This window comes from Manis javanica, chromosome 2 (genome assembly GCF_040802235.1).
Source record: "Manis javanica isolate MJ-LG chromosome 2, MJ_LKY, whole genome shotgun sequence".
In the NCBI taxonomy this organism is placed as follows: Eukaryota; Metazoa; Chordata; class Mammalia; order Pholidota; family Manidae; genus Manis; species Manis javanica.
This window is the reverse complement of record NC_133157.1, coordinates 34,657,886-34,718,833: the sequence shown is the minus strand read 5'-3', so window position 1 is coordinate 34,718,833 and position 60,948 is coordinate 34,657,886. Positions and strand designations below refer to the sequence as shown.

At 45.2% G+C, this 60,948-nt stretch overlaps 3 protein-coding genes across 8 annotated transcripts in view; all 3 read left to right on the top strand.

Annotated features, from left to right (window-relative positions):
• Positions 1 to 219: 219 nt before the first annotated feature.
• On the top strand, positions 220 to 20,971 carry GLIPR2 (GLI pathogenesis related 2). Of its 2 annotated transcripts, XM_017673759.3 has the most exons (5): positions 801 to 1,190; positions 10,692 to 10,800; positions 11,140 to 11,243; positions 13,037 to 13,114; positions 19,465 to 20,971. In XM_017673759.3, the coding sequence occupies exons 1-5, from the start codon at positions 1,178 to 1,180 to the stop codon at positions 19,623 to 19,625; spliced, it is 465 nt and encodes a 154-aa protein (XP_017529248.1). In that variant the 5' UTR covers positions 801 to 1,177; the 3' UTR covers positions 19,626 to 20,971. The 2 variants fall into 2 exon arrangements, with proteins under 2 accessions (XP_017529319.1, XP_017529248.1); XM_017673830.3 differs by lacking the exons at positions 11,140 to 11,243; positions 13,037 to 13,114 and having other exon boundaries at positions 220 to 1,190.
• A 105-nt stretch (positions 20,972 to 21,076) lies between these two features.
• Positions 21,077 to 40,854, top strand: CCIN (calicin). The gene is made up of 2 exons (XM_017673658.3): positions 21,077 to 22,639; positions 30,423 to 40,854. The coding sequence occupies exon 2, from the start codon at positions 30,508 to 30,510 to the stop codon at positions 32,272 to 32,274; it is 1,767 nt and encodes a 588-aa protein (XP_017529147.1). The 5' UTR covers positions 21,077 to 22,639; positions 30,423 to 30,507; the 3' UTR covers positions 32,275 to 40,854.
• Positions 40,855 to 52,420: 11,566 nt separating this feature from the next.
• The window catches only part of CLTA (clathrin light chain A), a 19,793-nt gene continuing 11,265 nt past the window's right edge, over positions 52,421 to 60,948 (top strand). For 2 of the 5 annotated variants that reach the window (XM_017673302.3, XM_073227580.1), the window contains exons 1-3: positions 52,421 to 52,743; positions 58,593 to 58,630; positions 60,689 to 60,806. In XM_017673302.3, coding sequence (XP_017528791.1) covers positions 52,536 to 52,743; positions 58,593 to 58,630; positions 60,689 to 60,806 — 364 coding nt within the window. In that variant the 5' untranslated portion in view covers positions 52,421 to 52,535. The remainder of the gene's footprint in view (positions 52,744 to 58,592; positions 58,631 to 60,688; positions 60,807 to 60,948) is intronic. The other 3 variants (XM_017673459.3, XM_073227587.1, XM_017673543.3) reach the window with 2 other exon arrangements.

Genomic DNA, 60,948 nt, shown 5'->3' with positions numbered 1-60,948 from the left:
CATTTGAAGCCTTGGTATTGCAACCTCTACCTTTATATAGTCAGCACGTCAGTTCACTTCAGGATCCATTTATTGAAAGGTCTTAAAATAAGCTTCCTTTAGTTAGGATTTACTGAGTCCCTTCCCCAGTAAGTAGTCACTCTGGTGGGGGGGTCATACAAGTGACCATCTGCATCTTCCAGTGCTCTTCTTACACAGAAGTGGGGCCATGACCAGGGCCAAGTCTCCCCAGTGCCAGGTGTATAGTGACCACTGCCTTCTAGGTCAGGGCTTCTGGAGGTTGAAGGGACCCAAAGGCCCTGAGGGATGATGACTTGCGTGGGCAGAGATGAGCCAGCACTGCAGGCTGAGAGAGCAGCCCTCTGAGGAAAGGTGAGGAGGTGGGAAATCTCAGCACACGTTCGGGGACTGTTAAGAAGTCTAGTCTTGGGACTGGGATGAAGGTAGGGAGCTGAGGAGACAGGTCTGGGCCCAGCCCTCCGAGGTGGGGGATTTGGCTTGGTCTGGCAGGCAATGAGGGACAAGCGGACAGGTCAGAGCCCGCTGGTCCATCCTCCCTGAGAGTGCCAACTTCAACCGGGACTACTCGCGCCGGCGGGGCTGCCCTGGGGAGGGGTCACGGATGCCTTTCTCAGCCCGGTGTTATCAGGGAGAAGGCGGCACGCTCGTGGTATTTGCGGAAGTCAGGCCAAAGTGGGGAGAGCACCGGCCCTGGTGACGCGGGCTGGAACCAACCCTCGCGCCTCGACAGTGAGTACCGCGGGCCTCGCAGCACGTTAGCCTCTGAGGAGCTACTGGGAACCGTCAGAGAAGCGCGAGTTTCCCTACGCACCCCCATTACGTGTCCCAAGAGGGCTGCTTGGTGCTGGGATCCAGGAGGCCCCGGGCTCCCGGTCACACCTGGGGAACCCCGGGCGGTCACTGGGGTCCCTTCGAGGCGGAGTTCTTCGGGGCCGGAGGAGGAGGGTTTCGCGGCGCGGGGGCGCGCGCCTCCTCCGGGCAGCCGGCGGGATAACCCCGGGCGTCAACGCCTGCAGCTGCCGCGGCCTTATAAGGCGGGGGCCGGGCCGCGCCGGGGGAGGGGCTGCGACCGGCCGGCCTCCGTCCTCCCAGCAGCTGGGGGGCGGTGAGAAGGAGCGCAGCGGCAGCGGGAACTCCGGAGCGCGCCGAGCCGGCCATGGGCAAGTCAGGTGAGCCGCGGGCCGGCGTGCGGGACGGCTGGAGAGCCCCGGGCTCCGGACTCCTCGCCGTCACCGTCGCCCGAGGCGGGCTGGATGTCCGGGGAGCAGGGCGGCCGCCTCCGCGCGGGGACTCCGCGCCCGCTGCGCGGCGGGAGCCCGGATGCGGGATGGAAGGGCGCTCGGGGGAAGCTCCCGGAGGTGGGCAGGTTCCGGGATAGCCGGGCAGCAGGGGCGGCCGTCGGCCCCCAGGAGCAGGAGGGCGGGCGAGGCCGAGGGAGCGTCCCCCTGGCCGCGAGCCAGAGATGGCGTCAGGGGGGCTTGCAGGCACTGATGGGATTAGCGCTCTGCCCTGTCGAGGCGTGGCTTTTGCTTTGTTTCAGGGGGACAGAGTTACGAGTTGGAAAAAACCACCAAACTATGACAACATCTCTCACTGCAAAGCAGCTGGCGCCAACCAGCCCTCCTGAGGGCAACTCTGAGCATCCTTTCCTTCAGTCGTTGTCCCTCCTCCCCTGAGCGTCCCGTTTGTGCCAGGCTCAGTCAGGTCTCACCCTGGTAGGGCGTCACGCTTCCCCTTTATCTCTCGCCAGTGGAGGCCCATCCTCAGCACTGTGGTTGTCCCCGTGAACTTTCTAAAATGCAGATTTCATCCTGTCACTTCCCAACACCTTCCATCCCATTGTCTGCGGGTGGGAGAGTAAACACCCCTCCACCTGCCTTGGGGCCCTCTGGGAGCTGGTCAAGCCCCTCACCTTCCCACTTAGATCCTGAGGCAGGTATGCTAGGCCCTTCCCTTGGGTTCCCTTTCCCAGCACTCACCACCAACACTCTGCCTCTCCCACTTTTCTGCAGTTGAAAATACTCCCCATCTTTCTAGGCTCAACTCCTGGGCAGATACCACCCACGCCCATTTTCCTCTTCCCTCGCCCAGCAGAGGGACGGCCCCTCTCGATATCTTTGTTGCAGCCCTCCCAGCAGTCAGCTTGGGACACTACCAGCCGTAGACCTGTTTCCCATAGACTCCTCACTCCTGGTGGCCAGGGGCCATGTCTATCTTGGCATAGTTGCTGCCTCACAAGAGGCTCTTAATGAACAGCTGTTCTGCTTCGAGGGAAGTTAGGCTTGTCAGCCTCGAGTGAGTGAGGCTGGGCCTCTTGAACCTGTTCTGAAGATCTGGGCTCTTGAGGTGCCAGGATTGGGAGTAAGTGGCTTTCCCTAGCATTGATCCTTACCTGCCTTTCCTGTAGTGACTGGACTGGCTTTCAGCTCTGGCTCTGCTAATCACTTGCTGTGTGATCTTGAGCAACTTCAGTAATCCTTCCCTCGCTATGCCTCAGTTTCCCCATCTGTACAAAGAGGGTGGCCTGTATGATCCTGAGGGCCCTTCATATCATGGAAAGGTGACATGAGGATTAGTCATGTGGTTAAAGAACGGATGATAGGCGGTGATGGGAGAAGAGCATGGCAGTTGTGAGAGCATTCTGAGAAATTAACTCCTTTCTCTGTAAATGAGGAGAAAAATCCACAAATTCTTTACAGCTACATTTTATTCAGTTGTTTCTGGCTTCTTCCCTAAGAAATAGCTTTCCAGAGCTGCTCATATTCATCTGCGTGTCCATTCTTTATCTGTTCCCCCATCTGTCCCTTCCTCTCTCCCTCACTTCTTCCTGCCTTTTCTCTGTCCCTCTTTTCCCTCCATTCCACCATCTATCAGTGCCAAATCGTAACCCACTGCTGTGAGGGCGTAGCCACTGTCTTCAGGAGTATTTACTGGATTGTGAAATGAATAATCAAGCTGATGGGGAGTGGGAGGCAGACAGGCAGTACGTGGCTCCAGTAAGAGATAGAAGGTGATTCAAACCACAAGACGGGCAGGTGAAGAGCATTGGAAGCTCAAGGAAAGGAGGAATCTGCAGAGGGGATCACTGAAAGCTCCAGGAGGGTCTTGGGAACCTGGGCCTTACCGTGGAACCAGGGGGGCCACTGGAAGACATAGATTTGAAAGCAGCAGGACCAGAGCTGTGCCTGAGGAGTGGGTATGGAGGGGACCATATGGGGATCTGCCGGAGGTGAGGGCTCAGGGGAGGCTACTGGAGTTACTCAGGCAAGTGACGAAGGAGGCATCTAAGGGGAGTGGAGAGGAGGGGATGGGGTTTTGAGATGGTATCCTCAAACAGATTTGGTGACCAGCTTCTCTGAATGAGAGGCAAGGATCAGCAGTGTGAGCCTGGGTGCAGGATGGTGGTGACACCTTCTAGGGTGGAGGTGCAGAAGTGGGCAGGTTTCGGCAGCAGGTGGGGGCAGTGGCAGAAGGCAGGTCACAGATGGTTCAGACAGGTGCCACCACCCCTCACACATACCCAGGCACCTTCCAGAGTGCTGGCCCAGGCCTATCACTCTCATTGCCACCTGCATTTTATTTGTCTACCCCAAAGGCTGAGCCCCCAGGACAGTGCCTGTCCCCCTTAAGGGTCCCCAAGAGAGTGACTTTCCTAGGTGACACAGGACCATCCTCGAAGTTCTAGGCCACTGGCCTGAGGCTGTCTGCACACACAGGGTCAGAAGCACTTACCAGTGTGTGTCCACGTGGGCTTTATGTGGTTCTATAAAGATGGTGGAAAGGAGCCAGTCCCTTGCCTCTTCGAGGCGTGTTTCCTCATCACTATATAGGAGCCAGCCTCTTTTTAACCCTTAACCTCAGCTATACCTCAGAGCTGCTTGGGGTAGCGGGCATTGCTGAAAAAGTATCATGCAACTGATACAGCTTAAACTCCAGCAGATGCTCTGCCCAGAGGCCCTGAGGTCCTGCTGCTAGCCCTGGTCTCCCTGCTGGGTTTCAGTTTGCAGCAAATGTGGTGGACGCAGAGAAAGGCAATGGCCTTGGGCTCAGTGGAGGTTTCTAGTCTGTAATAATAGTTATTACCAATTAATAAGCTTCTGCATGCCAGGCTTTGAGCTAGGTTTTTTATGTATGTCACCAACTTTTTGTAACAGCCCAGTAATGTGGCTATTATTAATTTTATGGATTTATAGATGTTGAGTAACTTGCTCAAGCTCATATCCTGACTGTTATATGGACAAGCTGCGATTTGAACTCAGCTCTCTGACTTCTCAGCTGTGTGCTTTCCCCTCTGCCACACTGACCACTTGCTACCTGCTCCCCTGCCTGCTTCTCAGCCTGGACTGTGGCCCAATAGTGACCTTTACACAGCCTCCAATTATCTCTAAGAATCTTAGTGTCCCTCAGTGCACATCTCCAAGCACCAAAGGCTATCAGAGCAGAAAGGCCTTTAGGGAACAACTAGCCCAGGAATTTTCTACTGGGCGATGCCCTCGCACCTCTGCAGGGTCAGGTCAGGCACAGCAGTTCCATTTTCATCTGTTTATTTTATTGAAAAAAACAGATTCAAAGAAAGGGCTTCCTGCTTTGAAGATACTTTGAAAACCGCAGATATCATCCTTCTCATACAGATGGGGAACCGGGGTGCAGAGAGGCAGGGACTTGCCCAGTGCTTGCCTCAGGGCTGGAGAATGGACTGCTTTTCTATGCTCCGGGGCATCCTTGTTCCCGTAAGCAATTGAGCAACTCTTCACTGGTCATCATTCTTGCCGTTAGGCAGAAGAAGATGTGTGTAAATTGAAAAGTGTGCGGAATTTGAGCAAGGAGAGTGAAGAGAGGAGCATTCTCAGATCTGGCTCTGATGTGGACTCACTGTGTGACCCTGGGCAATTCACATGCCCTCCCAAAGACTGCAGTTTCCTCATCTGGAATGAGAAGACCCCTGTCCTAGTACCTTCCCAGTGCTGGTGTCAGCATCTGTTTGTTCACACATGCACTCATTCACTCAGCAAATATCAGAGCACGAGCTCAGAGAAACTGCAAGAAGTCATCAAAGACCAATTTAAATGCCAGCAGCCCGGCTACTTTTATATCAGGGAGGGAATCTGACCAGGTAGTTTCTCCCCAGGCCAGAGGCAAAAGGGTCTCCACCCAATAGTAATGATAATTATTATAGTTGACATTTAGTAACTCTTCACTGTGTTCCAGAACATTGTTCTAAAGCATTTACATAGATTAATTCATTTAATTCTTAAAACAACCCTGTGACATAGATCCTGTTACCCCCATTTTATATATGGGGAAAATGAGACACAGAGTGATTGAGCAACTTGCCCAAGATCACACAGCTAGTAAAAGGCAGAGCTGGGATTTGCCTCTTGAATTTCCTCGAACCCAGGCCAAAAGAGTAGGAGCTGTCCATCTGGAGCTCTTCCTCCCTTCCCTTCCCTCCTTTCCTTTCTCAACCCTCTGCCCCTCCCCGACCTAAGGTGTTAATTTTGTCTTCCTGATAAACTAGCAAGACCAGCTTTGTGCCAAAGGCAGGACCAGGTCCCTTAGCCTCTCTCTAAGGGGAGAAAGGGACCTGTCCACAGTTCCTGCCCTGGCCTTTGATGGTCCTGGGCCTTTTTTGGGAGTCTGGAGAGGCCAGAGAAATGAGTCAGGCTGGGCTGAGGGAGCTACGGAAGAGGACGGAGGCTGAGAGAGGAGCCTGTCCCGCAAAGCCAGGAGGGACGAGGGGCACAGGTGTCAGCGTTTTTATCAGGCAGTTAGAAGCTCAGACCCAAAGGCACCTTCTAGAGTCCCCGTTCAGCACCCCCTGAAGTGCCTGTACCCTCTGCCCCAGAGCCCAGCCCTGCGCCTTCCCTCAGGGGCAAGCAGCTCCCTTTATACCAGGCGGCTCCTTCCACCTTTCAGCAGCTCTGACCTGAAGCCCCAAATCTGCCCCTGGAGCTTCTCCACCCACGGTTGCTGATTTCCTCTGGGGCTCCTTGGGCAGGTCTGTCCATAAAGGGTGTGGCACAGAGCAGGCTCTTGAGAAATCTTGTTTTCGCTTCCTTCCTCCCCTTCTCCCTGCTCAGAGAGTCGAAGGCCCTGGCCAGCCTCCCTGTGCCTGATCCTCCTCCTAGGTCTGGGGATCCTCTGGTCTCCCCTCTGTGCTTTCGCTGTCTCATGCCCCTTGGGAGTGGTGTGGGGTACAGGACAGGGTTCCCCTCTTCATGGGCCCACCCCTGGACCATTTGTGGCAACTTCCCTTCTTGAGCTTCAGTTTCCTCATCAAAAAAATGGGTACACAGAAGTCCCTACAAGGTGGCGAGAAGTTAATGTCAGGCCCAGTACCCAGAACGGCTGGCCAGCAAGCAGGAGAAAGGACCTTCCTTCTTCCGGGCTGGGACCCTGGGCCTGTGGGACCTCTCTGAGCATCAGTTTACCCTCCTACAAAATAAGGACATCATCCCTGGCCTCTCCCCATTGTGGGTTCGCCATGAGGGCTCTCCCTGCCTAATGCATGATGGATGGATTTCTGTGACTTTTTTCCTTACGTTTATCTGTGTTCTTGGGTTTTTCTACAGAAGTGGGGTGTGCCTCTTGCTGGGTATGGTCACCAGTGATATCTTGTCTCCCAAGGCTGAGGCCTTGCTCTGTGGACTGGACTGGCTGCCTTTGGGGGAGGGGACTCCTGGGGCCAGCTAGAGTTGTGGCTGTGGGGCCACCATGCCTCCCAGCCAGGGGTGGGGAGAGAGAGCCCCTCTCCTGATTACCAAGAAGTCCTCCTGCCCCCTTCCTGGGGACCCTGGCCCACGGAACTGGCCCTGCTGGGAGCAGTGACCAGATGTGGCATCTAGGCACCAAGCTTAGGTTGAGAACAAGAACTTTCACTTTTGCTTCTCTTCCCCCATTCTGGGAGTACAGTGACCTACTTTTTAGTAGCTTTATATGTCACTCTCTGCCAGAGACTGCAGGACATACAGCAGTTCGAGGTCCAGTGAACCCAACCCTGGATCTCAGGGTTGCCTTTAAACTGGCTTCACTTCAGCTACCCACCCCTCCCCTTATCTCCACCTCCTACCCAGAGACCCAGATCTCAGCACCACCCTGGCCCTTCTGTGCCTTCCCTTCTCACCACCTCCTCCAGGGAGCCTTCCCCAGTACATCTGTGGTCACTATTGCACATACACCTCCAGTTTTGTCCCACCGTAGCCTGCCCAGGACGCAGAGCTAGAAGGGACATTAGTATGGGCCTGGCCAAGCCTGCTTCTCCGATAAGAACTCTCTGCTGCCTTGACCAAGTATACCTACATCTGCGCCTATGTGTTCGTACACACTTAGTATTTTTTTTAACAATTTTTATTGAAAAAAACTGACATACAGTATAATATCAGTTTCAGGTGTACAACATAGTAATTCAACATTTATATACATAAAAAAGTGATCACCACAACAAATCTCATTACCATATGTCACCATATAAAGTTGTTACATATTATTAACTATATTCTCTATGCTGTTTTAGTAATATTTTTGAGACTCTTTCCAGAAGTTTTCCTTGAATATATAAATGTGTGAATAATTCTTTTTTTTTACCCAAGTGGAAATTCTGTTTCTTGCTTTCTTAACAATTTATACTAAGGACTTTCTCAATAACATAGAATTAAAAAAATTACTGTATTTATTTTCATTGTATGGTTGTACCTTCATTTATTTAACCAGTTCCATATTAATAGCCACTGAGTTGTTTGTATTTTTTTGCAATTGCAAATAATCACACTTGTTTTGATACTGTCTCCTTACAAAAGCTGTGAGTTCCTGAAGTCTGGGCTCAGTTGTTTGTCTTGCATCCTTTCATCCTACCCTGATGGGACCTTGTAGAACTTTGGGATTGGAAGGGACTTGAAACTCATCTGACTGGGCCTCCAGGGCCTGAATCCTTTTGAGAGGAGACACCTGCTTGTATTCCCTGGTGCCAGAGAGCTCACGACCTTGTGAGGTAGCCCTGTCAATCTTCAGAAGGCTTTGGTTGAGGGAAAGATCTTCATTTGAGTGAGCTGAAATCTGTCATCCTCCCCTTTCCACCTACTGGTCCCAACTTTGCCCTCTGGGGCCCCAGAATGCACCAGGGGCCTCCAGGCCTCCACAGTGTCTTCCGAAGTGTGATCTTCTCCAGGATGAACATACCCAGTACTTGACCCATTCCTTGTAAGACCCATTTCCAGCCCCTTCTCCACCTCATCACTGTGTTTGACTGTCGCCGCCTCTCACATAAGGCTGGGGCCGGCCTGGGTGAGGCATTCCAGCTGGGCACGGACTCGTGCAGGGCCTGGAGTGCATCACCCAGAAGCCTGCAGGTTTCTGGCAACCATGCCACTCTGCTGTCTCCTTAGCATATTGTCAACGAGACCCCAGTTTGATTCTCTCGAGTTGCTCTGCCTTCCACCATTTCTAATTGAGATAGTAAAACAAATCTTTGTGACTCCATTATTCCAAATACCACATTAACATACTAAAAGCCCAAATTTTCTTTTATTATTATTATAAAGTACTTGACATAAAATTGACCACCTTGGCCATTTTTAAGTATACAGTTCAGTAGTGTCGAGAATATTCACATTGTTGCAAAACAGATCTCCAGAACTTCTCTGTCTTGTAAATCTGAAACTCTATGCTTTTAACCAGTACCTGTTTACCTCTCCCTCTAATAAACCCACAAAACTTTGTCTTTCAAACCAAAGGCTTGGTCCAGCTCTCGGCCTCAGAGATTTGGACTTTAGATTGTAGCTCTGCCTTCCACCTTGTGACCAGCTACCATCGCCACATTTTTTCCCCTCCTTGCCTTGGTTCGCAACATCTCCTTATTCCTGCCCAACAACCAAAACCTCTGAAGTCCTGGCATTCAGTGCCCCCTACCCATCCTTGTCCCACTCCACGTTACCTTGACTTGGCCTCACTGGACTGCTCCGCTGACCCCACAGTATTCGAGGTCAGCACCACTCACTCTTCAGTTGACCAGAAACCCCTTGGACAGCTTGACCATTGTTGTTAGGCCTGCAGGTACCTTTGCCCCTTGTAGCCTAAAGTCCCCTGAGGGGAGGCCTGGGTCTCCTTCCTCCACCCCATCTCCCCTCACAGGCCGCTGTGGGGTGTGACTTGAAGGGCTGAGGGGCAGGGGATCTGACTGCGGGAGGGGAAGGGTACCCCCGTCGGGTCATCTCCTCAGCCTGGGGTTGGAAGACAGCAGAGGAGAAGGCTGGCCCAGGACGGCGGGAGGAGTGGTGTTCGGCCAGCCTCCAGTTTGTACCCTCGCTGCCCATGGCAAGGCCTCAGGGACAGGCAGGCTCCCACTGGGGCCAGCTCAGTTTAGAGGCCCTCTGTGGCCCCCACTCATAAGTTGTCTCAGGCACCCCCATTCCCACAGAGACCCCCAGACCCCGAGGGCTGGCATCCAGGGCCGTCACGGTCTCAGCCTGGCCAGCTCCTGCCCAGACATCTCTGGGCCTCATATCAGGGCCACCTTCCTGATCCTTCAGGCCAGGTTGGGTTGCTTTTCTCCAACTTCCTCTTGACCTGTGCCCCCGTTTGCCTGCACCTTGGCCCTGTCGCACGTTTGCTAGTGTCCATTTGCAAAGCTTTGTCCCTTCCCTGTGTGAGCTCCTTGAGGGCAGGACCTGGTGACTTGTCCCTGGCCCCCTTGCACACAGGGCGGGGCCTGGTACAGAGGAGGTGCTCAGCAGATGACCGGATGTTTGGATGATGGGTGGATGCACGCTGCTGCTGAAATGACGGTGAACCAACAGGTGGATGGAGGATGTGGAATGTCTGGGCTTCCATTTCAGATCCAAATTGGTGTTGCTTCTGTCCACTGTGACCTGCCTACCCTTGGCTTCTCTCACTTCCTCTCTCCTTAACTCCAGGCCCCTTGACCTGGCCCTTTCTGAGGTCTTGCCTCAGTTAGGCACGGGCTGTATCTCTTCCCTCACTGCAGCCCTGGGCCAGCTAATCACAGCCTGCCCCTCAACACAACCGTGGGCTTTCCTACACTCCCCCCTCACCCCACCTCTCCAGTGCTGTCCTTCCCTGGTCCTCTTTTCTTTATCTGTCCCTCTGTGTTCTTGGTTTCAACAGATGGGTGCAAGGCCCCCCTGCACCACAGCCAGGCCCGTTCTCTCCGGGCTCCTACCTCCAGCCATTCCCAGGCCCCACCACACACAATAGGTCCAGTCTGAGATGCAGTCTCCTTCAAACATTTTCTTTCAGAAGTCCTGTTGCTCACTGTCCAGCCTCCCACCATCTGCTGTGCACTTCTAGCCCGTCCTCCACTGGGCAGCCAGCAGGGTCTTTCAGAAACACAGATCTCATCAGCATATGCCCCTGTTCCCGTTCCTCCACTTCCCATTGCCTTAGATACAGACCCACATTGCTGACAGGGCTGGGAGGCCCACAGAGCCCATGAGGTGTAGGTTTGCAGAGATGTGGAAGGTGACTTCATGCGTGGAGACAGGATGAGAAGGTGTGGAGCAGAATATCATGGTTGCCCGTTTGGCTGGGGTGAAAGGGGACAGCAGCCTGTCCGTGTGGCCTGAGGCTTGAGCTGGCAATTACTCTGAAGCCTGCCGTCTTACTTTCAGGAGTCTTTTCTCTGCACTGAGATAGTCTCCATTTTGAAATCATTGCAGCTTCCAAGCAGTTCAATAATGAGGTCCTGAAGGCTCACAACGAGTACCGGCAGCGGCATGGCGTCCCCCCGCTGAAGCTCTGCAAGAAGCTCAACCAGGAGGCTCAGCAGTGAGTCCCCTCAGTGCCCCATAGTGACTCGGGCCCCTCACGGTACTGCTGCCGCAGTCATGGAGGGAGTTGGGGGCGGCTGCAGGCAGATGAAGCCAGACTCGAATAACTACTCTCCCACTCACCTAGGCATCCCTTTGGGCCTGTGGGCCTCAGTTTGCCTCTCTGTAAAATGGGGCCCTTGGGGGAGGCGATGCTCAGAAGAGATGCCGATGTGCTCCTGATTTCCTCAGCGAGCCGGGGGTGCAGAAGGAAGTTGAGCCACACCAGGCTAGGGCTTATTCTTTGGGGCTTCCCTGGGCTGCTCCCACCCAGAGGAAACACCATGGACTCTGGTAGGTATTCGGAGGCCCTGGCCAGCACGAGGATCCTCAAGCACAGCCCAGAGTCCAGTCGCGGCCAGTGTGGAGAGAATCTGGCGTGGGCATCCTATGATCAAACAGGTGGGTCATGTTCTTAGCCCCCCTCCCCTCTGCCTGAGCCAGGCCCAGGACGCCCACCGATCAGGCCCCTGCCGGCCTCAGCGCCCTCTGTGGTGCAGCCACAGGCCCAGAAAGGGAAAGGAACCCCCAGCTTCCTGTCTGCTCCCGGGGGCTGACTGCAGTTCACCACTAGGTCTCTGATGCAGGCTCAGCGCCAGGCCTGTGCTGGTGTCAGGGACACAGAGATGAGTCAGACTGCCCGCCTCCCCCCTCCTTTGGAAGAGCTTCCAGCTGAGGAGGGGGTGGGGGAGACAGACCGTTTCTGTGCAGTCTCAGCCTGAGCCCGTGGGCACTGAAGTATCCCTAACTACAGAAGAATGTTACTATCATGATAAATATGTGTGTGTGTGTATTGTTTTTTTTTACAGTGCTGGTGTCTCTATTTTTATCAGAAAAATGCAATAGAGCTTTTTCCATGTAAAAGAAATAATAATAATGGGAAAGACAATTCCTCTCTCAGAGGTCACAGCCTGGAATGGCGATCCCAGCCACACCGACTGAGCATTCCTGAGCTCCCTGGCTCTGACTGGGCTGTCGTGGCTTTTTAGGAAAAATGCTGGCGAGCACTGCCTCGCCCTCGGAAGCTTCCTCCAGACCCCGCGGGAGAGCGCCTCTCCCTCCCCAGGCCTCGCATTCCTGGGAGTTCCCAGGGGAGGCCCTCCCGTCCTCATGTATTCCCCAGCTCAGCAGCCCTCCAGGAGAGGCGTGTGCATGCTCCTGGGGAAGGCAGGAGCCCCAGGGAGAAGGGAAGGAATGGGAAAAGACCAGCAGGAGACACGGCTCCATCCTGGCCTTGTGCTGACTCCCTGTGGCGCCCTGAGTAAATCACTACCCTCTCGGGCCGTTTTCCCCGTCTCTAGAGAGGGGGCTGGGTAGGCAGGCTCTCAGGCAGTGGTTCCCCACTCTGGCTGCTCACTGGGATCTTTTGAAGAGCTTTTAAAACATGCCAATGCCTAGTTCTTTCCTCCAGAGACATGATACAATCAGTCTGTGGCAGGCCCGAGGCATCAGGGATTTTTAAATATACCCCAGATGAGGCCAGCATGTAGCCTCTGTTCTTTAAGGCCTTGCTACTCAATGTGTGGTCCATGGACCAGTGGCATCATCTAGGAACCTGTTAGAAATGCAGACTCACAGGCTCCACCCCTGACCTACTGAAGACAGAGTCTGCATTTTAACAGAGCCTCAGACAGATCGTGCACACATTAAAGTTCACCACTCAGTTTTCCGAGGTCCCAGGCTCTAGCTCCGGCCTTGAGATGTCTCAGGGCAATGCTGCAGGTTCCCAGTGGGCCTTCCAGGTGAGGAACCTTCTGCCTGCAGTGCAGACCCTGGCCCACCAGCCCAGTTGCTTTTCTCCTGTGGATTATTTCAGGAACCAGCCTTGGCGTGGGGTGAGGTTGGAGTCTCCCTGACACTCGGCGCATCATTAGAAGCCCTTGCCATATGTTGTATTCAACCCTCTTGTACAGAGGCTCAGAGAGGGGAAAGCCTTGCCGAGGATTACACAGTGAATTAGGGGCAGGGCAGGGACACAGATGCAGGCCCCCCTGAGCCCCGGCCAGGCCTCTCCCAACTCCCAACTAGACCCTCTCTTCGCCCTGGATATGCTCGGGGACAGGAGTCCCTGTTTCAGCTCATTGTCAGACTTGGACTTGTGGGAGAGGTGGTTCGGGGTTAATGGCCAAGATGGAAGGAATAGGGACTGGCTTGATCTTGGCTCCCAAGTTTTAAACAGTGTCTTTTCCATGCAGGAAAGGAGGTGGCTGATAGATGGTACAGTGAAATCAAGAGCTACAACTTCCAGCAACCTGGCTTCACCTCTGGGACTGGTGAGTGGCCAGGCCCTGGGCAGGGTTGCAGGTCAGGGGTCCGATTTCAGAAAGAGGCTAACACTCTGAAAATCAATCATTTCCCTCCTGTTTTACCTCTTCCATATTTCTCTGGTTTGACTTTGCCTAAAGGGCAAAACTCTCCTCCCCATCACCTTTCCCAACACACACTCACCCTCCATCGAAGAGCACTGGAGCTGCTGATTCCTGCCCCACCAGCTCAGAGTTCTGCACATGACTGGGGTCTGTCCTGAGAAGGCTGCAGAGTTAAAAGCTGCTGAGTGCTTCCTTCCAGAGGGGGTACCTCAGACTTTTCACCAGGCATCCTACTTCTAGTCTTGCTCCTGCCAAACAGCCTGCTCCCCAGCAGCTAGACTATTCTAAAACCCTCTCTACTCCTGTTGCTCTCTGGATTAAACTGCAAACAATGGCTTCCTGGGGCCATCAGGAAAAGGGCCCAGCTGCTCACCCTCCTGGTCTGAACTCCCTTGGCACCCCACATCCTCCCTGCCATGCTTCCCACGCATCACAGCCTCCCAGGCATTCTGCTTTCATCTTTATGCTCTAGTTTGTGGTTCTGGTGAGCTTGGCTGCTGAAGGGGTGAGCCAGGGTCCTGGCTCTATGGCAATTAAATCTGAGGGGTCAGGGAGGAACAGTAAGAACTTCCTACCAGTGATTAGGGGTGTGTAGGCAGAACCTTGTCTTCTTTTCATCAAGATCTGTGTCCAGGAGACATTTTCTTTCACAGCATCTGAATCTGGGTCTAGTCTCAGCTTGGACACCCTCACTTATGTGATCTTGGGTCAACTTGCTGTCCTTCAGTGTCTCCGACGGAGAGGAACAAGGCGCTGTCCCCCATGGGACATTCTGAGAACTGGTATTTAGAGGCAAGGAGGAGCCAGCTGTGAGGTCACGTAGCCTTTCTCAGAGGCCTCCACAGTGAGCAGTAACATTTAGCTTACCAAAGCAGCTCTGAGTTCTGGGCTTCATCCCACCCCTCACTAGGCTCCTGTCTTTTCCTCAAAACCTGCTCAGAGCCACCTGGGGCCAGGATGGGTTGGAAGGGGCTGTAAATTTCTCTGACCAGAAGGCACCCAGGAAACTGGGAAGGGTGTTCTCCCCCCACCCCCATTCCTCTACTCCACCCCACCCCACCCAGGGTGGAGCCACCTATAGCCTCCCACCCCCTGGATGATTGTTCAGAGGCAGAAAGTGACATGTTCTCCGAGCCAGTCACCATTTCCTGTGGTTTCCGCTCACCCTTTGGGCAGGACTTCTGCAAGTGTGTGGGCAGAGCTGTGATGGCAGAGGTAGAATCATCCACTGGGGCATGTCTCCTCTCAGCTCTCCAGGCTGGGAATAAGAAGGCCTCTTTCAGGGTCCTGGCTCTATGGCAATTAAATCTGAGGGGTCAGGGAGGCACACTAAGAACTTCATACCAGTGATTAGGGGTGTGTAGGCAGAACCTTGTCTTCTTTTCATAAAGATCCGTGTCCAGGAGACATTTTCTTTCACAGCATCTGAATTTGCTTTTCGCATGAGCAAGATTCACTAGCAACTGGACATGCGTCAGAGCAAGTTACTAGTGTTGCTCATGTGCGCACCCCTAACAGTTACAAAGCGCCTCCAAATCATGGCCTCATAAGCCTTGCATCGCCATTTGAAGGGAGGGCTTTATTCCACCCATTTTACAGAGGAGGGAACTGGGGCCCAGAAGGGGGAAAAGACTAATCTTATACTTTCTCTCCTCAGTCTGATGCTTTTTCCATGGCTCTTGCTCCAAAATGGGAAGTGTCAGAGTTGGGGGTAGGACTCAACTTTCCATGATCACTGACAACCTGTCCCACCTATTGCCCCACTTCTCCCACCCCTGAAGAGGAAAACCCAGAACAACTAGCCCCATGCCATCCCAGATGGCAGTGGGCAATGCTTGGGGACAGACAGAGCCTGATCCTAAGAGGAGAACACAGCTTTGGATGGTGTTATGATCACTAGATCCTTAAAGATCCTTAGAGCCATCTCCCCTGCCTCGGCCTTCCCCTGAGCTGCCGCTTGTCGCACCACTATTCAGGGATTCCCCAGCCTGAGTCCATGTTACAGGTGAAAGGGCTTCTGAATATCCTATGATCTGTCCCCCCACACTCTGGCTCAGCATCTTGTGAATGACACAGTTTTATACTATGTGCTGAGTGGAAAAAGACAGTTTCTTGCAATTCCTTGTTATGTTCTATCTTAATGAGCAGATTTGTTTATTTATTTATTCTGAATAAGCATTAGAAGACGTGATACTTGCATGCTGTATAAGGTGAAATTTCTTCCTTCCCTCCCTGGCCTCCAGTACTTTCCTCCCAACCAATGACACCAGTTTCTCTTGTATCACTCTAGAGCTATGCTGAGCTCCTACCAGCATTTGTATAAAGAGGTTCTCTTTTTCTGTTGTTTATACTCTGGTGTCAGATGGAAGATCTGTGTTGCACTTGGCTTCTGTCACACCGCACATTCATTGTTAAATACTGCTCCATGTCAGCACAGAAAGAGTTGTGGCATTCTTTCTCACCGTCATGTATGATTCCCTTGCAAGCATATACTGTAACTTTTAATGTGTTTTTCAAATATCTGTTCCAGGCAGTTGCAGTCCATAGCAGGAAGGAGGATGTGATCCCTTAAGAAGGAAGTTCTGTTAGTAGTTCAGAGTTAGAGTTAGTGTGTATCTGATGGTTGCTAGGGAAGTTGTATCCTTCAATCCATCTCTAAATACCCATCCATAATTATCTCTGCATAGACAGAAACCTCCCCCACCAGAAGAAAGATTACTTTGTCTCATCTCTTTGCAAAGGGCCTCCAGAGGCTTTCACACTTCCGGTGTGCACGTTGTGTCTGTAATCATTTTCTTGGCAACCAGCGGGCAAACAGCAGCTCTTCCTTGTCTGGGCAGCGGAGAGCATGGGTGGGTCAATGGCCAAAGTGTATAATCTCGAGAGAAAAGGCTTATATGTAGAAGGGCTTGAGCCTTAGTGAAAAGAGAGCCTTTGAGACCAGTGGCACCTGGCAAAGCTGCAGGAAGCCTGGGGCTGAGACTCAGAGGTCCAGGGACCAGGGTGAGTTGGCAAGAAGTGTTTCTCTCTTCTGAGGGGACAGAGTTAATGGGCAGCAGCTAATACAAGCTTAAGAGCAAGTGATGAAGTGCATGATTGTAATGAGGGTTTGCTTGCCTGCTCTGATCATATCACAGCAGCTCTACTGATAAGTGTTTATGTTTGGTTATTTTCATAAAGAATTTAGTAATGTCAAGTCCTATGGATGTAGACAAAAACTATTTAAAAATTATAAAAATGAAGTTTATCTGTAGGGAAAAAACCCCACAGTTTGATCTGTGAGCATTTATTCAGTCCTTCCCATATTACAAGACACAATGGGAAATGCCAACTTTGTCTCCTGGGTAGGAAGAGTGAGGATACAGCCTCCCTCTCTCCACTCCTTGCTTCCCTCCTTCCTCCTTTTGTTTCCTTCTTTAATTTTGCAGTAAAATATACTTAACATAAAATTTACCATTTTAAATCATTTTTAAGTATACAGTTCAGTGGAATTAAGTAATTAAGTACATTTCCATTATTGTGCAAACATCACCACCATCTCCAGAACTTTGTAATCATCCCAAACTGAAGCTCTGTACCCACTGTACAATAACTCCCATCCCTCTCCTACTGTTCTACTTTCTGTTTCTCTGATTTTGACTATTCTAGGTAACTTTTAGAAGTAGAATCATACACTATTCGCCCTTTTGTGTCTGGCTCATCTCAGTATAATGTTTTCAGGTTTCCATCCAGGTTATACTGTGTGTCAGAATTCCTTTTTAGGCTGAATAATATTTCTTTGATGTATATGCCACATTTTGTTTCTCTGTCGCTCTATCAATGAACATTTGGATTTTTTCCCCTTTTGGCTATTATAAATAATGATGCTATGAACATTTATGTACAAATATCTGAGTCCCTGCTTTCAGTTTTTTGGGGTGTATACCTAGAAGTGGAAATTCTGGATCATATCAATTCTGTATTCAGTTTTCAGAGGAACTACCGTCCTGTCTGCCACGGTGGCTGTGCCATTTAACATTCCATAAGCAGCGCACAGGGGTTCCACTTTCTGTCCTCACCAACATTTGTTATATTCTATTAAAAAAATATCCAGCCTGACGGATGTAAAGTAGTTACCCTCTTTCTTAACCACCCAGTGGGAAGCATCCCACTGGGTGGTTAAGCTATTCTGATTGTGATTTTCCTCCCTCCCTCTGCTTCTTCCATTCTTCATGAGATATTACTGAGCATCTACCATGTGCCAAGCTTAGTGCTAAATGCTAGAGGTACGGTTTCTGTAAGACAGATGTAGTGCCTGCGTCAGGGGGAAAACATGGTTTCCCCAGGGTTGTTCTAGCAAAAGAGTGCCATCCAGTGAAATGGAAGTTAAGTATTGACCTGTCAGAGGGTCTCTGTGAATCCTTAACAGTAAAGGTGGGAGAAATGAATTCCTAACCTCTGCTCCCAGGAGATAAGAAGGATTATGGTCACCAAACAAAGAGTACCTTACAGCATCAACTCTGTGACCCCAAAGCAGGAGGGGAGTGGAGGCTGAGCTATGTTAGTAGCTTGAAAGAACCAGTGAGTGAGGGGCAGGCAGCTTGAGCAGTGGGACACTGATGCTGAGGAGCTTCAGCAAGCCAGAAGGGTCTGGAAGGTGAAGCAGCAGCTTGAGAAGGAACTGGGCTATTTGGCTCAGAGCAGAGGAAATTAAAGGAAGCTCTGACTTGTCAAGGTCTCAAAGAACTCAAAACATAGAAGTCCTGCACATCTGGTGAGGGCAGAACCTGAGTCCAAGATGGTTCTTCCATATGCCTTTCATTCATTGACTCAGCCATTCACTCATTTATTCCGCTCATTCATTTGACAAAAGTTGATTTCCCACTTTCACATGCCAGGCTGTGCCAAGGTACTGGGTAGACTTGGGGGCAATAAAGCAGTTTGGCTCCTGCCCATATAGGGCTCAGTTTAGTGAAGGAGCCAAGCAAGTAATCAAACACATGTATCATTGCAAATAGAGTGGTATAAAAAAACAGGGTGTGATAAGATGATCTTGGGAGGAGGTATTCAGGGAATGGGTGGTTATGAAAGGCTTCTCTGAACAAGTGACATGTAGGCTGAGCCCTAAGGGAGAAGAAGATGCTGGTCATCGGATGAGCGTTCCACTTCGTGACCAGCTGTATTCAGGGGCTTCACGGCGGGAAATAACCTGATGTGTTCAGGGAATGGAAAGAAGGCCACCAGAGTATTCACTTTCATTCTAGTGCAGTTGGAAGCAACTGAAGGATTTTAAAGCAGAGAAGTAGACAGGTATTACTGTTGTCTCAAAATGATCACTCTGGCTACTTAAGTAGAAAATGACTTGGAGGAGGCAAAGGTGGATGCCAGAGAACCATTCGAGGGCCAGAGCAGTGGTCCAAGTGAGAAAAGTCCGTGGTTGGGACTAAGGTTTGGTGAATGTATGGACTGGAGATGTATTTTGGAGTTAGATTCTTCAGGATTGAATGATGGGTTGTTGTGGGGGAAAGTGAGGGAGGAGGAGGACTGCAGACCAACCCCTGGGGCTGTGTGCACAGGGGCACCTTTAAGGGGAAAGGGAGGAGAGGTGGGCAGTAGCCCTGGAGGGACCAAAGTCAAGGGGGAAGTTTGGATAGGTTGAATTTGAGATGGCTGTGAGTCATCTAAGTGGAAATGTGAAGGAAGTAGTTTTGTCTGGAACACAGAGAAGAAATAAATTTGGGAGCCAGGGAAAGATCAGACTGCCTAAAGAGTGCAACAGGAAAGGAACCCAGGACTGGGCCTTGGGAAGTGCAGGCCCTCGAGCCTTTACAAGTGGGATGGAAGAGGAGGAAGAGGCAGTGAGAAGGAGTAAGGGAAACCACCAGAGGAGAGTGCTTTGAATAGGGGAGGAGGCGACTTATTAAATGTTTCTGAGAGTCAAGTAAGATGGAGACAAAAGTGACCGCTTGGGAGAAACATGGAGGTCCCTGGTGACCTCAAAGAGTAGGGCCTGGGGGAAGGGGTGGAGGCAGGTGCCAGGTAGGTGGCATCCTAACCTCTGGGGTCACGTGGCTTTGGCATGGTCTCTAGGAGACCGTGAAACGGGAAGTCAGACTGTTGGGTGTTTTGTGTCTCCTTCCTTTGATGGGTGTCTGTGAAGATCAAGCTTTTCCAAGCCCAGCAAGATGGTGCGGGTGTTCCAGAATCCCTTGAAACAGCTTTCTCCAGGCTCTGCTAACTAACCTGTTCCCCTGTCCCCCACCTGCCCCCTGCAGGACACTTCACAGCCATGGTCTGGAAGAATACAAAAAAGATGGGAGTGGGAAAGGCATCTGCAAGTGATGGGTCCTCCTTTGTGGTGGCCAGATACTTCCCAGCAGGAAATGTCGTCAACCAGGGTTTCTTTGAAGAAAATGTCCTACCTCCAAAGAAGTAATTTGTCAAATGTCATGGGAAAGTGCCAGACTTTATGATGTGGATATGAAGTGCCTAGAAAACTCAGCTGTGTGTCTGTCCCTGTGGGTGTATGTGCTTGTGTGTGTGATGCATGTGTCTTGCACACTCTTTAGGAGATACAGTCTTATATGAACTCATTCTTATCAAAGCAGTGATTATATGAAGGCTTTACCCTCATTCATGGTTCCTACCGAGACCACAATTTTTGGACTTTGGAGGAAAAATCAAGTTTTAAACTTTTTTAAGCAAACTTTTACTGTACATTTCTCACTTATAATATCCATCCCTGAACCTTCTGTATTCCAAAAATTCATGATGCTAAGAAGGGAAGTTCATTTTATGGGTCTTCATGCATTATAATCTACTTTTGGTAGATAGTTAAGAATATTAAGCTCTCATTAAATATGACATAAAACAGCTTTAAACACATAAATATAAAACAGCTTCCATTGGAAACATGGAACAGGCAGGGGCTCCGTTTCACAGAATTACTGAGATTTCTCAGTTGTAAGACATGATGTCATCTGAAAGCCTCCTGGAATTCTCTAATGGCACTGCCAAAGAACAAATGGAGAAAAAAGCTTTTACTTCCTGAAATTTTTCTACCTTTTAATAGCAAAGTACAGCTACCACAACTACCCTTCCCACCACCACCACTTTTTTTTTCTTAAAATCTTCTGGCATTTCAGAGCTCAGAAGTCACCCCCTGGTTTCTGGGGATCCTGGGCCAGGCCTGAGACTTGCCCCTCCCCCACCTCTGTTAGGTGGCCCAGGGCCTGTTCTGGGAGAAAGCCCCTCACACTGCCTGGGCTTTTAGCCAAGCGGCCTTGAAATGGATGAAGTCAGTGTGGGGGTGAGTGTGCGCTTACACAGGGCCTCCAGAGGAAGCCCTCCAGCCTTCCCCACCCCCTGACCCAGGGCGGGAGCCCTGGGTGGTTCCTGGCAGCTGTGGCTGCAGCTGTGCTGCTCCCTCCCGGAATGTGTGACAGGCCCAAATGTTCCAGGGAGGTATCCCATTTGGGGCTTAGATTTGCTAATTTGGCTCTGTTTAGCCTCAAACTACATAAAGTTCTTCTGCATAATTTCACATGGTCCATGTGGAAGATGCCCAGCTGTGTGTGGCTGGAACCATGGCATCTCCAGGTGGTAAAATAGCAAGGCCAGGGGCTAGAGGGTTGCCAGCTTGGAAGCAACAGTCTGAGCAGGCCGGTCTTTGCAAAATGCTTCTTGAAGGTCTAAGTTGCACTGTGAACAGTCTGTCTCGTGCCCTTCATTTCACACAGGGATACTAAGACAACAATAAAAATCTTTCTTTTGTGTAATATCTTCCTGCCATTTGATTCATGCCCAATTCTTAGTTGGTGACTAAGGTAACCTATAACTCTTGAGTTTCTGTTTTAGGTAACTCAAGCTTCCAAATGCCTCCAAACTCTTGTCTGTAGATTGTGTTCCTAAGACAGCCATGTTTCATCCATGTGACCTACCACCACACAGCTGATTGGATAGTGGGCTTGTGATCCAAGGGCAGCCAATCCCTGAGCTGGCATGGATCAGGAATTTGAGTTAAGAAATATGTTATGCATTTACCCATGGGACTTTTAAAATTAGAATGCCATTGAGTCTGGCCACGTAAACCAAAGCTATATGCAAACCAAGTTCTGAGTTATAAATATATAGAAGTGAGAAAGCCAGGTGTCAGCAGTACAAAAGAGGTGGAGATTCTGAGACTGTTGCTGAGCTTTCTAATTCCAGGCCAAATCCGTGTGCCTGTAAAACGGCCCTCATTTTCTTCAGGGCTCCCCAACAAATTGGTTTATCAACTGATGGTCCCCAAAATATAGAATATTAGGGGTCCCCTTAGGGAGTCTCCATAAACAGAAAATACTGAGCTGGGCAGAAAGCTGAGGATGGATGATGTAAAGAAACCCAGCTGAGGGAACTGGGCTGACATCCTTTTCTGGCCATACCTGGGAAGCCACCATGAGCAAGATGGGACTCCATGACCAGTCAGTGAACTTCCTGGTGGCTCCTAGGGACACCCTCCACCCAATACAAACACAAACACCAGGTGGTGTAGACACTGGCATGTGGCCAGCCTCCAAAGGTTGGAGTATTTCCTCAGTTGGCTACAGTAAGGAAAAGGCTGATCAGGGGGGTTTTCCAGGCCGAAGAAAAGCTAGACAACAAAGCTAACTAAGCAGGTGGGCACTAATCTTACTTCTTAAATGAATTTCATAAAGATGGCAACTCCCACAAGCTGAACAAGAGCAGGATAAGCCAGACTGCCAGCTCACCTATGTAGCCAGAAAACAGAAAGGAGTCAGGCACTCTGGCCCCAAGCCCTGACTCTGGGCACTCTGAGTTGAACAAGCCTGTTCCCCCCAGTCTGGGCCTCAGTTTGTCCAGCTGTACAAGGTCTGACACATTAGGCCTATTGGATCCTCTCAGGCCTCCCTGACAAGCTCTAGGTTCAACGTTCTTAACTAGATGTTAGAATCTGTTCAAACTTCCTCCCCTGGTGTTCTGAGACCTGAAACAAAAGTGAAGGGGCACAGCCACTTCTTCCACCAAAATGCTCCCAAGGCAGAGCAAGTGAAGCAGCAGGGTCTGGCCCACCATCCTCTACTCCTGGTAGAGATGCCCCAGGAGGTGCAGTCTGCTAGCTTCTCCTAAGGGATGACCCGGATGCCAGGTGCCAATGAGAATGAGAACGTGTCCGGCGACAGCAGCAAGAGATCTCATCTTTGGCCCAGTCGCTGCCACCTCTCGCGAGATCAGGGCCGGGGAAGTACTTGAGTTTAATATCCCGTGGAAAGGACGCTCAGAGAGGAACTCACCTAAGCCGCATAGCTGGTCTGTGGCGGAGGGGCTGGAATCTAAGCCTTCTTCCCAAGATGAAAACATAAGTTTTTAGCCTTGCGCAGACAAGTATCTCAAGAGACTGAGTGCTTCTATCCCATTAGGCATCACCGTGAACAAATTCAGCATTAAAAGGTAGGTACTTTTAAGTAATGTTCAATTTACCAAATCCCCAAATAAAGGAACGGCCAGCCCTGAAATGAAAGGATGAAGAAGAAAAGGAATAATGAGAACTTGACTAAGCCAGTGAGGGAGAGAACTGGCAGGCTTCGGGTGGCGCCGTTTCCCTAGTAGGGGCGCTAAGGACGACCTGAGGGTCCGGGGTGGGGCTTGGGGCCCAGGCTGGAGAAGATGGGGGCCCGAAGCCTGAGCCCTGGTGCGCTCTGCACCATCCGACCAAATGCAGCGAGGTCCTGCGTGTTGCGCTGCTTCCCGGAAACCGCTAAAGGCTAGTCCGGTGGGGGCTCGGGCTGGCCCTTTTCCCTTTCCTGGCACTGGCAGCAGCCCTACGGGCGCGCCACGTTAACTCCAGGACCCCGCGCCTGCCCGAGCAGGTCTGCCGGCGGGGCACTGAGGGGTGACGCCACAATCTGTACTGGGCACAGGTGTGTTTGTGGCGATCGTAGCAAACCCTGCCAGTTGAACCCAGGGTCGCGGCGGACGCCCCAAAGCTGCCGCCTCTGCCCCGGGCCCGCATGTGCGTGGGAGCCGGCTCAGGAGGGGAAACCCCGGGTCTCTCCTCGGCGGGGCCGGGCGGGGCCGGGCGGGCCGGGCGGGGCGGGGCCCCGAGCGGGCGCTTCCGCCCGACCCTCCGGCTCCACCGTGTGGCCGGAGGAGGCTCGCGGCGTCCGCCCGAAGGCTCCGCTCTCCCCGCACCGCCCACTACCAAGGACCACGACAAGTAATTATCAAGTTAGCCACCAAGAACGTCGGCTCTGTACGAACTGATATAATATTAATAACGTAACGGCCACTAGCATTTATTGAATGTTTGCTAATAGCCAAACACTGTGCTTAACGCTCTCTAGTCATTTTCTCATTTAAACTCTTAAAATCTGTGAAGCAGGCACTGTCACTCCCATCTCACAGATGAGAAACTGAGGTGTAGAGTCTGAGCTACTCACTCCGAGTCCACACTTGATGGAGACCACCAACGCACCAGAGTTCCCAGCATTTTACGACTAGAGACTTAGAAATGTGGAGAATGTCCCTGTTTGCCGTGGAACTGAAATAATCCCGGCTTCAGAGACCATCCCCATCCCATGTGTGGCTAAATGTTGTCTCCCTGCTCTAATGAGTGACCTCTACCACTTTTTTTAAATTAAGGTATTATTTATATGCACTCTTATGAAGGTTTCACAAGAAAAACCATGTGGTTACTACATTCACCCTTATTATCGAGTCCACCCCCCTTACCCCATTGCACTCACTGTCCATCAGTGTAGTAAGATGCCACAGAGTCCCTGCTTCTCTGAGCTACACTGTCTTCCCCTTGAGCACCCCCCCCACCACGTGCACCAACCATGATATCCCACAATCCCCTTCTCCCTCCCGCCCTCACTCCTCCCCTTTGGTAACCCTAGTCCCTTCTTGGAGTCTGTGAGTCGGCTGCTGTTTTGTTCCTTCAGTTTTGCTTTGTTGTTATACTCCACAAATGAGGGAAATCATTTGGTACTGGTCTTTCTCTGCCTGACTTATTTCAGTGGGCATAATATCCTCTAGCTCCATCCATGTCGTTGCAAATAGTAGGATTTGTTTCTTTCTTATGGCTGAATAGTATCCATTGTGTATATGTACCACCTCTGCTTTATCCATTCATCTACTGATGGACACTTACTTTGTTTACATATCTTGGCTATTGTAGACAGTGCTGCAATAAACATAGGGGTGCATATGTCATTTTGAATCTGAGAACTTGTTTTCTTTGGGTAAATTCCTAGGAGTGGAATTCCTGGGTCAAATAGTATTTCTATTTTGAGTGTTTTGAGGAACCTCCATACTGCTTTCCACAATGGTTGAACTAATTTACATTCCCACCAGCAATGTAGGAGGGTTCTCCTTTCTCCGCATCCTTACCACCATTGTTGTTCCTAGTCTTTTCTATGTTGGCCATCCTAACTGGTGTGAGGTGATAACTAATTGTGTTTTTAATTTGCATTTCCCTGATAATTAGTGATGTTGAGCATCTTTTCATGTGCCTGTTGACCATATGAATTTCTTCCTTGGAGAAGTGTCTGTTCAGATCCTCTGCCCACTTCTCTCTCTTTTTTTTTTGCTGTCATTAATGTACAGTTACATGAACAACATTATGGTTACTATACTACCCCTATTATCAAGTCCCCCCCCACAAACCCCATTACAGTCACTGTCCATCAGCATAGTAAGATGCTATAGAATCACTACTTGTCTTCTCTGTGTCCTCCGCCCATTTTTTAATAGGGTTATTTGCCTTTGGGTGTTGAGGCATGTGAGTTCTTTATATATTTTGGATGTTAATCCCTTTTCAGAAATGTCATTTACAAATATTTTCTCACATCCTGTAGGATGCCTTTTTTGTTCTGCTGATGGTGACCTTTGCTATGCAGAAGCTTTTTAGCTTGATGTACTCCAATTTGTTCATTTTTGCTTTTGTTTCCCTTGCCTGAGGGGATGTATCCAGGAAAAACTTGCTATTGTTTATATTCAAGAGATTTTTGCCTATGTTCTGTTCTAAGAATTTTATGGTTTCATGACTTACATTCAGGTCTTTGGTCCATTTTGAGTTTACTTTTGTGTATGGGGTTAGACAATAATACAGTTTCATTCTTTTATATGTAGCTGTCCAGTTTTGCCAACACCAGTTGTTGAAGAGGCTGTCATTTCCCCATTGTATGTCCATGGCCCCTTTATCATATATTAATTGACCATATATTATTGGGTTTGTATCTGGGCTCTATACTCTCTTCCATTGGTCTATGGGTCTGTTCTTGTGCCTGTACCAAATTGTCTTGATTACTGTGGCTTTGTAGTAGAGCTTGAAGTTGGGAAGTGAAATCCCCCCTGCTTTGTTCTTCCTTCTCAGGATTGCTTTGGCTATCCAGGGTCTTTTGTGGTTCCATATGAATTTTAGAACTATTTGCTCTAGTTTGTTGAAGAATGCTGTTGGTATTTTGATAGTGAATGCATTGAATCTATAGAATGCTTTAGGCACGATGGCCTTTTTTTCTGGTATCATTAATCTACAATTACATGAGGAACATTATGTTTACTAGACTCCCCCCATCACCAAGTCCCCCCTACATACCCCATTACAGTTACTGTCCATAAGCATATTAAGAGGCTGTAGAATCACTACTTGTCTTCTCTGTGTTGTACAGTCCTCCCCAAGCCACCTCCCACATTATGTGTGCTAATAGTAATGCTCCCTTTTCCCCCTTATCCCTCCCTTACCACACATCATCCCCAGTCCCTTTCCCTTTGGTAACTTGTTAGTCCATTCTTGGGTTCTCTGAGTCTGCAGCTATTTTGTTCCTTCACCTTTTTCTTTGTTCTTATACTCCGCATATGAGTGAAATCATTTGATACTTGTCTTTTTCCATCTGGCTTATTTCACTGAGCATAATACCTTCTAGCTCCATCCATGTTGTTGCAAATGGTTTATATTTGTTTCTTTCTTATGGCTGAATAGTATCCATTGTGTATATGTACCACCTCTGCTTTATCCATTCATCTACTGATGGACACTTACTTTGTTTACATATCTTGGCTACTGTAGATAGTGCTGCAGTAAACATAGGGGTACATATGTCTTTTTCAAACTGGGATGCTGCATTCTTAGGGTAAATTCCTAGAAGTGGAATTCCTGGGTCAAATGGAATTTCTATTTTGAGCATTCTGAGGAACCTCCATACTGCTTTCCACAATGGTTGAACTAATTTACATTCCCACCAGCAGTGTAGGAGGGTTCCCCTTTCTCTGCATCCTCACCAACATTTGTTGTTGTTTGTCTTTTGGATGGTGGCCATCCTTACTGGTGTGAGGTGATCATTGTGGTTTTAATTTGCATTTCTATGCTGATTAGCGATGTGGAGCATCTTTTCATGTGTCTGTTGGCCATCTGAATTTCTTCTTTGGAGAACTGTCTGTTCAGATCCTCTGCCCATTTTTTAATTGGATTATTTGCTTTTTGTTTGTTGAGGTGCATGAGCTCTTTATATATTTTGGATGTCAACCCTTTATCGGATATGTCATTTATGAATACATTCTCCCCTACTGTAGGATGTCTTTTTGTTCTATTGATAGTGTCCTTTGCTGTACAGAAGCTTTTCAGCTTGATATAGTCCCACTCGTTCATTTTTGTTTTTGTTTCCCTTGCCTGGGGAGAAATGTTCATGAGGAAGTCACTCATGTTTATGTCCAAGAGATTTTTGCCTATGTTTTTTTCTAAGAGTTTTATGGTTTCATGACTTACATTCTGGTCTTTGATCCATTTTGAATTTACTTTTGTGTATGGGCTAAGACAGTGATCCAGTTTCATTCTCTTACATGTAGCTGTCTAGTTTTGCCAGCACTATCTGTTGAAGAGACTGTAATTTCCCCATTGTATGTCCATGGCTCCTTTACCATATATTAGTTGGCCATATATGTTTGAGTTAATATCTGAACTCTCTATTCTGCTCCACTGGTCTGTGGCTCTGTTCTTGTGCCAGTACCAAATTGTCTTGATTACTGTGGCTTTGTAGTAGAGCTTGGTTGGGGAGTGAGATCCCCCTGCCCCACTTTATTCTTCCTTCTCAGGATTGCTTTGGCTATTCGGGGTCTTTGGTGTTTCTGTATGAATTTTTGAACTATTTGTTCCAGTTCATTGAAGAATGTTGTTGTTAATTTGATAGGGATTGCATCAAATCTGTATATTGCTTTGGGCAGGGTGGCCATTTGACTATATTAATTCTTCCTAGCCAAGAGCATGGAATGAGTTTCCATTTGTTAGTGTCCTCTTTAATTTCTCTTAAGAGTGTCTTGTAGTTTTCAGGGTATAGGTCTTTCACTTCATTGGTTAGGTTTATTCCTAAGTATTTTATTCTTTTTGATGCAATTGTGAATGGAATTGTTTTCCTGATTTCTCTTTGGATTGGTTCATTGTTAGTGTATAGGAAAGCCACAGATTTCTGTGTGTTAATTTTGTATCCTGCAACTTTGCTGAATTCCATTATCAGTTCTTGTAGTTTTGAAGTGGAGTCTTTAGGGTTTTTTATGTACAATATCATGTCATCTGCAAATAGTGACCATTTGACTTCTTCTTTACCAGTCTGGATTCCTTGTATTTCTTTGTTTTGTCTAATTGCCGTGGCTAGGACCTCCAGTACTATGTTGAATAACAGTGGGGAGAGTGGGCATCCCTGTCTTGTTCCCAATCTCAGAGGAAAACCTTTCAGCTTCTCGCTGTTAAGTTTGATGTTGGCTGTGGGTTTGTCGTATATGGCCTTTATTATGTTGAGGTACTTGCCCTGTATACCCATTTTGTTGAGAGTTTTTATCATAAATGGATGTTGAATTTTGTCAAATGTTTTTTCAGCATCTATGGAGATGATCGTGTGGTTTTTGTCCTTCTTTTTGTTCATGTGGTGGATGATGTTGATGGGTTTTCGAATGTAGTACCATCCTTCCATCCCTGAGATGTATCCCACTTGATCATGGTGTATGATCCTCTTGATGTATTTTTGAATTTGGTTTGCTAATATTTTTTTGAGTATTTTTGCATCTATGTTCATCAGAGATATTGGTGTGTAATTTTCTTTTTTGGTCAGGTCTTTGCCTGGTTTTGGTATTAGAGTGATGCTGGCTTCACAGAATGAGTTTGGAAGTATTCCCTCCTCTTCTATTTTTTGGAAAACTTCAAGGAGAATGGGTATTATGTCTTCTCTGTATGTCTGATAAAATTCTGAGGTAAATCCATCTGGCCTGGGGGGTTTGTTCGTGGGTAGTTTTTTGATTACTACTTCAATTACTTTGCTCATAATTGGTTTGTTTAAATTTTGTGTTTCTTCCTTGGCCAGTCTTGGAAGGTTGTATTTTTCTAGGAAGTTGGCCATTTCTTCTAGGTTTTCCAGCTTGTTAGCATATAGGTTTTCATAGTATTCTCTAATAATTCTTTCTATTTCTGTGGGGTCCGTCATGATTTTTCCTGTCTCATTTCTGATTCTGTTTATGTGTGTAGATTCTCTTTTTCTCTTCATAAGTCTGGCTAGGGGCTTATCTATTTTGTTTATTTTCTCAAAGAACCATGTCTTGGTTTCATTGACTTTTTCTATTGTTTTACTCATCTCAATTTTATTTCTATCTTCTCTGATCTTTATTATGTCTTCCTTCTGCTGACTTTGGGCCTCATTTGTTCTTCTTTTTCCAGTTTCAATAATTTTGACTTTAGACTATTCATTTGGATTGTTCTTCCTTCTTTAAATAGGCCTGGATTGCTGTATACTTTCCTCTTAGAACTGCCTTCGCTGCGTCCCACAGTAGTTGGGGCTTTGTGCTGTTGTTGTCATTGGTCTCCATATATTCCTTCATCTCTATTTTAGTTTAGTCATTGATCCATTGATTATTTAGGAGCATGTTGTTAAGCCTCCATGTGTTTGTGAGCCTTTTTGTTTTCTTTGTACAATTTATTTTTAGTTTTATATCTTTGTGGTCTGAGAAGTTGGTTGGTAGAATTTCAATCTTTTTCAATTTACTGAGGCTCTTTTTGTGGCCTAGTATGTGTTCTATTCTGGAAAATGTTCCACATGCACTTGAGAAGGATTTTTATCCTGCTGCTTTTGGGTAGAGTGTTCTGTAGATGTCTGTTAGTTCCATCTGTTCTAGTGTGTTGTTCAGTGCCTCTGTCTCCTTACTTATTTTCTATCTGGTTGATCTGTCCTTTGGAGTGAGTGGTGTGTTGAAGTCTCCTAAAATGAATACATTGCAATCTATTTCCCCCTATAATTCTGTTAGTATTTGTTTCACATATGTAGGTGTTCCTGTGTTGTGTGCATAGATTTTTATAATGGTTATATTCTCTTGTTCGATTGACCCCTTTATCATTAATCATTATGTAATGTTCTTCTTTGTCTCTTGTTACTTACTTTGTTTTGAAGTCTATTTTGTCTGATACAAGTACTGCAACTCCTGCTTTTTTCTCCCTATTAGTTGCATGAAATATCTTTTTCCATCCTTTCTCTTTTAGTCTGTGTATGCCTTTGGGTTTGAAGTGAGTCTTTTATAGGCAGCATATAGACGGGTCTTGTTTTTTTTATCCATTCAGTGACTCTATGTCTTTTGATTATTCACCACTCTATTTTAAAGTTGAATTGTGTCCATGGCTGCAAAGGACAGAGCCTTTTTTCTCTGATGATCAGGAGCCTTTGCAGAGAAGGATATCTGAGGCCTGAGAATCAGAAATTGAGGAAAGCTGAGTAATCAGGAGCTTCCTGGAAGGGTGAAAAACACAGAGTTACAGAAGGCTTGTATTCCAGACCCTGCTCTGCTTCCAAATGGCTGTGGGATCTTGGGCCAATCCCTTCTCTTCTCTAGGCCTCAGTTTCCCTCCTGTACAAGGGGAGGATTCTTCTAGATGATCTAATAATTTCTTCCCTTCCCTCAGCCTCCTCTTAACCCTCTCTAAACCACCCCAGCCCAAACTGGCTCTGACATTCCAGAAGCCTTGAATTGAGATTTGAAAGCCCCAGGTGGTAGTTGCAACCCATCTCTGAATTTTCTTCTGGGCCCTGGGATGTAGGTCCTGGCAGGGTATCTGGCCTTGGCAGGTTAGAGTCAAGAGAAGGGAGGCCCTGTACCTCTGAGAAGGGCTTCAGGGAGGACTGCACTGTGATGACCTCATTCATTCTATGACATCACCCTCTCTCCCACTCCATGCCTCTCTGATCAACTGCTCTTGAAACAGTCATCAGTCAGAATCCCGAAGGCCTGAGAAAATATGTTCTCCAGTACTTGCTTCTGATCTTCTGCCTCAGTCAGCAAGAGGCACCATGAAATTAGAATTCGCTGAGAAAAACTACAACAGTTTTGTGCTGCAGAACTTGAACAAACAGAGGAAACACAGAGAGTACTGGGACATGGCCCTGACTGTGGACCATCATGTCTTCTTTGCACATCGCAATGTGCTGGCTGCTGTCTCTCCACTGATGAAGAGCCTCATCTCCAGCAATGTCATGAAGACCACTGATGAGCTCTTTATCACCATTAACCCCAACTACCTGAGTCCAACCACAGTGGACCAGCTCCTGGACTACTTCTACAGCGGCAAGGTGGTCATCTCAGAGCAGAACGTGGAGGAGCTCCTTCGCGGGGCCCAGTATTTTAACACACCGCGACTTCGAATCCACTGCAATGACTTCCTGATGAAGACCATCCGCCACGCCAGTTGCTTGCGCTACCTCTTCTTGGCTGAGTTGTTTGAGCTCAAACAGGTATCAGACTTGGCCTACTCTGGTATTCGCGATAATTTCCATTACTGGGCTAGTCCTGAGGGCTCCATGCATTTCATGCACTGTCCACCTGTCATCTTTGGCCGCCTGCTCCAAGATGAAAATTTGCATGTGCTCAATGAGGACCAGGCTCTCAGTGCACTCATCAATTGGGTGTACTTCCAGAAGGATGAGCGGGAAAAGTATTTCAAGAAGTTCTTTAATTACATTAATCTTAATGCTGTCTCCAATAAGATGCTGATGTTTGCTAGCAACAAGCTGATGGGCATAGAGAACAGCTCATCCCATGGAACCCTGATTGAGAGTGTTCTCATGGACCGGAAGCAGGAGAGGCCATGCAGTTTGCTGGGCTACCAGCGGAAAGGAGCCCTGATTGATTCGGTGGTCATCCTTGGTGGCCAGAAGGCCCATGGCAAGTTCAATGATGGAATGTTTGCCTATATAATCCAGGAGAACCTGTGGTTGAAGCTCTCAGAGATGCCCTATCGGGCAGCAGCACTTAGTGCCACCTGTGCTGGTCGCTTCATCTACATTTCTGGTGGCACCACTGAGCAGATTTCAGGGCTGAAGACAGCCTGGCGGTATGACATGGATGACAACTCCTGGACCAAGTTGCCTGACCTACCCATTGGGCTTGTCTTCCACACCATGGTGACCTGCAGGGGGACAGTTTACTCGGTGGGTGGGAGCATTGCCCCAAGGCGGTATGTCTCCAACATCTATCGCTATGATGAGCACAAGGAGGCCTGGTGCCTGGTGGGAAAGATGAGCATCCCTATGGATGCCACAGCGGTGATCACCAAAGGTGACAGGAACCTGTACATTGTCACTGGACGGTGCTTGGTGAAGGGCTACATCTCCCGGGTTGGAGTGGTGGACTGTTTTGACACCATAACTGGTGATGTAGCCCAGTGTATCACCTTCCCCATTGACTTCAGCCACCAGCCCCTGCTCTCTTTCCATGACGACAACATCCTCTGTGTGCACAGCCATCAGCAAAGTGTGGAAATCAACCTGCAGAAGGTAAAGGCCAGCAAGATGACCACCTCTGTGCCACTCTTGCCCAACAACTGCCCCTTGGATGTGTCCCATGCTATCTGCTCCATTGGTGACAGCAGAGTGTTTGTATGTGGGGGTGTCACCACAGCCAGAGATGCGCAGACGAAGGACTACATCATTAATCCCAACGCCTACTTGCTGGACCAAAACACAGGCAAGTGGAAGACCCTGGCCCCCCCACCAGAGGCACTAGACTGTCCTGCCTGCTGTCTAGCCAAGCTACCTTGCAAGATTCTTCAAAGGCGTTAAACAACTTTTTAAGTGGGAGAATAAGCAAATGCTTTATTATTCACAATTTAATGAGAGAGAAAGGAAGATGGCCTGTTGTTTCCTTCTTAGTGTTCTAGTCTCTTTTTCCTGAAGGTGGTGATCCAGGCTAAGGATGCTCCCAGTGGGTGGACATTCAGGGGTCCTCGGTGACTAGAGGGATCCAAACAGAAGCTGGAAAGGAATCCTCATGGGTGGGATGGAGACATCTGAGCACTGGCCAAGGTGGTATCTGGGAAGCCCCCTGTCTTATCTTTCCTATGGTCACTCGCTGACACTGGCTAAACTAACAGGTAAAGCACTTGCTTAGAGTACGAAGCCTCAGACTCCTCCAGCACTCACTGGTCCTCCTGGAAAGGGAGGAGAGAGCCCACAGCAGGTCTGGGGAAGAGCCTCATGCCCACTGGCAGGTGAAAGTGGTGTGGGCAGGGCTCAGGGATGAGGGCAGAGGGAAGGCCAGAGGCAGGGCTACTAGACTGCTGTATTTATGTACACGTCAGACTAGGCTGGTATGATGTGTTTGTGTCTCATTTTATGGTAAAGGTGGGACGTTACTAAGCAACCCAGTAAGCAGGGTTCATTGAGAACTTTCTCTGGGAATATAAATGTCTGAAGGTCTGGAGTGAAGAGAGGTCAGTAAAGGGAGTTGCCCCTTATGAGAGGTTTCAGTTACCTACTGTCAGCCTTGGTCCGGAAGCAGATGATCCTCCTCCTGATGAGTCTTCAGAAGGTTAATGTATGCTACTGTATCACAGTGCCTACGTCATTCACTTCACTTCATCTCATCATGTAGGCATTTTATCATCTCACATCATCACAAGAAGAAGGATGAGTACAGTACAAGAAGATACTTTGAGAGAGATACAGAGACCACATTCACACTTGCTACACTGTGTTGTTGTACTTGTTCTGTTTGACTTTTGGTTACTATTAATTTCTTACTGTGCCTAGTTTACACATTAAACACCAGAGACGGTTGGAGCATCAGCTGTGGTGGGTGGCATCTGGAGTCAAGGGACTCAGTGGTCAGCTAAGCCTGGATGTGGGGCAAGGGTCCAGGTTCTTGCGCCCTTATATTAAGTAAATTCCAATAAAATGCTCCCTGAGACTCCCTAACTCACAGCCTTGGTGAGCTTTCCCCGATTTTAACTACCTCTGTTTCCCTTCCATTTATTTGTGTACCTATGTATAATCTTCAACAATTTAGAAGAAACTGAGCAAGTCCTTAAAAACCATATATAATGCTATTTATCCATTGACTTATTCATTCATGAGTTTACTTACTCATCCACTCATCAGTTCTCATACACATGCACGCATACACACACACCATTCACAGAGACCTCTCTCTGTAGCTCCTTGTCGGAGGTGATGGGGCCACAGTCTTGACACAGACAAGCCATGCTCCAGGAAGGATTATCTATACCAGTGCTATGCAACAGGAATACAATGTAAGCCACAGATGTAATTAAAAATGTTATAGTACCCACATTAAAGTAAAAATAACTGAAGTTAATTTAAATAATATATTTGATTTAACACAATTTATCCAAAATATCACTTAAGTAAGCAATGTAAACATTTATTAATGAGATATTTATTTTCATGCTAAGTTTGGTGTTTGGTGTGTATTTTACACTTACAGCACACTCAATTTGTACTAAACACACACACAAGGCCCCAGGAGGCTAGTGGCTCGTGTATTAGACAGTGCAGCATATTTTAGATAGTCTCACAGTTCAGATCTGCTCCACTCCCCACCCCCTCCCAGTCCTGCTCAGCCTGCTCAGCCTCGTCTCCATGACCTCTCTGTTGAGTGACTTCTGTCTTCAGAGCCTACCCTACTGCCCAGGTCTTACTCTCCTCCTTCCAGGCAAGGAAGGACCTTGGATTTCACAGCTGACCCTCTCTGCCCTGGAACTTCTCCCACACTTCTCACTGCTCCAGCCCTGGGCCACCCCTGCCTCTGCTCACCTCACTGCCATCCCCTAGCTAGAAGAACAGGGTCAGATTCATGCCTCTAAGCGCGGCTGCCCCACCTCCACCGACCAGGCTGCACTGACCACTGAGTCCCCTCTTCCCGACTCCAGATGCCATTCCCCACAGCTGATTCTCCAACCTTCTCCTTCTCTCCCCTCTTTCTCAAGCCACTTAACTCTCATTGTGCTGCCAGCTCTCTAGAGAAATAAAGGTCAGATGACTCGAGATCCATGAACAATCCCATGTTCACCAAAAGTCTCTCCAGATTTCTGCTGCTTTTCTGCATCTCAGAGGATGATTCCATGAATCAAAGCTGACCCCTCCCATCTCTCCATTCAGTCACTTCATAACTTCTCAGGCTCCTACATTCCCTCTCTGGCCACATCTCCTTCCTGATCTCTGCTCTTCAGCCCATAAATATTCTCAAGTTTCTCCTGTTCTGAAAACAAGCTCTCCTGAGCTCTGAGGCCTACCTCCAGCTATGGGCCCATCTCTTTCTTCAGTTGAGCTTCCTAAATGTTGTCAATGGTCTCTGCCTCCATCTTTCACTTCCAGATCAGTCTCTAACCATCTATTCCCCCCATGCCACTGAGCTGTCTCCTGACAACACTGTCCCCTTTGTCCTTTTTCTCAGTCATGTTCCTTCCCCTTGCAGTACTGGGTAGTATCAGCCACTCCTGCCTGCCACTGAATCACTAGGGGACTGCGAAATGGGAGCTCCTTGGCATAGTAGGATTATACTTTGATATTTTCACCTGTGGTCCTTCCCTCCCTCCCTCTTTCCTCTCCCACACTGAAACTAGACTATAAGGCAGAAGCAAAAGCAGCTTACCACTGAAGAGGCTGGCGCGGCTGAATGTAGGAATCAGAGTCAGATTCCTGGCTTTTGCTACCAGGGAAGCTTTAGCAATCAGAGCAGAGATTATGGTCTTGAAAGACAAGGTTTTTGAACTACAACTCAGGTCTTCAATCTTGGGCACAGGAAGCCTGATTCAAGGGAAATTCAGACATGTACAGTTTTAAGGGAATTGGGTTTCTAGAGTGTCGACTTTTTTCTTCAAATCGATATACCTGAGAATATACCTGTGGTGGTGATTTCATTCTAGTTCTATTTTCCCACCTTCCCTTTCAAAATTATCCTTCAAACACTTTACACACACACAGAAAGTAACTTTTGCCCCTTGCAGCTCGTCCTGGGATGCACTACCCCAGGAAGCCACTTTGGGGTATAAACTGGTATCAATGAAGCATCACTGAAGCCTCCTTTCATCAAGACACCAACATCCAAAGAAGAATTTGCCGTATTTTTCTGTCTTATCTATACAGTATTTCTGTAAGGTGTGAAGTCTGGTGTTAAAAGCTGTAGTATTTTGGTCCAAGTTCAGTTTTTCAGAAATTTTAAGTAGCAAATGAAATGATGGCATTTTGAAAATCTTTATTGGGATATAATTTACATACTATACAGTGCAATCAAAGTACAAATTCAATTACCTTTAGTATATTCACAAGTGTTGTGCAACAATTACCACAATTTTCAAACATTCTCATTACCTGAAAAAGAATCATCACACCCCTTAGCTGTCACTCTCTAACCCCTCATCTTCCCAGCCTTAGGTGACTACTTATCTAGTCTCTCTCTCCTGCATTAGCCTATTCTAGACATTTAATATAAATGGAATCATATAATATGTGACCTTTTACCTGGTTTCTTTCAGAGTGTTTTCAAGTTTCCTTGTTGTAGCATGGGCCAGTACTTCATTCCTTTTTATTACTGAAAAATATTCCGTTGTATGGATATATCACATGTATTGATTCATTTATCAGTTAATTGATGGGCATTTGGGATGTTTACACTTCTTGACTATTATGAATAATGCAAACATTTGTGTACAAGCTTTTGTGTTCTTGAATTTTTCATTTCTACTGGGTATATAACTTGTAGTAGAATTGTTGGATCATATGGTGACTCTACATTTGTCCATTTGAGGAACTACCAGACTGTTTTCAAAGCAGCAGCATTATCTTACATTCTTTGTTGTTGTTATTTTTTATTTTGGCATCATTAATCTGCAATCACATGAGCAACATTATGGGTACTAGACTCCCCCCATCATCAAGTCCCCACCACATACCCCATTACAGTCACTGTCCATCAGCGTAGTAAGATGCTATAGAATCACTACTTGTCTTCTCTGTGCTGTACTGCCTTCCCCATGCCCCGCCTCACCTGCTACATTATATGTGCTAATCACAATGTCCCTTTTCCTCCCTTATCCCTCCCTTCCCACCCATCCTCCCCAGTCCCTTTCCCTTTGGTAGCTGTTAGTCCATTCTTGGGTTCTGTGAGTCTGCTGCTGTTTTGTTCCTTCACTTTTTTCTTTGTTCTTATACTCCACAGATGAGTGAAATCATTTGATACTTGTCTTTTTCTGCCTGGCTTATTTCACTGACCATAATACCCTCTAGCTCCATCCATGTTGTTGCAAATGGTAGGATTTGTTTTCTTCTTATGGCTGAATAATATTCCATTGTGTATATGTACCACATCTTCTTTATCCATTCATCTACTGATGGACACTTAGGTTGCTACCAATTCTTGGCTATTGTAAATAGTGCTGCGATAAACATAGGAGTGTATATGTCTTTTTCAAACTGGGCTCCTGCATTCTTAGGGTAAATTCCTAGAAGTGGAATTCCTGGGTCAAATGGTATTTCTATTTTGAGTTTTTTGAGGAACTTCTACACTGCTTTCCACAATGATTGAACTAATTTTTACATTCCCACCAGCAGTGCAGGAGGGTTCCCCTTTCTCCACATCCTCACCAACATTTGTTGTTGTTTGTCTTTTGGATGGTGGCCATCCTTACTGGTGTGAGGTGACATATCATTGTGGTTTTAATTTGCATTTCTCTGATGACTAGCGATGTGGAGCATCTTTTCATGTGCCTGTTGGTCATCTGGATTTCTTCTTTGGAGAAGTGTCTGTTCAGATCCTCTGCCCATTTTTTAATTGGATTATTTGCTTTTTGTTTGTTGAGGTGTGTGAGCTCTTTATATATTTTGGATGTCAACCCTTTATCAGATATGTCATTTATGAATATATTCTCCCATACTGTAAGATGTCTTTTTGTTCTATTGATGGTGTCCTTTGCTGTACAGAAGCTTTTCAGCTTGATGTAGTCCCACTTGTTCATTTTTGCTTTTGTTTCCCTTGCCTGAAGAGATGTGTTCATGAAGAAGGTGCTCATGTTTATGTCCAAGAAATTTTTGCCTATGTTTTCTTCAAAGAGTTTTATGGTTTCATGACTTACATTCAGGTCTTTGATCCATTTCGAATTTACTTTTGTGTATGGAGTTAGACAATGATCCAGTTTCATTCTCTTACATGTAGCTCTCCAGTTTTGCCAAAACCAGCTGTTGAAGAGGCTGTCATTTCCACATTGTATATCCATGGCTCCTTTATCATATATTAATTGACCATATATGTTTGAGTTAATATCTGAACTCTCTATTCTGTTCCACTGGTCTGTGGGTCTGTTCTTGTGCCAGTACCAAATTGTCTTGATTACTGTGGCTTTGTAGTAGAACTTGAAGTTGGGAGGCGAGATCCTTCTTGTTTTATTCTTCTTTCTCATGATTGCTTGGGCTATTCAGGGTCTTTTGTGGTTCCATATGAATTTTAAAACTATTTGTTCCAGTTTGTTGAAAAATGCTGTTGGTATTTTGATAGAGATTGCATTGAATCTGTATCTTGCTTTAGGCAGGATGGCCATTTTGACAATATTAATTCTTCCTAGCCAAGAACATGGGGTGAGTTTCCATTTGTTAGTGTCCTCTTTACTTTCTCTTAAGAGTGTCTTGTAGTTTCCAGGGTACAGGTCTTTCACTTCCTTGGTTAGGTTTATTCCTAGGTATTTTATTCTTTGTGATGCAATTGTGAATGGAACTGTTTTCCTGATTTCTCTTTCTGCTAGTTCATTGCTAGTGTATAGGAAAGCAAGATTTCTGTGTATTAATTTTGTATCCTGCAACTTTGCTGAATTCAGATATTAGTTCTAGTAGTTTCAGAGTGTATTTTTTAGGGTTTTCAATATCATGTCATCTGCAAATAGTGACAGTTTGTCTTCTTTTTTTTTTTTTTAGTTTGACTTCTTCTTTACCAATCTGGGTGCTGTGTATTTCTTTGTTTTGTCTGATTGCTGTGGCTAGCACCTCCAGAACTATGGATATTGAATTTTATCAAATTTTTTTCTTCATGAATTAGTTGTGTGGTTTTTCTTCATTAGATTGTGAGTGTGGTGGTTTGCATTCATTTATTTTTCAAAAATTGAACCAGCCTTGCTTTCTGGGATAAACTTCACTTTGTCGTGGTATGTTGTTCTTTTTCTTCTTGCTGGATTCAGTTTACTAACACAGAACTTCATTGACTGACGATGGGGTTAGATCCCCAAAAACCCATTGTAAGTTGAAAATATTTTAAGCTGAAAATGCATCTAATGCATCTGACCTACTGAACATCATAGCTTAGCCCAGCCCATCTTAAACATGCTCAGAACACTTACATTGGTGGATACTTGGGCAAAATTGTCTAACACAAAGCCTATTTTATGATAAAGTAATTTATTAAATACTGTTACTGAAAGTGAAAAACAGAATGATTGTATGAATACAGAATGGTTGTGAGTGTATTGGTAGTTTACCCTTGGGATCACGTGCTGAGTGGGCACTGCTGCTCTCTGTGCTACTAGCATTATGAGAAAGGATCGTATCACATATTTCAAGCCCAGAAAAAGATGAAAATTCAAAAACCAAAGTATGGTTTCTATTGGTTGTAGAAAATTTCTGAATGTGTAAGGTTGAAAAATCATAAGTCAGACCATTATAAGACAGGACCATCTGTATTCTGGTTTGTTTTTTTCCATTGCTATTCCTAGCGAATATTGATGTATAGTTTTCTTTCTTTCTCTCTTTCTTTTTTATACTCCCTTTGTCTAGTTCTGGTGTCAGAGTAATGCTTGCACTTTAAATTAGTTGGGAAGTTCTCCCTGCTGTCTCACTTTTTTTTTGAGACATTGTGTAGAATTGGTGTTACTTCTTTAACTATTTAGTAGAGCTGGCCAGCAATACTATTTGGTCCTGGAGATTTTTTGGGAGGGGGTGGGGGTGTGTTTAACTACAAATTCATTTCTTAAATAGTCATAGGACTATTCAGATTACCTATTTCATTTTTGGTGAGTTCTGGTAGTTTGTGGCTTTCAAGTTGTCAAGTCTGTGTGCATACAGTTGTGTATAATAATCTCTTGTTATCCTTTGAATGTTTCAGGGTCATTCATTTCATGATGTTTGTAATTTGTGTCTTCTCTCCTTTCTTGTCAATCTTGCTAGAGCTTTATTTTATTGATTTTTTTCAAAGAGCCAGTTTTTACTTCATTAATATTCTCTATTATACTTTCTTCAATTTTATTGAGTTATGTTCTTTATTGTTTATTTCCTTCTGCTTGCTTTGGGTTTATTTCACTCTTGTTTTTCTAGTTTCTTAAGGTGGAAACTTAGATTATTTACTTGCAACCTTTCTTCTTTTCTAATATAAACATTCAATACTATAAATTTTATCCTAAAAATGATTTGACTGAATCCCACATGTTAGATTTGTATTTTCATTCATTCAGTTCAAAATATTTTAAGTTTCCCTCAAGACTTCCTCTTTGACTCATGGATTACTTAGAAGTGTTTTATTTAATTTTCAAAGGTTTGGAATTTTCCTAATATCGTTCTGCTCATGATACCTACTTTAATTCTATTATGGTCAGAGAGCATATACATTGTACTTTTCTGCAATTAGTTTATATTTTAGGTTTGTTTTATGACCCAGGATGATCTGTCTTGGTGAGTGTCCCACATGCACTTGAAAAAAATGTGTATTTGGTTATTGTTGGATAAAGTGTCCTACTGATGTCAGGTCCAGTTGGTTGATGGCTTTCTTCAGTCCTTCTATATCCTTGTTAATTTGCTTTCTACTAGTTCTCTAGGTTTTTTTTTTTTTTTTTGAGAGGGCATCTCTCATATTTATTGATCAAATGGTTGTTAACAACAATAAAATTCAGTATAGGGGGGTCAATGCTCAATGTACAATCATTAATCCATCTCAAGTCTAATTCTCGTCAGTCTCCAATCTTCTGAAGCATAACGAACAAGTTCTTACATGGTGAACGAATTCTTACATAGTGAATAAATTCTTACATGGTGAACAGTACAAGGGCATTCATCACAGAAACTTTCAGTTTTGATCACGCATTATAAACTATAAACAATCAGGTCAAATATGAATATTCGTTTGATTTTTGTACTTGATTTATATGTTGATCCCACATTTCTCCCTTTATTATTATTATTATTTTTATTTTAAATAAAATGCTGAAGTGGTAGATAGATGCAAGATAAAGGTAGAAAACATAGTTTAGTGCTGTAAGAGGGCAAATGTAGATGATCAGATGATCAGGTGTGTGCCTATGGACTAAGTATTAATCCAGGCTAGACAAGGGCAGCAAAACATCCACGGATGCAGAAGATTTCTCTCAAAGCAGGGGGGATGAGGTTCTGAGCCTCACCTCTGTTGATCCCCAAATTCTCACCTGATGGCCCCCCTGCGACTGTGCCTGTCTTAGGTTGTTCCTCCCTTGAGGAATCTTACCCGTCTCTGGCTAACCAGTCATCTTCCGGGGCCATACAGGGAAATGTAAAGTTGGTAAGTGAGAGAGAAGCCATATTGTTTGAAAAGGTTAGCTTTTTACTTCTTTGCAGATTTATTCCCTGTGGCTTCTATGCCCAGCACTTGTCTCGAGGTATCTTTACCACCTGGAGGAATTATGATACTCGGTAAATTCGATATGAGGCACGAATTCTATTTAAGGGTTGTAATTAGGAAGAAAGAAGAAAAGCTACAGATGTAGCATATGGAAGGAAACATGGGAGGATTGATTATTTCTTTGACATATCTTCTTGTAGAGTACCTTAAGTATGTATAGGTTTTAAACTACTAACTAATTTGCACACACATATTAACATAATAGGAATACGGTGACATAAACAAAGCAAATCTATAATTACCATCCATCTCCAGTGAAGCCAAGAAAACCATTTAGGCACCCTAGGCATTTGTGAAAATTTGTCTATGATATGATGGATATTGTCCAACTGTACTTGAACCATCTGAGAGAAATCAGACAAATTAAAGCAGCCCATTTCTGGGATCTGTTCACATCCCATATGTTCTTTTAACCGTAGATAGTCTATAGTCATAAGATTTTGGAGTGCTACACCTTGCAGTTCTCTAGGTTTTTGTGAGAGGATTATTGAGGTTCCCAACTATAATTGTGGATTTGTGTGCTTCTCCTTTCAGTTCTTCCAGTTCTCGCTTCCTGTATTTTGAGGTCATTGTTACTTATGTACACATTTAGGATTGTAATGTTTTTTTGCTGAGTTATTATCACTGTGTAAATTGTAATGTTTTCTTGCTGAATTGTTATCACTGTGTAACATACTCCTTTACCCTTGTAATTGTCCTTACTATGCATCTGCTTTGTCTGTTGTTAGTGTTTGTATGGTATATCTTTTTCTGTCCTTTTACTTTTAACCTATCTGTGTCATTATATTTGTTTTTCTTCTTATCAGAATAAAATTGATATACAATATTATAGTGGTTTCAGATGTACATCATAGTGACTCAATAATTATGTAGTGCTTGCCATGATCAGTGTAGTTACCCCAAACCATACTAAGATGTTACACTATTATTGGTTATGTTCTCAATGATGTGCTTCCATTCCTATGACTAAGTCATTTTACAGTTTGCAGTTTGTACCTCTTTAATCCCCTTCACCTAATTCACCCATCCCTTTCCCTCCTTCCATGGTAACCAATAATCTGTTGTCTATATTTATGGGTCTGTTTCTTTTTCATTTGCTTTGTTTTTAGATTCCACATGGTATCATATGGTATTTGTCTTTTTCTGCCTGCCAAATTTCACTTGGCATAATACCTTCTAGGTCCATCCATGCTGTGGCAAATGGCAAGATCCCTCCTTTTTAGTGGCTGAGTAATATTCCATTGTGTGTGTGTATATATACCCCATCTTTATACATTTATCTTCCAGTGGGCACTTGGGTGCTTCTGTATCTTTGCTACTGTAAATAATGCTGCAGTAAACATAGGCATGCATGTGTTTTTTCAAATTACTGATTGTTTTCTTCAGGTAAATTTCCAGAAGTAGAATTACTAGGTTATTGTATGGTATTTCTATTTTTAGATTTTTGAGGAACCTCCATAGTGTTTTCTACTGTGGCTGGGCCAATTTACACTCCCACCAACAGCATAGGCGGGTTCCCATTTCTCCACATCTTTGCCAACACTTGTTATTTCTTATATTTTGGATAATGGCCATTCTGACTAGTGTGAAGTGATACCTCATTGATTTGTATTTGCATTTTCCTAGTGATTAGTGATGCTGGACATCTTTTCATGTGTCTATTGACCATTTCTGTATATTTTTTGGAAAAATTACTGTATCATATTTGAAGTGAGTTTCTTGTAGACAGTACATAATTAGTTCATGTCTTGTCATTCATTCTCACAACCTCTCTTTTTTTTATTGGTGTGTTTGAAACATGTAGTGCAATTTTTGATATGTTTAGATTTAGGTCTACCATTTTATTATTTGTTTTCCATTTTCCCCTCTTTCATTCTTCTGCTTTCTTTCCTGCCTTCTTTTGGGTTATTTGAATATTTTTTAATATTCCATTTCAATTTACTGTGTTTTGACTATATTTCTTTGTGAAAGGTTTTTAGTGCTTCTTGGGATTGCAACATATGTACTGAACTTCATAGTCTATTTAAAATGAACATTTTACTACTTCAGGCAGAAATTTTGTCTGGCTGGCTGCAATTAATTTTCTTTAGTTTTCCACAGTTTTATTTTGGTTTTTATGGGTATACATTCTTTGGCTTTATCTTGTCTGGGGTTCACTGAATTTTTGAATTTAGATTTATGCCAAATTTGGGAAGTTTTCAGCTGCTATGACTGCAAATATTTTTCCAGCTCTGCACTCTTTCTTTCTTTCTGTAAGTCTGATGTAACAAAAGCTGGACATTTTTATATTGTTCCAATGTCCCTGGGGCTCTTTTCAGGTTTTTATTCTCGTTTTTGTTTTTCTCTCACTGTTGTTTAGGCTAATTTCTACTAATCAATCTTTATGTTTACTGACTCTTCCTTCTGTCATCTCCATTCTGTTTTGGACCATATCCAGGGGATTTTTCATTTGTTTTTTGTTTTTGTTTTTTCACTTTCCAGTTCTAAAATTTTCATTTTTTTCATTTTTTTCTTCTTTATACTTTCCATTTTCTTACTGAAACATCTTGTTTTCCATTTATTCCAAGGGTATTTATAATTGTTAGGGAATTTTTATAGTAGGTACTTTAAAGTCTTTGTCAGATAATTCCAATATCTGAGTCATCTTGGTATTTACGTGTATTGTCTTTTTGTGAGTTGAGAGTTTCCTTAGTATTCATATGCCAAGTAATTCTAGATTGTATCTTAAACATTTTGAATATTATGCTGTGAGATGTTGACCCCTTGGTTAAATCCTATGAAGAATGTTGATTATTTTTGTATCAGTATGAAGTTGATCTAACTAGGTTCAGGCCATAAGTTCCAACAGACCTTTTGTGGGCTGTGTTAGAATTTCATTTCCATTTTCTAAGAGTGTAATGGTATTCAGAGCTGTCTCATGTGTGCGCCACCGAGTGGCCAGTGTGGAACCTGAATGGTGGTAAATTCAGTACTCAAAGTCTTTTATATGTTGAGTAAGTCCAGATCAACTGTATAGCTCAGGGCTGAGATTAGGAGTTTATAAACAACTTTATAAACACTTGCCCAAGCTCCTCTCTCTTGAAAATCTCCCTTTAGTATTCAGTTCCCTGGGGTACCTCTTTCTGGTTCTCCAGCGAAAAAACTAGAGGTTTACTTAGCCCACTCTGCCACACATTTTCATAGTCATGCCCATTTCTTGAGGCCAAGTGGCAAGAGGACTAGAGGATTAAAAAATGGTGAATTCGTTGCCCCTTCAGTGCTGCACATTTTGGTCTTTTCCTCAATTTGCTTGCCACTGTCTACTTTTCAGAGTCCTTATATAGTGCTCCATGCATTCTGGCTAGGTTTTATTGCTGCATTCAGTAGGAAAGGCCAGGAAGAATGTGTTTGTTCCATCCTACTCCCACTCAGGGTTTTTTCAACTATATTCATGAATGACTTTGTATTTCCTTTCTCTGTCTTTGTTGGGTTTTGTACCAAGATTATGTTTCCCATAAAATAAGTTGAGGAGTATATACTCCTTTTTTAAATTCTATGGAAGAATTTGTAAGACTGGAATTTTCACTAATGAAGCCAAATGGAGTTTTCTTTGTGGGAAGGTTTTTAGTTTATTAAATTGGTTTTACTAGTTACAGGAATATTAAATTCTTTGTTATTTTTGTGTTTTTTCTAGGAATTTATCATTTAAATTTTCAAATTTATTAACAATTTTTTTGTATGTCTTATGTTTATAATGTCTTTGGCATCTTCAGTGATTCATTTTTATTCTTGATTTTGAATATTTAAAAAACTTTTATCAGTCCCACTAAAAGCTATAGGTATAAATCTTTATGACCTTGGATAGGCAATGGTTTCTTAGATATTACTCCAGAAACATAAACAACCATCATCAAAATTAAAAACTTCTATGCCTCAAAGGATACCATCAAGAAGGTGAAAAAGACACAAATTGAGAAAATATTTGAGAAGCACATATGTGACAAGGAACTTATATTAGAATATATAAAGGACTCTTACAACTCAACAGTATAAGGCAAAAAAATTAAAATTGGGCAAAGAGTCTGAATAGACATTTCTTCAAAGAAGATGCACACTTAGCCAAAAAGCACATGAAAAGATGCTCAGCATCATTAGCTATCAGAGAAATGCAAATCAAAACCACAGTGAGATGTCACTTTTATACCCACTAGGATGACCATAATAAAAAAGACAGTAAGAAGTGAAAGACAGTAAGAAGTGTTGGTGATGATGTGGAAAAACAGGAACCGTCATATAATGTTGATGGGGTTATAAAATGGTGTAATGAGTTTGGAATACAGTCTGGTAATTTCTCAAATGAATAAACATGGAGTTAACATATGACCCAGTAATATATATACTGGGTATGTGTACACATTAATTTCATTCCTAGGTATACATACTCAAGAGGAAAACACGTGCACACAAAAATTGTCACATGAATGTTCATAGCAGTATATTATACACAATAGTGAAAAAGTGGAAACAACAAAAATATCCATCAACTGGTAAATACAAGTGGTATGGTCCATGCAATGGAATATTATTCATCTATAAGAAGGAATGGAGTCCTGGAGTCCTGATACATACTACAACACAGATAAACCTTGAAAATATTGAGTGAAAGAAGCCAGCCACGTATTGTATAATTCCATTTTAATGAAATGTCTGTAATAGGTATAATATATAGAGAAAAATATTAATGGTTGTCTGGAGCTGGGGGATGTGAGAGTACTGAGGAGTGGCGAGTGTGATATCTCTTTTGGAGGTCATGAAAATGTTCTAAAATTGATGGTAGTGATGGATGCACAACTCTGTGAATATACTAAAAGCTACCAAACTGTACACTTTAAATAGGTGAATTGTATGGTTATAATGTGGTACATTGTATGAATACAGTGTGAATTGTATCTCAATAAAGTTGTAGAAAGATACCATGCCTCTGTCTTGGTCATTTTTTTATTGGATTACTTGCTCTGGAAAATGCCAACTTCGGTGTCATGAGCTAACTTTTAAAGAGGCCCAACTGGCAAGGAACTAAAACTCTTGCCGACAGCCATGTGAGTGACCTTGTGAGTGGATTACCCATCAGGCTTGCACTGGATGCAACCCTTGCCAACATTTTGATCCTCCTGGATTCCTGACCCTCAGAAACTGTGATTTGTTATTTTAAGGTGCTAAGTTCTAAGATAATTTATTATACTGCAATAGGTAATATAAGCCCATCTATCACTTTAAGACAGGAATTTCTAATAAAATTTTACTTGTTAAATTTTGTAATTATTTGTGAGGTTTTCTATATTTTGCTTTGATTAACTGTATACTACTAATAATTACGTCAATCTAAAACAATTTTAACATTCAGAGCCTTATGGTCATGGGATATTTTTTAAAAACATATTTATATTACATATTTTTGTTACAAAGAATTATGATTAGTTCACCAATGAAAGTCTTTTCAAGCACAAAAAAATTCTATAGGATACATTTAGGGCAAACGTTGGAATGGTAGTATGTGTCCATGCAGCAAAAAACTCTGAAATTTCTTAATGAAAAGCTTTGTCATTTATTATTTTAATGGGTGATGGTGAGTATCAAATCACTATAATATTTAGATGCCACTGCATACATTTAAAAGAGCATGCAACAGCAACATAGAGAAGACAAGTAGTGATTTTACAGCATCTTACTATGCAGATGGACAGTGACTGTGAAGGGGTATGTGGGGGGGACTTGGTGAAGGGGGGAACCTAGTAAACATAATGTTCTTTCTGTAATTGTAGATTAATGACAACAAAATAAAAAAAAAGCATGCAACTTCACTTGAAAGGATCAATATCTACAACCTATTAGAAATTACATCCCCTTGCAACTAATTATTATGAAAATAAATTTGGATGTTGATTTGAAAATGCACAAGAGGCATGTAATTCTTTTACAGAGGGTATTTTTATCTTGTTTGGAGTCATGGTGATTCTCAAATCTATGGCTTGATTTCTTTCACCAGTTTTGGGAAATTCTTAGCCAGTTTCTCTTCTAACATTGCTCCATTCTCTTCTCTCCTAGCCAGAATTGATGTTTATAAAACCTATTCCCCATATCCCACATTTTTTTTGTTGCTGTTTTTTGTTTTTTTGTCATTTTGATTTTATGTTTCAGCCTGGATATTTTTCTGCTGTATCTTCTGGCTCACTAATTCTCTTTCAGCCATGTCAAATCCTGTATTAAATTTATCCATTGAATTCTTAGTGTCAAATACTATAAATTTTAGTTCTCAAATTCTCAAACTGCTGAAATCCTTTTAATTCCTTGAACTCATTACTCATAACTGTTTTAAAGTCTAGGTGTGATAACTCCATTATCTGAATCCCAAGGGATTTCACTGTATGTCCCTAAAAATGTCTGAGCATGTTTTGTCTTTACATGCTTATTTTTGGATGAAATTATTTTCTATCAGAATTTACTTCTGCTTTTGGCAGAAAGCTCTAGACTAAGGACAGTCAAGCCTGGCTCACTTTAATTCCATCAAGGATTTCTATCATTCAAAACTAGATTTTGGTCTACTTTTACCTTTATTCCTACTGTGCAGTCCTCAGGGTCCCCCCAAAAAGCCTCTTCTTGGTAGGCCCTCTACTATTTTCTTCTCCCTAGCCTCTCTTATTTAAGGTAACTCAGCTTCTCAGTCCCTGCTTTTAAGAACTAACAATCTCTTTGAGAGGAAAAGTGGCTCCAATGTTAGGCTCGCTTTTCTTGGCTTCCCTCCTATCCTAAAACTTGGGCCCACAACTCCTTACTGCTTTGGTAGTCCTCTGACACCTTCAAAGAAATTTTTAAAACTTTTCCCCAGCTGTCTTGCCAGTGGGTTTCAGCTCCAGGCAAGTTCACTATGGATTCAATGAGACCGAAAAATGACAATGGAACGTTCTTGGGGTGAAAGGGTTTATACCCAACTTTATTCCCACGGTGGCAGGTCAATCACTAGAATCCCATCCACTCAGAGAGTCTGCATGCAGCAAGCCAGTCTCTTCCTCTGGGCCTTCTCTGCCCCTGCAGCCGTCTCAGTCTCTGTCCTCGGTGCTGCCACCACTCTAGTCTACTCTCTTGCAGCCATGCAGCCACGGTGTTGCTCAGAGCACTGGGCAGAGCTCTTTATATATAGAGTCAAAAGCAATGTATTGCCCACACATGTGTAGTGAGCTAGCCGACCAGGGCCAGGTGAGACTCCTGGCCATAGGAACCTTCACTTTATCCACACTCCACCCCTCTAGGATTCTCACCTCTCAATCTGTGTGCCCTCACTTTTCTTCAATGGCCTCTGTACAAGGAAGCTGGGACATTGTCACCAAATTCCATAACGTAATAACAACAGAGGCTATGACAATATACAGATAACAAAAATTACTACAGATTATAATAACCCTCAAGCCTGAGGAGATCCATTGCCACCAAGTGGTCATCCTGGCTGTATTCAAACCAGTTCTACTCAAATGAGTTAGCCCAAAGAACCATGGGTGGGCCTTACAATACCCACCTTCTCCAGCCTCTCCAGCAGAAAGTACTGTGGACATACAGGCCGGTCTTATTGCTCTGTCTCTGGCTTCTGCTGCTTCGTCCTTAGTGGCCAGAACCGCTGCTCCAGTGTCAGTTGTTGCCACAGCTCCAGTAAGATTGCATTTGACTTTCCAACCAATTTCTTTCTGTCTGCTCCTGCCTTTATCATATCAACCCACATCTGGGTCATTGTGACCTTCATGGGGCCCTTTAAATTCTTCCTTTGAGTAGCAGACTGTATTTCCTTTTGTGCTTTCATTGAACTTGAGTATAGAAGCAGATCACAGAGTGCTGCACGACCTGGGAGGGGGCTGCATCTCTCCTGGAGGAACCTGTGGTTGCCAAGTCTTTATTTTCTTTTGAGCTTTTCACTAACTTTCAACCTGGTGGGGTTTCAACCGAGGAGGGGCTGATGCCTCTAGCACTGACAGGGCCTCCACCCACACCTGTTGGTCAAACCTCCTCTCCTCCATTTCTGGAGCTGACGGCTCCACTACACCCTTCACCTGCTCCATGGCACCTGGCAGCCTGCACTCTCGTGCTGCTGCTTCTCATGCTGCTGCTCCTTTTTGTGCTGCTTCCTCTCGGGCTACCATGACATCTTTTACCACTTCCACAGCACCTCGTAGTGACGCCATTTCAGTCACCAACAAATTTTTTACCTCCTCAACAGCACCTCACAGCTTACATTCTTGTGCTGCCTCTTCTCATGCTTCCTGCAGGAGGACGTCTTTCTCCTATGTGGCTTTTCTTAGTACTGTGAGAAAAAACTCACCATTCCCGCCACCTCACAGGCACTCTGTTTCTCAAAGGACCTATTTATTATACCAAGGGCCATCCCTACTGCCTCAGGTTATCACCTCCACCCCTTTCCAGACTTGGGCTGAGGCCCAGTCCTCTAGGAGGCAAGCCATGTTGAACCACATGCCCACTGAGGGACACTCAAATGTCTCCCCATCCATAGGTGCAGCCCACTGAAGCACCCCTCCTATGAGAGCAGCCTGTTCTTTTCCTTGGTAAATAATGAATCCTGATGACTATGCCAATTGTCTTACCAATGGGTTTCAGCCCTGCCAAAGTTCACTATGGATTCAATGAGACCGAAAAATGACAATGGAACGTTCTTGGGGTGAAAGGGTTATACCCAACTTTATTCCCATGGCCGCAGGTCAATCACTAGAATCCAGTTCACTTAGAGTGAGTCTGCTTGCAGCAAGCCAGTCTCTGCCTCTGGGCTTCTCTGCCCCTGAGCCATCTGTCTCTTTCCTTGACACTGCCACCACTCCAGTCTCTGCTCTCCTGCAGCCTTGCAGCCCTGCAGTGCTTTCAGCAGCCATGCGGTGCAGGGACCATTGCAGGGTACTGAGGGCACATAGATTGAGAGGCAAGAATCCTGGTGTGGATAAAATGAAGGTTCCTGTGGCCAGGATTCTCACCTGGCCCTGGTTGGTTAGCTAACTACACATGTGTGGGCAATATGTCATTATTGACTCTGTATAAAGAGCTCCACCCAGTGCTCTGGAAGACACAGTGGCACAGCTGCATGGCTGCATAAGAGCAGAGATGAGGACAGAGACTGAGATGGCTGCGCAGGTAGAGAGGCCCAGAGGCAGAGACTGGCTTGCTGCATGCAGACTGTCTCTGAGTGGATGGGATTCTAGTGATTGACCTGACGCCGTGGGAATAAAGTTGGATATAAACCCTTTCACCCCAAGAATGTTCTACTGTCATTTCTTTGGTCACATTGAATTCAAAGTGAACTTGCCCAGAACTGAAACCCATTGGTAAGACACCTGGCCATAGGAACCTTCACTTTATCAACACCAACTCTTATAGTTGTTTTCAGCAAACAAGTGGCCTTAAACAACTTTTTCCACCATTGCTGGAAGTAGAACCTCCTCTCTCCTGAACTTCAGCCTTAGGTTTCCAATACCTTGTTCAACGTGTCCTGAGTATCCCACAGCTCCCTCATGCTCAGTATGTCCACACTGAATTCTTCATTTGTCTTATCTCCTATTCCATCTCACTTAACTGGCTTTTCCTGCTGTGGTTATTTTTGTTCATGGTTTTCCAAACTATAAATATTATCTGTGAATCTCCTCTCTGCCTCCTAATTGCTTTTACTTACCAAGTACTGTGTATGTACATTACCTCAATTATTTTCCTCCCATTGGAGGCCACTGGGGGGAAGTTGGGGTTCCTATGGCCAGAATCCTCACTGAACTTAAACCACTTGATAATGTAACTGGCCTGTTGCTACGCTACTGCTTCCATACCCATAGAGAATAAGCTATTATTGCGCTATGTAGAGAGCCCGGCCTAGTGCTCTGGGCGGAGGCAGAGATGCTAGTGCTTGACCTACCACTGGAGAACAAGCCGTGTAATAAATCCTTTCACCCCAAGAATGTCCTGGGGCTGATACCGATTGGCAAGACACCCACTGCTCTGTTGGCCTCCCTCATTCCCCTCCTAAACCACTGCAGCAGGGTCTTACCTGTCCTCCCTGCTTTCAGAACCCTCTTCATATACTGCCTGAGCTGCCGGACGATTCTTCCAGAACAGGGTTCTGACCAAGTCACTGCATGGCTTAAAGTCTTTCACAGGCTCTTCATGGCCTCTGCAATTAAGTTGTAATCTTCACCTGGGCACTGAAGTGACAGGGTCTAAGGAAGACAACTTTTTGCTGCTCCCAACAGTAGTAGCTGAGGGACAGACCACATTCTCTCCTGAAAGTAAATGGATACAGCTGAAGAAAGTGTGTTAGAATCAAATCATGGAGGGCTTCAGTGATGAATGTGAAAATTATAGTGTTGATTTGTTAGGGATGTCAATAAAGTTCTTGTTCTTAGGTGGGAAAGGTGTGTACATACAAGAGGTTGTGAATAGTATCATTATGGAGGTACTCAGGAAACCTAGGTTTCCTTTTGACCATTGACACCTGCGTGATCTTCCCACACAGGGGCCTGAGTGTCCCTATGAACTATTATCCCTAAGGGGTTTTCCAGCTCTAGAAACGTCTGTCTAGCTCTGAAAAGGTGGTCTATTGGCTGCCAAAAAGTCTATTATTTAAAAGGAGATATATTCGCCTTTTTATAAAAATACTATGGGGGAGAAAAATCAGAGTGGATTTGAATCAATTACATTTAGGTCAGGCAGTTTTAAAGGAAAAAATATTCCAGGCTGGATAAGTTAACAAATACAATTTTTTTTTCTAAAGCCAGTTAACAGCCGTAAAAAGGATGCAGTCTTTCCAGCAGTCCTGTGAGCGAGGTAATTAACGCAGAATTCTCCTGCCCATTTTAAAAATGATGAAAGTGAGGTTCGGCTGGGAGTGAGGCAGTGCTGATTCTCGTTTCCGTTTACCAATGAGAAAACTGAAGTTCAGAAAACCTAACTTTGCCTTTTCCGTAATCGACCATTCGTTACTTCCCCACGTCACCTCGCCTCGGGTTCAGTACTGGAGTGCCCTCAGAGGCGGCGGCCCCGAAGGCTGAGCAGGGACGCCCGCTGTCAGCTGGCAGCACTTCCGCCTCCGGGCGGCTCGCGAAGCTTACCGCCCTGCCCAGCGGCGCAGCCGAGGTCACGAGTTTTCCTCAGGCACCCGCCCCTCCTGCGCCTGACTGGATAGCTCGTAAACCATTGCTGTCCTCTGATTGGTGGTTACCTCGTCGGGCCTCTAGCTCCGCCTCGACCAGCCGGATATAGGAGCAGGGTTCCGCTTCCGCCCTCCCCCTCCTCCCGCCTGTTCTCCGGTAGCCGCCGGCACCAGAGCTGCCGCTGCGGGGCGTGGTGTCGGTGGGTCGGTTGGTTTGTCGCTTGGCTGCCCGTCATGGCTGAGTTAGATCCGTTTGGCGCCCCCGCCGGCGGCCCTGCTCTGGGGAATGGCGTGGCTGGTGCTGGCGAAGAAGACCCGGCCGCGGCCTTCTTGGCGCAGCAGGAGAGCGAAATTGCGGGCATCGAGAACGACGAGGCCTTCGCCATCCTGGACGGCGGCGCCCCTGGGCCCCAGCCGCACGGAGAGCCGCCGGGGGGTCCGGGTGAGAGGGCGGCGCGTTTGGGGCGGGAAGGCCTGTTTGGAATCTCGGCCCAGCGTGTGCCCGAGACCTCCGTAGCTTGCCCCTTGCTGAACTGGGAGGTTGAGTAGGAGTGCGGGGAGGAAACTAGCCCCCGGCCCGGTCATGCCAAAACCCAGGCCCGGGTTGCCCGCTTGTTGTGTGAGTGTGTGAGCGCTCCTGGCGCGAGCCGGGCGAGGAAGCAAAGAAAGTAGGGTGACAGGCTGAGGATCCCGAAGAAACTCTTTTTCAATTCAGGAACTTTTCATCGAGAGCTTGGTGCGCCTAAAGCCTGGACTCTGAAGCACCTCCGCATTGGCGCAGTTTGGCCGGACTTAGGGGCAAGTCTGAGCCCGGCACAGACCAGTTATTAGGAAGGGAGGATAGAAAAAAATAAGAAAAGTAGTAACGTTTTTGAGACATACGGACAAAAATGGCAATGCCGTTCAGCATTTAAACACTCACAGTGTACAGAATGTCGGGTTATGGGAGAAAAAGACCAAGTCAGGAAGGATGGTCCAGCCCTGGAGAAAGACACTGGCCAAAGAGGGATAAGTTTTACTGATCGTCGAATATATTGCTAGGACTTCTGGAGCTCTGCTTCCTCTAGGAACAGCTTTGGTAGGCAGTGTTGCCTGAGCAGAATTTAAGATTAGCTTGGGCTAGTCTTCCAAGAGGTGACTAGAGAGTTTAGTGTGGCTTTTCCCAAAGTCAGACAGACAAAAAAAGCCCACATGGTATGATGCCAACTTGATCTTTGGATGCCTTAAGTGCGTGTGATGCTTAGGATTGTCGTGGTGGATGAAGGGATGTGTGGAAGAGGCTTTTTCAGTAATACAAGGAAGTAGGAAATTAGAAGAAATAAGGGTTGGTGTTTCGTTTACTTAAAAGAAATTCCAATTATAGGAGAATAAGGCCCTGGTGGGGCAAATAGGAGTGTTTATACTACCCTAAACTCAAACCTTATGGGGGCAGGCAGGTAACAAACGAGACATGCTGAGGCTTTGGTGCACTAGAGCAGTGAGTGCTTTTTAGGGAGTGGAGTTGGCGATACTGCTAGCTGTCTCCTAGGCAAATCAGTCCCCCATTAAGAACTTAACTAAAAATGTCATATACCTGAAAATGCAATTTATAGCAAGCAGGTTGGACTGAACTGGGTTGTCCTGGGAAATGAAGTTGGCATTAAGTGATGAGAGTTTTGTTGTTGGGTGTTCTTTAACATTTGCCTGAGAATCAAAATGTATTTTTTAGAGTCCTAGTTTACCTCCCTGGTTTCATAGAAAACTTGAGTCCTACAGAGAAATGACTTGCTTAAGCAGAAAGGGCAAGTTAATAGCCAAGCTCCAAGTTTCCTCACCCCTAGACGGCCCCATATTCTGATTCAGCAGGGGTGTTGTGGGATAAGAGTTGCCATTTCTGAAAGGCAGCTGTGGCTGCCCTGGGTAGGACAGAATTGGGAGAATCAGGACCTACAGTTAGAAGACTGTCCTGACTTGAGAACAGTGTTCCTTTTGCTCCTTATGTGGTGTATACCAAGTGCCTTGCACGGCATCTGGTACAGAATAGATACTCACAAAGGAATGGGCAAAAAATGTCAGGTCCATGGGTCCTGTTTGGAACTGGCAGGTCTTGGTGATGGGCAGTTTGGAGAGGTAAAAGGGAGAGAATAGAATTGGATATGTGGGCCCCTTGTGCATTGAACTATCAGCAAGGGGAAGGAAGGAATGACTGCTGAGTTAGTTCCTAGGAAGGCCTTTTCTTAGTGAACTAAGCATTTAGTGACTGATCTCTGACAGTGTAGTTGAAGTTGTAATAATGCAGTGGTCAGCATTTCCTTTGGGGATTACAGAACTAGTCGGACATTATCTTAGCACTGTAGTGGTTAGGATTTGGGCCTTGGGCACCTTATATAACCATCACCACCTCAAGGTGCAAATGTACACCGCACCACATCACATAGGGTTGCTGGAATTACATTAGCCCAGAGTACCTGGCTGCTTTTACTCTTTGGGAGTAGGGAAAGAAAGGCATTATAAGGCCTGTGGGCTTTGGGGTGAGGAGGGAGCACTGTATCTGATGTGTTATTACCAGAGAGAGATAGGCAGGAGACTACGATAAAGGAGAGGAACATGTCTAAACTATACCCCAGCCTTGGGGAAACTCCCATGGAGGATGTGGGCAGGCAAAAACTAGAAGGCCCGAGCTTTGGATGACTCCCTTAGTTGTTTGGTGATCTGGAAAAGAGACATAAATGTGGAGGTGGGAGGTAACCAGCTGGGTGCAGTGGCCTGTGGGGAGGTGGGGGGAAGTATTGACAAAGAACAAGTGGGCAGGAAAGAGGCAGCCTAAGTGCAGAGCTGTTGAAAAGCCCTCAGTCATGAGTGCTAAGGAGGGAAGAGTTAGAATGGTTAAGGAGCTACTGAGAGGGTAGGGCAATGAGGCACCACTGTTTGTTTCTGGCAAGTCCTGACTTGAAGGAGAAGAAGGCAGAGTGGAACATGAATGAAAGGAAGGCTTTCTGAGGAAGGAGAGTAATTCTTGGTACCAGTGGAGAGAAGTTCAGGGAAATCTCATGCATGCTATTAAGTAATTCTGTACATTACAGTATACTAGGTTCTCTCTGCACTTCTTGTTCCATGCAGTTAACTGTGGGCTGAGTGGTAGTGTCCTGTTTCAGATGAGAACTGATTATCATGGAAGTTACGTAGTAGTCCTAAGGTACAAGCTAGTACATGGCTCGCTGGAATTCAGACCCAGGTCTGCTCAACCTCCAGTAGTTGGGGAACATGGGAAGTTGAAGATGGGCTTGGGACTGTCTTTAATCTCTGGAAACATATTCTGGCTCTCATTTTTGTGTGGGGTTCCTGAGATACCTGGAAAGTTTTCCTTCTGGAACAACCAGTTGCTTAGCTTAGTTGTCCTAAAAAATAAAGGCCCTAGATGTCCTTTCTGCATGTTTCTATAGCAACAGACAAACCTTTTGACTTGTGCTCCTTGAATGTCAGTACAGTAGTACAGTTACTAGTAAGAGCACAAAGCACTTGCCACTGGGTCAGGATATGAGTTTTCGGACCTACAGACCAGTATAGCATGGGACTTAGAAGAAGGTATGGGATGAGAATTGTTCTAGTTTTTGTGTGGGAACGAGTGATCAAAAACTGGATAGTTGGTGTATTAGGTGTAATATATTGACCAGAATGTAGACCTGGCCAGACCGACCGGTCATTGTAGGCTCTAGGATTTAAAATGATCTCACAGTCTTTTAGTTTACATAAAAATAAATTCCAGGTGGATTAAAGAGAGGTTTTTTTTTTTTTTTAAGTACCCAAGGAAAAGTAAATCCTTATCTTAGAGTAGGGAAGGCGTTCAGCATAAAAGCAGATAGAGAAATCATAAAGGAAAAATCAGTAGTGTCTATATACAGTTCTAGGTGTTAAATATAAACCATATAAAAAGACAGTGGGGATAATATTTTCAATATGAGAAGACAGATAATACCACAGAGAGAATACTTGGAGGTCAAGACAGAAAAATGTGTGAAACTCCAACACAGTAAGAAAGAAAATCAAATGTCAGATATAAAATCACCTCACAGGACATAAGATTGGCACAGCAAAGCCACCTTGACTTTTTTCCTATTAACAAAAATCTTAAAACACTATAAAACTCAGCCTCTAGTATCAGTGAATGTCTGAGAAATGGGGCCCTAAAGTGCTTATGGTATTAATATAAATGGTAGGCCAAGGGGCAAATTTGGTGTTTAGAAGTCTTTTAAATGTATATCCTGTGACCCAGCAATTCTACATCAAGGAATTCATTAGCAAGGAGCAATTGAATATGCCCTCCAAGTACTGTTAATAGTTTTTTGGTAAATTTTGTGCTTCTAAAACTTAGTAGAATACTTTAAAAATTATATATAGGTAACACACCAACAGCTTCTAGTAAAAAAAACCACTGACAGAACTCTTAAGAAACTTATTTTTGTACTATCGTACGTAAAGCATAGGTGTAAAATAATTAGGGAAATTAAGAAAAGTATGAGAAATAGTTGAAATAATCAAGATACATAATCAGCATTTGAAACATAGATCAAAGTTAAAGTCGGTGGTAAATGCTTAGGTCCTGTGGTTTGTATTCATATATCGGATTATCAGATGATCTTTCTTCTGGCTTCTTGGCCTGCTCAGGTATTGCACCACTTTTTTAAAGGTTGATTCTCTCATAATAAATGCATATAGTATTTTCCTTCCATATCTTAACATAACTTTAAGAGAGAAAATACTGTCATTAATTATCTGCCCTTTCAGAAACACCTTATCACCTTTCAAGGAACTAGGTGTGTATTCTGAGGTCATTTAGGAAGTGCTGGGACATACAGGAGGGTGATTGGGAGAAGCAAGAGAACCAAAAGAATGGATAAAATGTTAGGGTTTATTTGGAAAATAGGTAGTTCTTTGGGTTTAATTGGAGAACCAAGACCAGAGGAGTGGTTTGATGAAATCTTTGATGGTTAAAAGGAAAGAATGAGGCTGAGAGCACCCTGCCCCAGGCCTTTAGGACAGCTAAGCTATTTACCTGCCCTGCCCTCTGGGGGCCTCCTAACTGCGGCACCTTCCTGTCCATTGCAGGCTCATCTCTCCTCTTCCCTCTCCCGCCCCATGCAGTAAGATAGATGATCACTGCAGTTTGAAAACATTTGGACAAAATGATAGAGGTCCTACCCGGATAGTAGGTAGTAAATGTGGGCCACCAATAATTACAGAAAACAGAATCTGTAGGTGGATGCTAGATTCTTATGGTACCATTACTGAGGCTTCAGAGCAACCATCCCAGAAGGATGGTGCGCCACCCTCGGCAGACTGCCTCTCAGTGATGGCTGTTGGGTCAGGGGAGGGGTTAGAAACAGGCCCATCAGGTAACTGAATTAGTGAGACCCAATGGAGTTTTTTTTGTAATGGGGCTATTGGGGACAAATTGACCGAGCTTGCTGCCTATAAAGGCTACCCTCAGTTCACACAGTTGTTGCCAGTTCAGGAACATAGACCCAGTATTGCCAGACCTTCTGCCTGCCTGCCTCTCTTTGCCAAAACCTGGAAATACGGATTTTGTAAAATTTACTAATCTGGTACTTTGTATTTTAAATGAAATATGTTTAGCCTGTGGATCACCATTTTGTACTGTGAGGACTGATAGGCTCTAAGTCTTAGACATTTTTCATATTTCTGAAACGGACTTTGAGATAGCTCATGAATAATGCCCATAAGACTGGACTGTACAGTGCACTTGGGGTTTTTGTAACTTGCATCCTTGAAAACACTGGCTTAATTTAGTATGCCCAAATCTTATGTTCTAACTGACTCCAAGGAGGTCAGAGGAATCACTAAGAAGCTTCAACTATAGATCTCTAGGTGCCAAACTACTCCAGGCACAGGACAGGCAGTCCTAACTCCCCCAGAGAGCACATGAAGTTGCATGTCTGCTCAGTGGAAATGATTCCAGCCACACTTTGCCTTCTCTATAACTTAAATAGACACACTGTTGCTCTATGAGGCTCTTCAGCCAGGCTTCCCATGTGTTATTCCTCTAAGCCAGAAAACAGTGTCAAAAGCTTTTGGACTTGGAAGCATGGGGCAGATTTATCCATGTTGGTGAAGTCATTTGTGCACAATATAAGCACATCTCAGTTTCATTAACTAGAAAGGTGTTCATTGGTATGTCTAGTACCTAGCACAGGGGCAGCATTTAGGAACTTACACTACTGTATTCACTCCATAACCCTTTGGCTTAGCATTTACCCAGCCCTGAGTAACAGATTGAAATCTTATGTCTTACAGATGCTGTTGATGGTGTGATGAACGGCGAATACTACCAGGTACAGAGTACTCTTGGATTATACTGAATTGCAGGGGTTGAGAGTCTTCCTTTCCTGTGATATGAATTGACTGACCTAGAATTTGACTTTCCTGGATGTATTTATTAGTAGCTGGTATATTACCTGCCAAGTTGGAAAGATTTGAAGAGAAGCAACATTGACAGCATTCTTTTCAAATGTTACTGATGTGGCCCTAGTGTTAACTTCATCTGAAGAAATGACCCATGGTGGTGGTGGTGGTGGGGATGGCTAACTTAAACACTATATGCCCTGTACTGTGTCAGGCACTGCTTATACTTCATTTTATTTAATTCTCAAAACCACCCAAGGGACCTGTACTCCTGTTATTTCTGTTTTACAGATGAATAAAATGGGGCACACAGGTTAAATCAGCAATCTAAAAGTAGCAGGTAGTATGTGGTGAGGCCAGCACATTTGAACTTTTTAGATCGTATTGGGGGTCAGGGTGGCTGCTGTTTTGTGATGGTGACTGTTACTGTCCCTCTGTATCATGAAGCTTTTGGTTGCCAGCCCATGTTGCATTGGCTTCAACTAGACAAGTTACTAGTTTATGTAACAGAAAGAGCTCTGAGGTAAGTGAGGTGTCCTCAGACTGGGACTGGGACTGGGACTTGGTTCCTCTAGGTTCCTGGCTGCGCTTGCTGAGTAGATTCGTACTCGCTTTTCTTCACAGTGGTGTACTGGCTGCAGCACTTTCAGGCCTCACGCACACGTCATGTAGTCTGGAACGAGATGGAGGTTTCTTCTCTCCCAGCCTCCCAGCAAAAGCCCTGTATTTACCTGTAGACCAACCAGGAGGAATCTGTAGCCTGGGGGAATAGTGTGGCACTTTACTTATGCCTGAGTTTCTGCTCATTCTTCAGTCAATCAGTTGGCACAATTAGCCTAACTGGTTGAAACCAGAGGTGGACTTTTTCTGTAAAACTTAGTTTTAAGCTTTTTTAAGCTTTGTGGGTCATGAGGCCTCTGTCAGACTACTCTACTACTATAAAGTGAAAGCATTCACAGAAAGTTATGTAAACGAACTGGCTTGACTGTGTTCCAGAAAATTTAATTACAAAAACAGGTGACTGGCTTGGACTGTAGTTTCTGCTTTGCCTTCAGAGTGAGACAGAAGGGTTCAGACTGTGGCTTTGACCCTTTCTAGCTGTGAATTTGAACATGTTATTTCTCTGAGCCTCAATTAATTACCCAACTGTGAAATGTAAATAAAAATTTGCTTTGCAAGGTGTTTGGGAGATAAAGCTTTTCTGTGCCCAACACATGGAAAGTGCAAATATGTTAGTTATTAATACTTTAAATAATTCTCTTTCCATCTTTGTTGTCTGGTTAGGTAAACCTGATACTGTTCCCTAGTTCAACAGGTGAAAGATTCTCTAAAGGTTAAATACTATTCTAGTTGAGTTTTTGTCAGTTTGTTTATTAGCTCCTAGATCTTAACCTGCCATCGAGAGTCTGTCCTCCTACCCCCTGTATTGTGACTCCCGTTTGTTTGCTTTTTAAAGATTCTCTTCCTTGGTGTGACTCTAGTTAAACTATGCGTTTTCTTCTGGACTTTTTTCCCCCTACAGTTCACTATACTTTGATTAGGTGGTATTAAGTGACCTTTTTCCTGTGTCATATGATAGCATTTAGAAATTCTAGATCTAGGCCTTGCTGTGCTGGGTACTTACCTGTTACTTTGAAGATAGTGCAGAATAATAATCTGCGTGTTAAGTGAGGAAACTAAAACTTGTAACACTGTTTCCTAGTGAGCTGTTTGACACCTCCCTGACTTTTCATCTCTCCCTCTCCTGTCCCACTTGATAATGGGGTGGGATAATAACTATCCTGCCTGCTGCGAGGTTGTAAGGATTAAATGGGGTAATGTCGCAAGCTCCCTGTTGGGTGTAAAGGTTGTGTTGTTGCTTTTAAGGTAGTCCTTTAACATCTTACAACAGCCCTTAGGGCTGTTAACCAGGGGTTCTGACTTGAATGAAGCACATTTCAGAAAGGAGGTTCTGTTACTGATAGAGCACAATTGTGTTTTGTGTTAAGGAGAGTAATGGTCCAACAGACAGTTATGCAGCTATTTCACAAGTGGATCGATTGCAGTCAGAGCCTGAAAGTATCCGTAAATGGAGAGAAGAGCAGATGGAGCGCTTGGAAGCCCTTGGTAAGGAATCCCTTTCTCTCTTTGGATGTCTGTTTTCCATGCAGTAGTTGACCTTGACTCTACTTTTGTCCTTTTTTAACTTGAATTAGCCATCATGTCCTTGTTTAGTCTTTGGGAAGATACCTTGCTCATTTTGAATGTC

What these genes read in the sequence shown, in the direction of transcription:
- GLIPR2 (XM_017673759.3), top strand. An exon ending in GGCATCCTATGATCAAACAG is followed by an intron (nt 11,244 to 13,036) that starts GTGGGTCATGTT and finishes TTTTCCATGCAG; the next exon opens with GAAAGGAGGTGGCTGATAGA. An exon ending in TGGCTTCACCTCTGGGACTG is followed by an intron (nt 13,115 to 19,464) that starts GTGAGTGGCCAG and finishes TGCCCCCTGCAG; the next exon opens with GACACTTCACAGCCATGGTC.
- CCIN (XM_017673658.3), top strand. Translation starts at nt 30,508, where the DNA reads ATGAAATTAGAATTCGCTGAGAAAAACTACAACAGTTTTGTGCTGCAG.